This window comes from Syngnathus floridae, chromosome 13, assembly GCF_059516105.1.
Source record: "Syngnathus floridae isolate MCC-2025c chromosome 13, RoL_Sflo_1.0, whole genome shotgun sequence".
Lineage (NCBI taxonomy): Eukaryota > Metazoa > Chordata > Actinopteri > Syngnathiformes > Syngnathidae > Syngnathus > Syngnathus floridae.
This window is the reverse complement of record NC_142425.1, coordinates 6,716,522-6,780,092: the sequence shown is the minus strand read 5'-3', so window position 1 is coordinate 6,780,092 and position 63,571 is coordinate 6,716,522. Positions and strand designations below refer to the sequence as shown.

General features: G+C 43.7%; 1 protein-coding gene across 3 annotated transcripts; it reads left to right on the top strand.

Moving 5' to 3' along the window:
* The first annotated feature begins 24,812 nt into the window (after positions 1-24,812).
* Positions 24,813-63,093, top strand: hes1 (hes family bHLH transcription factor 1). Of its 3 annotated transcripts, XM_088394192.1 has the most exons (5): positions 24,813-24,949; positions 25,900-26,037; positions 61,842-61,937; positions 62,050-62,137; positions 62,263-63,093. In XM_088394192.1, the coding sequence occupies exons 2-5, from the start codon at positions 25,960-25,962 to the stop codon at positions 62,793-62,795; spliced, it is 795 nt and encodes a 264-aa protein (XP_088250318.1). In that variant the 5' UTR covers positions 24,813-24,949; positions 25,900-25,959; the 3' UTR covers positions 62,796-63,093. The 3 variants fall into 3 exon arrangements, with proteins under 3 accessions (XP_088250318.1, XP_088250317.1, XP_088250316.1); XM_088394191.1 differs by lacking the exons at positions 24,813-24,949; positions 25,900-26,037 and adding an exon at positions 61,480-61,747 and having other exon boundaries at positions 62,266-63,093; XM_088394190.1 differs by lacking the exons at positions 24,813-24,949; positions 25,900-26,037 and adding an exon at positions 61,480-61,747.
* The last annotated feature ends 478 nt before the right edge of the window (positions 63,094-63,571 follow it).

Below are 63,571 nucleotides of genomic sequence, written 5' to 3'. Positions count from 1 at the left end.
CTTGTTCTGCTGTGTGTGTGTGCATATGTGGGCTCCATTAGTCCAGTCTGGACCGCGTAAGGCGGATGGGCTGGTTCATTGACATGGTCCAAAGCACAATGGAGCAAACTGCAAAAGTCTGCGGAAACATTTTACTGCTATTCTTTTAAGTATATTAGCAGGTTTGTAGCCATGTTTATGGTTTGGCTATTGTTGCAACACTGTCTCAGCAAATTGGTCAAAAGCATTAAAAGGGTATCAGCTAGAAAAAATTATACTAGTATTTGCATTGGGGAAAATTTGGAAAATAATCAAACCCATAGAGTCAAAATGTTTGGAATTTGACTCTGGGAAAATAAGCATGTTGTATTATCAGTACGTTTTTTTTTTTTTTTTGGTCAACATAGAAAGGTTAATGGCTGATGGCAAAGGGGAATAGTGTAATTGACCATTTTGTGATCTATTGGTAGTATAATGACAAAACCTTACCACTCAGGATAATATTGAAATATTGTAAGCAAAAATGAGTAATTGAATATCTACTCACGTTTAGCTTACTATCTTTGCTTTCTTCTATGCTATGTGTCAGTCAGTCACTGGCTGGTTGTGTGGCTGTAGGATGTCCCACTCATCCCAGACATCCCACTCATGCCGGCTTATTGTTTGCTAGAAAGTCCAAACGTTGGAAAATATGCCTTCCACAGGAAACATTCTGGAAATTGTCAGTTGAGTTTTATAGTGATGTTATGTCAAGCTGGTTACAATATGGCGTCCTTTACTGTTACTATCCAAACTTTTCCATGTCTTTGGTTGTCAATCAAATATAAGTTTGAGTACACACTGTTGTGTAGTTGGGCTGCATTTTATACTTAAATGTTAAAATGTTACATACAATACTGTGAAGGCAGATTTTTTTCCACTTTCTCTTTTTTACTCAGGAATTGTACATTCTAAAGATGTAGAAAACAGAGATCGGCCAGTGTCCCGGAACAGAATGTTTCCATTCAATTGCATTTATAACACTTACAAAAGTGTGACCTCCTTTCCCTAATATATTGACGGGAATAAAATTCCATTTATTTTTCCAATTAGGTCAGGCCTAAACTGTGACGGAGGCATCGCTCAGATTAACACTGCCCATCGTACTTCCCTCCGTCTGTAGCTCTTGATCAAAATCTGTCCAGTTGACCCTTGTGTCTGTATTCCCTGTAAAAACAGGCTGCACCTCCCTCCACCTGACCATGAGCTAAAGAGGGGAAATAAGAGGAAAAGAAAGGAGGCAGGAGGAAGAATAAACACACTTAACAAAGGCAGAAATCTGCTCCTAGGGGCAGTCTGCAGTCTGTTAAGCTCTATTTGCCCCTACTTGCAGAAAGGCCCGCTCCATATCGGGTTACAAATAGAGGTCAGGTGTGTGCATTAGTGAGTGAGAGCGTGAAAGCAGTGCTAATCAGCGGTTCAAACTACAGTGCACGAGGCGTGAGTGCGTGCGCACGAGGCGTGCATGCGTGCTAGTGAGCGTGTGCCAGACCAGCTGTATGGCACCTCGCCTCTGTTGGAGCGAGGCCCAGCCTCTAACGTGCAAGCACAGGCCTCTTTGGAGACCCACTGGGATGTCACTTGGCTGCTTAGCTACACCTCATCAAAACCATCATTTGTGTGGAGCGCACCGGAAAAAAGTGCAGGACACCGGCACGTTGCCAGAATGATCACTTGCTAATGAAGTGTGAGATGTCTTGTTCATCAGTGAGAGATGCTTTAGAAAATGTACAGGTGCAGACATACATCATCAGTCTTGGAGACTATGTGGAGCAAGTTTGGCATTCTTAAACTTTTTTTCCTTTTATTTTTTAAATTGTCTATCCACTACTTACAGTATGAGCAGAATTGTACAGTATATAAGTAATGAATGTTCAAGTGACACTACTCGGATGTGGCATAGCTCCACCAGTGCAGGAGGTTTAATCAGTGAAGAAAAAATAATTCAAGACCAGTTAAATATCCAAAATGTTTAATATTTCTGTTGTTTATGTATTGTTTCCTTGCATGTTGTGAAATTTGCGACTGTGCATGTGAAGTATTCCTTGTCTTTTATCAATATAACGCATCAGGTATGTGTTATTTTTAATGTAAATAGACACCCCCCCGCCCCTCTGAAAAAAAAAACCAGATGCATGAACTCAGTCTCTCTCCTCATTTAATGGGGAAGAGGAGGAGTCTAGTAATGCTCTGGTTGTCTAGTAATGCTCTGGTTGTCTGGGCTTGCACACTGGAATGCCTTCTCTGCCTTTCCTTTCATCTCCTGCTTGGAGCAGCTACCTCCAGAGTGATTAAGAAAGCCTCAAAGAGAAGTGCTCATCTGTTCTCCTCTGCTCGAAAGGATGACGTATCATCTTGAGCTGCTGTGTGCACGTGCAGCTTCTTCTAGATGACAAGCAGCAGCAGTTCTGTCTCTGGCACAAAGATAGATAGCCCGTTCATTTTTTACGCTTTTTTGCACTTTATTTATTTTGTTAGTGCACCAAATGAAATTTCAGATGTTTTATTTTTTAGATTCCAGTTTGTTTATTCAAAAGGGGATATTTAAATGTAATTTGTTTGCATTTTTATGTTGTGCTGCACCACTTATAGGTATTTTATCAATCCAAACTAAAAACATGTAATTTGCCATGTCCCTGATTGCTCACTTTCAAAGATTCACATTTTTGAAAATAAAATAGAAGATGCAGAGTTGGAATGTCATAACTCCTCAGCATTATTTTTGCCTTTCTAATGCCAAGAGAAATGACCTGTTTTGATTTATGATTATCAACAATGCTATGCTTTAAAATAATTTATCTTCACCCATAAAATGGTAAACTTAATTTATTCTCCTTACACGTGTATAGGAGGAATTTATGATCAGCTTTACATTTGCCTTGTTTAAAAAAAAAAAAAAAGAATTATAAATGTATCACACTTTTTTTTTCCCCCTCAACATTTTGTAGTTTTAGCGCTCTTTGCTTTGTGGCTGACCTGGAGCTTTAACCTCTTCAGACATGTCCCTCCTCATCTTCGGCCACTCTTTTCCCAACAATCTGTTTTCTAGATAAGCCATGCAGGTAGGAGGGCTGATTCATGGCTCTGTCACTGACATGGTGTTCAGTCTATCATCACTGCTCATTTTTGCTCTTGACTTGCTTTTTACACGGTGACAATCCACATTTAGTAACAAATCAAGCCTCATGTGGAGGAAAACAGGAGCTTTCTGTTTGTTACATTAAGAGATTGTCTTACAAAAGATGGAAAGAGCAGAATGTTCAACTGTTCCAGGTCCTCAGCTACACCGTGACCTTGGCACTCAGATGATGTAAAGTTTACGTGCGCGCGATGACAAGCGGCGTCTTGAATTTCATCTCGGGTCTCTCGCGACCATACTGTGAGATGCTGCTGCTGCTGTTGTCAGTATTTCGGAGGATAAAGAAGCCTCAACCTTGGCACCTGACCTACTGTTGAAAACATTCTTTTCTTTACTATTCCCTCAATTTTACCTCCAGTTAGAAAGAGTGGGCTCCAATGTAGAAAGATGATTGTAATTTCTGTCTCATTGGTTTTCATTCTGTAATGATTTGACAGAATGAGCATTCATCAATTATTGTTGTTAACGTTCTCATTCTTTAAGTTTCATGGATTGAACAAATGTCAGCCTATCACATTTGAAATGTTGATTAATACACGGGGATAAACTGACAAACCCAAAATGAAAACCTTGGCCGGGGTAATTACAGGTCAATTAACAGCTTTCTGGTGCTGCTCTCCCTCTGCTGCGTTCAGGCTTAGCAAGACCCTACGAAGTAAGAGTGAACGAGATATCATTTCATGTGGGGCTCAAGCAGCGAGAAGTTCTTGAAAGAAGGGATTGGGCCTCCCTCCCTCTCTTTTTGTCAATGGGCAAGAATCCCTCCACCCGCAGTAGCCCACACAACTCCCAGCATCTTAAAAGAAGGGGGCCTCCGGGATAGAAGCCAGAGGATTATGGGAATATTCATGACGAGATAAAGGGACCAGCGCTTGAATGACTGTGTTTTGGGGCTCATCTCTTAAGTAAACAGGAATCTGAATGGAGTTTTCGATCGCTACTGCTATGCAGGAACAGTGACGTGTCTGCTGTGTTTTGCTGCCTTACCAACTGACTTTAAAGTCATGTAGTATTTCTGTCGTGAAATTTAAGTTGTCCAGGCTAGACAATTACGCAACAGGCTCCTTGTAGATAATCTCTTCCACTAAGAAGAAGCATCTTGGGCTTTTCCAGTTTTTCCAAGCCATTACCTTATCTGGTCAACTTGTAATAAACAATTTTTTTTCCTGGGTTAAGCAGCTCAATGAGTCTGTGTGACATTGTCAGCCACATCAGAACAAGTTAAGCTTTGAAGCCCGAGCTGGGGGCTTTCCTGTGTTTTGATGGTCCCACAGTCGGCGGCCTACTTCCCTTACACCTCCTAAAGTCCTTTTCATCCATGTGGACAGATGTTGGTAATCCTGCTCTGATTGGCCCGGATTGAGTTATGTTGTCCCGCCGCCCCACTCGGATCGTTCTCGGTCGCACTTGAGCCGAGCCTGTGGAGGCCCGTGTGCCGCCGTGCCGGAGCTCAGGTCATGTTTCATTCTAGCCCACACCTGCTCTTTTGACATATCAGCGTCCCCCCACACGGCCTTCCTTAATGCCTCCATTAGGTGTCGTAATCTCCCTCTAATGCTCTGCCACCTTGTTGGAATGTGTTAACAGAAAATTAAAGGTTGGGATTTTGAGTTTTCTTCCAGCTGACTATCGTGAGAGGAAGAAAGGGAGTGTTTACATGTTGTAATGCTGCTGATGACAAGCTGTCTTGGATATTTCTCTAAATGACAGATTTGTAAATGGTGGGAATGCATTTGTGTTCAGTTGAAGCATCCACAACACAGCCAAAACAATAATGGAGGAACACAGCTGTCGCGTATGTAGCTTTTGTGTTTATGATTCTCCAACAAAATCTACATTGACATTAAACAGAGATCCTTTTGACGGTGTTCATTCGTTCATCTGTAAAACATAAGTTAAAAAATGAATGAATGAATCTTTATTTTGAACATGATTTAAAGAATAAAAACAATAAAAAACAAACAGCAAAAAACAAACAACAAACAATATATATCACTGTTCAACAAAAAGCTTTAAAAAAGTCTTTTGCAATTCTGTTTACCTACAGACAGACAGATAACTTTATTGATCCCGGGGTAGGGAATTCAGTTGCCAGCAGTTAAATACATAAATAAACAGATAGACAATATAAACATCGAACACAACAAAAACGATAAAAGACAGGAAGAGAATAGATCTGATTAAATGAGTGTCTTTCCCCAGTCAAACGTATTTATTTGCATGCGATTCAATTTTCAGGTCTTGTTATTTAGCACTCCACATCTGTGCTTCTGTTTCAGGGTGCTCGCATGTCTCCTAACAAGCGTGTGCTTTTCATCTGTTAGGAAAGAGATACTTGAGCAGCCGCGCTGCATCAAAGGTGCTACGCACAAGCCATGGTGAGATTTGGTTTCACTGCAGAGCACGTGCATACTTGTCACCTTTGTCTTGACCTGAAATGGACACTTAGGACACTGTCGCCCTGAGCTTCAAACCACAATGATTTATCATACTGCAGTGGACTATTCCAGCTTTTGTTGTCATCGGGCCTTCTTGCAGGAAAACAATCGATGGAGGTTCGCGTGTAGCCAAATGACCAGTATAGAGCAGCCAGTGCCAGTTTACTCATCAAGCCCACTTGTTTGAGTTTGTGCTCGAGGCAGATCAAGGCAGATTAGCCGAGGGTGACATAGAGCCAGTCAGGCCCAAGTCTGCAGGCTGCCTTGCCAGCCTCAGTTGGACTTTGTTTAATCAGCGATTAAGTGCGCTTTACATCGCTCGCTCATCTCGTGCGACAGTACATGAGAGTGAAGGGCTCGCTCGTCCTATGTGTTGTCTGGACAATAGAAGTGTGATCATGAGGGGAAGTGACTGTTCTTCCCGTAATCTCCTTCTTTTCTCTTTCATGTGAAATGTTGTTGTTATGCTATCTCCTTTTGACCATTAGCCCGCCGGTTACATATCACCACACGCTTTGATGTGGCTGTCCCTCAATGGGAAAGACTGCACATGGACATCTTCATCATCATATGATGTGAATGGAGGGCTGCCTTAAGGTTTGACTGCCTCTGTCAGCATAGACCATCTGCTGTTTTGGTGTGAATGTGACGGAATCTCTACCTGGAGGGGAAAAACACACTGACAGTTTTGGACTACTGTTTGCAGACTTTCTCCACCCACAAGCATCCTACAAACAAAATTGATTTAGTTCTTACTGGACAGGTTAGGCCAACCCATGATTTCCCACAAGCAATTGATTGTTTTGCTGAGGATATGAATAAAGGGTCAGCTCCACTCATTTGTTTTTTGAGTCACTATGACGTCAGTGGCTGAACTTTAATGATGAATGATGGTGAGATAATGTCAAAGTGATTCATGTTGCAGATATGCCTCATGTGTTGCATTTTTTTAATCCTCTTTAATTGTTGCACAAGGGTAAGAATGTGGAGTCTTTCACTTGTAAAGAAGTACCGTATTTTCCGCACTATAGGGCGCACCTAAAAACCTCCAATTTTCTCAAAACCCGATAGTGCGCCTTATATATGGACCAATATTGAGCCACTACAGCAGGCGTGTCCAAAGTCCGGCCCGCAGGCCAAATGTATATATCTTATATATGGACAAAGTTTTAAAATGGGCCATTCATTGAAGGTGCGCCTTATAATCCGGTGCGCCTTATAGTGCGGAAAATACTGTACCTTGACTTGCGAGTTACGAATTTGTTTCATGACCAAGCTTGTCTTGAATGATGAGCAGGTCAGACACCTGAGGGTTTTTTTTCCACTAAAGGGGGCGGGGCAACACTGTTGTGACCTGAGGCTTTAGACAGCTCTCATCAACATGCTTTTTCTCCCAGTGTGGCAATTTAGCTGCTGCGTGTTGTTGTTCAGAAGGAAAAGTGCCTAATGACTATGTAGCAGCTGTGAAAAGAAAGCAGGGTGTGGGGTGCCGTGGGGTTGAAAGTCAACCTCCGTCAGCATGCCTTTGTGCTATCACATGGCCACGTTCTGGCGGCAGGGAGGCATACCGGGACACACTAGACGCCATTAGCATCTGCAAAGGCCGTCACGTTGACTAATAGCCAGCGCTACAACGGCATACTAGTTGAGTTTGTGTTTCTCCCTCAATCCCCTTTATGCTATACACACAAAAGCTGCCTGGCCAGACCTGTCAAATGTGCCAGAGTGGCGGATGCACACAAAGCATCATTTCTAGTCTTTCTTCCCAATAAAAAGAGCCCGTCTTGTTAATTTTTTTCCCAAATCCCTCACATTACCACATGGACACATTTTGTTTTGTGGCAGTGGGCGTGGTAGTGGTCAGTGTTTGATGAAAAGTGAGGGAAGGTCTTGGGAAGGAGGGCAATAAATAGTGAGGATTTGATTTTGAACGTTAGCCGCAATGTTTGCCCTTTTGTTGGCCAAACGGGCTTTGTTCTCCTCCTCTCTTATGGAGATCTTAATTGAGCTCGCGGGATGGACGAGAAGTTTGTGGTTAACTAATGATTAGCCTAATGGCATCGGTCCACTTGTTTTTTTATGTTTTTTTTTTTACCTCTAAATGGGTTGAGGCTGACAATGGTAATTTTTAAACCTGTTCAATATTAACATTGGCAAATCCTTTGGACAGAGGTCAAACGACAGATTCTCTGGCTTTAATGTGAAACAGACTGATAACTGAATATAAAACGACCCAAAGCTTGGTTAAGTTTTAAAAAATTGGCACGTGTGGACATTTTTCCTGCATTTAAGTCGCCCATCTCTGATTTTAGATTTTGGTCGTCTCATTCCTCATGTAGATGCTTTTCAAGTAGCAATGTTGTGTTTAGTTTTCAGTGAGATTAGAATAAAATCGGCAAGCACTTATTGTCCACACTGTACAGGAAGTCAAGTGAGTCATTGCTATGTAGAGCCCACTACATTTGGCCAATGCAAGTCACTTGTCAGCACTTCAGTCAGCACCGTTCCATCCACAAAAAGGATGTTAACGTAAACAGTCACCTGCCGCATGAATCTTATCTCAGACTCGAGTCCAGATCTCACTTCTTGTCTACAGCCGACAAAACGCCTACTGTCCCCGAGGCCTCATTCTTTTGCAGCGCCGTGTCACAATTGCCCTTTGTGTTCATTATGTCCTTGCCTTCTTCCCATTGCGCTGTGGGGTCCATTCCGTTGAATTGGGCCCGTGGGGATTTTAGCCAAGTCATAGAGGTTACTGACCTTTGTTTGTCACGCCCCTAACACACACACACAAACACACACACACACGAGAACACTCTTGTGTGTGTGTGTGTGCGTGTGAGTGTGTGTGTGTGTGTTTTTTGTGTGTGTGAATGCAATAAATTATGAGCAGATTTAAAGTTTCAAGTTGATGGAGGTGTGAATTCTTAGGTGGTCCAGTATGTGTTAATATATGCATGTGTGTGTGTGTGTGTGTGTGTGTGTGTGTGTGTGTGTGTGTGTGTGTGTGTGTGTGTGTGTGTGTGTAATTAGACGATGACTGCGTGATCTCATTCATTCAAGAATTTGCAAGATGACCTCAGCGTCTCCCCGCACGAGACGTCACAAATGAATCAGTCCTTTGTGAAATGGTGAAACATCCCCCTGATGTGCTGTCTGCATTTTTCTGCTCATCTGAGTTTGTTGTAATCTCCTAATTTGGGCACACATAGACAGAAAAAAAATACTTTTTAGCTAGATATGGAATGCATTTTTGTTTCACACGCAAGAAGATATTTAATAATAGGCTATTAAAAAATAAATTACAACAAAAAGTCATTAAAACATGGTAATAAAGTACAATTAAAACACTTGATTAAAAAATACAGTTGAGTAAATTTTAATTAAATTGTTATGAATTCATAAAAAAAATCAAGATTAAAGTGGGGGAAAAGTTAAATAATCATTTTGAATAAATTTGAATGACAAATCAAAATATTAGTCACTGCAAAGGTTTTGGAAAATGTCATGAAATGTAAAAGAAGTTACTAGATGCCTGCAGATAAAATATAAATGTACATATAACTCTTAAGTAATAAGTTTAAATGCATAAAAATCAATTTTATTGTATTTTAGGGTTAAATTTAAGTAGATTTAAATTTATTTTGTGCGCATGTAACACATTTTTCAGTTGTTTTCATCGATTTTTTTTAAGGAGAAGAGTTTTCAATTTGTTGTGCCATTTTGGTAAAGCCAATGGGACTGCAGCTTGTCCGTTTATTATAAAGATACCAATGGGACTGCAGCTTGTCCGTTTATTATAAAGATAATCTGTTAAAAAGTACCCATCTAAAGCTGTGTCAAGATATCCTAAATGGAGCCTGTGTCGCCAAGCGGTCAGTTAAACAGTGATTGAGTGATGTAATGCAGGAAGAGAGGCAGGCACAAGCGTTGAAAAGGGACTTGTGTCTGTAAAAATGGGGTGGGTGGGAACTTTCTTTATGCAAAGTTGCCATGGAAAAAGTGATGGCGGCACAAAGTGTTTCTTAATCGAGTGTAAGGGGGGGTGCGCTTTAGGCCCGAGAAACTTGTGTGGGTTTGCATGGATTATTAAAGGGGATTATGTGGCCATTCATGGTAACCCGTGAGGGCGGCAGGTGAGGTGTGGCCTGAGCTGCCTGAGCCGCCTGAGCCTTTAGGTAAACACTGATCCCGGTTGCCAGATAGATCCAGGCTGCGTTGCCAGGTTGACATTGTATCCTTAGATCGGTCACTTGTCATCGGAGGGGGGCTGCCGAGGACCACCTTTTATCGCCTAAGTGTCCAAGCAAAAACGGTCTGGTGAGGTTACTTGACTGGCCGTCAATAGTGTCTTAGCAGGCGTTAAAACCAAAAGTAAACACGCGCCACCATGTTGGCGGCATCGCACGACAAACACGATTGGCTGAGTCAGCGAGTCTTTTTTTTTGCTCTCTTTTCAGGAAATCTCATTTCCAGCAAGCTTATGTCTTTTAATTCGATTTCCATTCCCAAACAGGCCTGTTCTACACGGCTTCTGCCAACTAAATGGCTAAACAGGCTTATTTGCCAGGTTTCCCACCATTGTTCAAGTTCAACATGCTGTGTGTCCCTTTACATTAAGACGAGGGAATTGCCATGTTACATGGAAAGTGGCGCCAAGAATTCTGCCATGCATATTCCTCAGTGTTTTTTCACATGACCTTGATACAAATGACGGTTCCAAATAGGATTATGAGGACCATTTAGGCAAATGAGCTCTTTTGTGGCTATTTAACATATCATCACTGCTCCTTGAAGACTATCTATTTTCTTTTAGCAAACCAACAAAAATGACTTTTCTTAAGTCATCCAAAATCAAGGTTTTTGTTAGATAAGCCAGTGGCTATACATCTATGGTGTGAAATTACACAACCATTTAAATCTTTTGGGAGCTGCCTGTTTCTGAAAATGTGTCTGTGAGGGAGCAATTCTGATTTTGGCCACAATTTTCATTTCAAAATCAATGGCAAAGCAGAGCTGCAGTGTTGTTGGATGCACAGATTAAAAGAGGCTCACACCTTTTGGGCTTCGGTTGTCATTCTGCAGTCAAAGTGGGCCGGCAGTGGCTTATTTGCGTGAGAGAGACAGGACGGCCCCTCATAACAGGGCTCTAAGAAGAGGATGAAAGTAAAGCCTTGTCACAGATGCGTGATTAAGACATCTGGAAACTGTAATTTTTTTTAAAAATGCAGAATGTGTGTCAATTTAGGTCCACTTGGCATACTTTGCAATACACGCATAATATTCTGTCCTATTTTAACAGAAAAAAAACACTAATGTAATGTATAAAAACACTAATGTACCATGTCTCTCATTCTTTTGCTCTGTGCGTGCGTGCGTGCGTGTTTATTCACCTGCAGGTCGCTGGTGCAGCAGACGAAAGGTCACCCCTTTGCTCCGCTGACCTTCTTTGACCTCCACACGTCTCCTCTCTGCACTGGCAAACATTGGAACAGCCAGTCCATCAGAAATGTTTACTGGCCACCTTAGAGAGCAACTTGACAGCTGATCAAACCACAATAGAGTTTGTGTTGTGGGCAATGGTAAGCTTCTTCTTCAATGGTAAACTTCTTCTTCAATATTCTTCAAATTGTTAAATCAAATAATAACTGAATATAAACTGGCGGTGGTCACTGCGCATAATACTCGTATAATTTATTGTTTAAAACAGAAATCCGTTAACAATTTTCTTAGAAATAACAACTGAAAATAATTTGTGTGGTGTTGCTGATGTTGTCATGGCGACCACAAATCATCTACTCGGCGTATGTCAAACTTGCCTACCCTGTTATATTGAGCAAATGTATGCAGCTTACAAAGTAACAACACCTCCAGTTTGTCGCATTGGTGCAGGCAGATTTAATGCAGGCAAAAAAAATCTGTTTGAAATTGTATCAAACTGCATGTTTTCAAATGAAGTGTGGCAAAATATTTACACCTTGGTCAGCTAATTGTTTGTCAGCGTTGGTTCTTCAAGTGTGTGCATGTGTGTGTGTGTGTGCGTGCGTGTGCGAGCGCGCACATTGTGTGCTGTCGGATGCTCAGCAATGTTTGCTCTGCCAACAATGAGTGACTGTAGTTGTCGTCTCTCCAGACACGAGTGAAACACACACACACAAGCACTTGGCGGCCTTTCATCAGGCGATCCCTCTGAGAGGAGTGAGGTAAATAATGTCAGAACTTTAATAGGTGGATAATGTGCTCAGCCTTCCGACTGTCTCTCAGCAAACAGTGCCGCAATGTACACACGCACACACACACAGGCGCACACACACACACACAAATGATTTTCAGTCTAGAAATCAGGCCGGAATTGGATCAGTTTATGTGAATCCATCCAAAAGCATGTTCTACAAGAGTTCCACTTTTTTAATTGAACTCATTCAATTCTTCTTTAAATTCATGGTTCACAGAAGATGCACAGTTGAAGTAAAACAAATATATAAAATTTAGGTTGTATAAGTTACCTCCAAACAAACTTTACAACTAGTAAATGAGGATGTAAAATAGCATTATATAGAAGTCACATTCAACAGACTATTCAGAGAGGATATCAATCAACCGCAAAAGAAGCATGAATATTTACAATTTTGGCAAGATTTCATAAAATATAAACATAGTAGAAATGACAAATCTGTTTTTCAAAAACAATTTTACATTGAGAACTCTTGTTCATTGAATTGCACTCAGGTATCCCAGGGAATGTATTTCTCAGGGGATTTCAAAGTTGTACTGTATCCAGATCACAATATATACATCGCCTAAAAGTAACAGCGGGTTGCCTTCAAAAACTCCCAGAACACACCGCCCCTTAAAGTCTCCAGAGACTAATTAAGATAGCCTATCTACCTCAGGCTATGTGCACCACTGCTCCCTCTATAACGTGCTCACACACTCGCATCACGCCCCACCCCCACCTCGCCAGCACCTCGAGCCACCTCATGCTCTCCGCGCAGACCCTTTGACCCCTGACACACGACCTCTTCGCTGAATGAGTACACGCAGAGCGGGACCCCCGGCCATTCCTGACACACATGCACGCATTCACACACACCCTCTGGCTGTGTATGACGTGAGCAATAAAAACAGTACGGACGGCTGGCTGCTCCAAAGGCATTGCACGCGCGCGCACACACGCTGCTTTCGAGGTTAGTTGCAGGTCGCCGTTTAAAGTCCGAACAGCTGGATGATGTAGGATGGAGATAAAGAGTAGCACAGTTGCATCAAATAATAAGTTATGAGTTTTAATTATTATCATTAGACCAGACCTATGCAGTCATGAGTTATATATACTATGTATATAAAAAGTCTGCACACCCCTGTTCAATTGCCAGGTGTAAAAATGAAACTGATGATTTCAAAATATTTCAACCATTAATTTGACCTTTAACTTATAGAACTCAATTTGAAAATTTTAGAGAAAGAAAAAGAAAACAAAGACTCAAATCCTTATAAAACAGGCCAAATCATAAAGTTGCCACAGCCCACCTGTTGTCATGCTCGTCTTTTGGTAATAATTGCTTGTATATTTGGTGAAAACACACCGTCTCAAAATTTGACCCAAAAGTTTAACCTTGGTTTGCATCAGACCATAAGACTTGCAATTAAATGTGAGAGTATAAAATTAATTTTAGTATAGGTTTTTTACAAAGCTGAAAAGAATAAACGTATTTAGCAAGAAACATGACGCAAACTCACTTTATTTGCTTATTTGCTTAGTTGGGCCACATAAAGTATTGATTTTTATTTTATAATGTACAAAGTAACATCTATATCATTTGAATAAACAGCATCATTTCAGTAATACAATTTCTCTTTCTATCAAGAGATTTTTCCCTTTTTTTGTTTCAAATTTCCAGTTTCTCTTCATACTGCATTGCAACAGTTCAACAACAGCAGCCTCTGATCATCAGGAAACTTTATTTAAAGAAGGAAACTGTAAATTGAACACAGTTGTGCTGGGTTTTGTTTTTCCTGGTCTCAGCACACATTTAACATAATCATAACATCAATTATAAAATTGCCGTATATTGGTCACACCCAATCCAGAAAGGCAAGTCTTTTTCCACAAGTTCATTTGACAACAAATTCTTGCTCTGTTCATTTTAACAATGGAAATTTTTTTCAAAGGCTACAAAGTATTAGTGTTGCATTTGTTTTGCCGTATGGCGGTCAGTCTATGAGGACATCAAAGAGCTGGGCTCAGTGGCGCAACTCAGAGAGGAGGATAAAACCAGAGCAGGCCAACAAAACTAAGAGCAACCTGAATGGCGGCCTGGCCCAGTAATACGGGATCATCCCTGGTGTAATTCCTCCCCCTGGCCTCCTAACAATGAGACCTCGGACAAGAGAGGACACATGCGGGGGAGATGGTCCGGTGGTCCAGCAGTCACTGACCAGGTCGCCATGCCAACCTCATACGTAGACGCACATGGCAGCGCTTGCAACAGTCCGGAGCCCTCTTGCCCTCCTTCCTTCCCATGCATATTCTAATTAGACGCTTTGTGCACGGACGTGTCCAAACATGGCGGGAGATCACAGGTCATCCTGGCCGCTGACCCCGTAGGCCCGGTAAGGGGGGGGCGTTGTTAGTGCTTCATAATCGGCTCAGGGGCCGGTCCGAGTCCGGACACCAGTCGCGTATTGTCCGGCCAGCCGCCGCTTGAAAAGCTTTGCGGCTGAAAGGCCCGGCCGGGTCACACTGGCGGCGATGGAATCCTTTCACATGCCAGCGATACCCGTTTTTTATTTTTGGTGGTTTAAATAAAATTTTCTGTATATAGTCGAAGTGAGATCAGTATTACGCAGAGCTTCCCACATTTGCGATTGATTACCTGACGTGCCTTGCAAAATTGTGCAATCGTGACCACTTGATCCAATTTATTTGCAACATATGCATGCATTAATGTTCTTCTATCTATGCCAGTGGCATATAATGACATCCGTAATGATTAAATGCTCTTTCATTACTATATCATTTGGTGATATGCCACCCAAGAGATCTTTATGTGGCTTGGTTCAATACAGCTTGAGAAAATCTTATGAAAGACTGTGAAGATTTGACTCTACGTTCAAATCTAGTGAGTATAGAAGAGTTTATAGGAATGCTTAGAGAAGAACGTGTGTAGGTATTTAAGAGTAATACTGTTAAAGATGCACACACTTCTCCTTGTTGACTCAGTAGTCAATTAGCAGCTGATAGTAAGACTCTTGACAGACGCTCATGTGAGAGTGACTGACCCCCCCTTATACACGCACACACATAAATTCCATTACATGCGCTTGCTAGGCTAATTTCATCAAGTGCTCCCTTGCTGCCTTGCACTCAGTAATCACATTTAAAGAAGAGCACCCACTGATCAATGAGCCGGCCTAAAAGAGACTTAAAGTGTGTGTGCGCATGCATCCAAAGTGACAGTGTGGGGTGACCGTGGTAATGCTAAGCTTTTTGTTGCATGCATATCATGTACAGTAGTTTTTGTTACAGTTGTGTATTAATAGTGGTTAACTTCTTTTTACACTTGTTACTGTGTCTGTGTTGTGACTATCTTTCAGATTACAAATTTATGGATCATACAAATTAGGCTAGTGTGTCAAGTATAGCTAAGTCTGGGTAATTTATTTATCAACGTGGGTTGAGTTCCCACACAGTGATGTTGTGAATGTGCCTTGTGAGTAACTAGTGCCCAAGGTGGAGTCTGAGTTTGCACGGATTGGCTCCCACTCTCTACCAACCCTAAATGACAAAAGGAGTATAGAAAATGTTATTACAAGTAACAGCGGTAAGTCGAGCAAACTAATTCTATTTTCCAATTCCTTCACTTTTCTAATAGGACCCCAATCATCATTGCTTAACTTTTGGAGTGGTACTTGCACTAGTTCACAGCAGGTTGTCAAAGTGTACTAGGTGGTTGACAGTGACAGTGAGAAAGGTCCAATTGTGCCTAAGTGGGAATCTTTTAATGAAGTGGGCTCTTCAAGATGGGAGACATCGCAGCACTCTTGGGCTAATAGGAGCTGCCAATGCAATCGCCTTCCTTTCCTCTCGGCGGCAGGAGAAAGGCCAGCAATTAAATCCAGCCAGGAGCCGACGGCGATGCTAGGACCTGGGGCCCCAGGAGGACCCGGCGGTCCGAACATTTAATCATCATCTGACCTAGTTGCTGCTTCTGATAAATGGGCGTGGAGAGGGAAAGCGCTGGCCGGTCATTAATCTGCAGTCAGATAGGGACAAGCGCACACGGTTGCCGCCAACTTAATTGGCCACTTATTTTTGCACGAGCGGGAAGCTAAATCCAGACGGAGATGGATGCTCCTCTCTTCATCCTTAATTCACTCCAGCCGACTGCTAATACAAACAAAGCAAACACAAGAGGCGGAGGAGGAGCTGGTCTCTGAGGATGCATCAGGACTTTCCGTAACTCAAACGCAAACAGAAAATAGAGAGCAGACATCTGCCAATGCTAACTAGGATCCAGACATGTCTGTCTGACGTGTATGATCGTGCAAACTTGTACTATTCCATTCCAGCTTTGGAGGAGCCGCTTGGCCAACATCGCTTGACATTGATGTGAGTGGAGAGTGAGATACAATATCATCATAGTACAACACTGCAGAAATGATACAATGGAAACTAGTGAGACCACAGTTGGTGTAAAAGTTCACTCTCCCCTTGCAATAGCTAAATTAAACAGGTTCTTGCTGCATACATACTATGAAAGTAACGAGCAAAATTGGGCAATCACTGCAGGAGTTAAACATAGCTTCGATGTTTCTTGAGAAGAGGCCAGGTGCTCCTCCTTGAGTCAAAAGGACAATGATGACCTCTCAATTATGGTATATGCAAAGAAAAGTATGACTTCCAAGAATGTGAGCAAGCCCCTTATCTGTCTCATCTCCTGCACTCCTGCGTGTCTTCTCCGCTTCAATGTCCAATCGGCACGTAGCGAGGGTCAGCAGTCGTCCAGGTGGCTGGCCGCCTGATGGATGATGGGAACAGGCGGGGCTGAGCGGGTCGTGATAAGGGTCCTATCTTGACAGGGGCTTCCTCTGCGGCCCTGAGCTTGGTCATCGCTTGTTGACAGAGAGAGATGGATGCGCCGAATGCTCGATGGACGGATGAGGGGGGAGATGGACGTCTTGTGGAACAAGATACAGCCTGTCTTGATGGCTTATCAAGTCACCTCATCACCTCTGCATCCTTTTTTCACCACTAGGTGGATATTTGTTGTAATTTCAACCAATTGGAAATGACAACAATGATAGATCAGATGTCCCCTCCCTCCAGGATTGGCAGTAAATTTGTTACATGAAGTAACGGAAGGTGCCAAATCATTTATTCTCACATCTCGCAATTTATGCTAGTGGCATTGGTGGAGGTCAACGCTCAATGACAGTTTAGCTGGTTGATGGCTAAAGGAGGACTGACCATCTGGTCGCTCTTCCGGTGTTAGTGCTGCATGGCTGATGCTGTATGCTGCCATCATGCCTTGGTGAATATAAGGAATTGGACTGAAGACCAGCAGTGTGATCAATATGATCAATTGGGCGTCCCCACCACTAATTCCAGCTAATTGGAACTTTTCACACATTTCTCCGGAGTAGAATGGCTTCCCTAATGAGAGCGTCTGATTTCACTCTCAGCGGCCAGCAGCAGGATCCTGGCCCGCTTGACCCGTTAGGTCCCCGCTGGTCAGCGCTGATCCGGACAAAAGCTCCTGATTCAGCTTCACTGAATAGCTGCTCATCCCTGGTCTCAGCAGGAGACCAAGGTCTTCTGAGCTTCAGACCTGACCCTGCAGGAGGGAAGCGGGCCAGGGTCAGGTCCCCGAGTCAACAACCCCGGACCGTCCTGCCCAGCGGCCTTTACTCGTCTGACCTCGTTCAGGCCTCGGCTGGGCCTCCAGCGGTGAGTCACGGGGTCAGTCACCCAGAGGGTCATTGTAACGACTGCTGACCAATCACAAAAAAGCCCGTGCGGAGTCCTACGGCGACCATGAAAGCAAAGGCAGAGCAGCACCCCTGCCGCTGCACTCTAATTTGGCAGGATGCTGCTACGTCAGCGACGGACGCCGCTCCAACAATGGCCGTGCGCCGGTAAACAATAATGTTTGTGCAAGCCCTCTTTCTTGGGGCCAATCTTGCACTCGCAAAGCCCATCTGGCATCAATAAGATGTCCTCGGATTCCATTCAGCACATCGCTCTTCACTTTGGCTGCTTTTTTAGCCCAGCTCCTCACTGGATGCTCGCTGTTGGCTTTCGATCCGAAGGGTTGTGTGAACCGGGTGGGAATTGTCTACAGTGCAATTTCAAACTGTCAACACACTTCATAGTGTTGCTGAACGTTGACATTGGACAGTTTTTAGGACAACTGCAACACAAAATGAATAGATGGCTGTCCCTTCTTGTTTGCACTCTAGTTTGTTATGGCAATGACTGAAAAAGTCAAACAAGCATAATTAGGTCAAGTCATTTATAGCACAATTTGCTTATATGCACACTTCCTCCAGTTAACTTTACAAGGGCCACTTGTGGAACGTTCCTCATTCAAGCCTGATTGAGGTCCATATGAGTCATGCTTGCTTAATATGAAGGAGTATGGGGAGGAAGTTTAGAACAAGATGTCCCTGGGAGTATTTTGTTGTGAATTGACAGGAGGGTCATGAATGAGAGTGAGAGCGTGAGAGAGCAGGAAGTGAGCACAGCAAGGAGTAGATAGAAGCCAGCGCTCTCCGGCGCGACGTGTCTTCCCTCCATCTGGGGCAGGAAGCCGGATTGTTAGTGAGCAGCAAGTGTGATCCGCAGCCCAGCGTGCTCGCGTCTGTGGAAGGGGGGGTCGAGCAGGAAGTGGTCAGGCAGGGGCTGTGACCTCTGGGTAATGAGCAGGAGCCCTCCGGTGGATTGTAGTTACCCGCCAGCATGTTGTCTCAATCCATACACGTGCACATGTAGATAATCAAAGAGGCAAGATGAGGCGTGACTCATCGTAGTGACACTGTGCGATGAACCCAGTACCTACCTCACTTAAATTTTCAAATTTTTTTTTTTAATTTAATTTCAAAAATTAAACTTTTTCAGGCCAGTGTCTATCATGTCAACTCCAGTATTGTTTGACCATACTCAGTGGACTGTTTTCCATAAGGCGTGGAAGGTTATTTGTGTGTACCCCCCTCAATGAGTGACAAACGAACTGTGTGTGCACGGTGTGTGTTAATGCTTGTTTGTGAAGCCAAACCTGACTTTGGCAAAAATGCTTTCTTCCCATGCCTCTTGCCCTCTCACTGGCACACTGCTTATTCAGCTCTGCTATTGTCAGCACGGTGTGTGTGTGCATGTGTGTATGTGTATAAACGAGCCACCCTCTGTTCCGTATGTTACTCTGTATGTGTCAAATGAGGGAGTGACCATGAGCAACCACTGTGTCAAACACTCAGCTAATAAGGTAATTCAGGAGGCCTGTCGTGTAGGGATGTGAGTGTGTGCACGCTTGTGTTTCTGTGTGTGTGTGTGTGGTGAGTGCATGGAGGGGTGTGGGTTAGCAGTAAGGCAGCCAGCCAGGTTCCCAAGCTGGACACTCTCTGCAGACCACTTGAGAGTGAGTAACAGAGAGAGAGAGGAGGGAGAAAGAGTCTTCTGGGCCCAACAAAACACAAAGCAAAGACCACAAGTCATCCTGGGAGGCGTTCAGGTCCCACGCAGGTAGCCAGGCAAGCGTCGCCAAATTGTGCTTTGTGACACAAGGGCCATTCAACAGGAACAGGATGCAGCCTGCGGGATGTCCCAGACCCCTCGGCGCTGCACTCTGGTGTGCGTGTGTGTGTGCACGTCTGGCCCGCTTGTTGACTTTTTGAGAAAAAGATTGACGAGGGGAGAACTTGGCTCATCTTGAACGCGGCCCTCGTCTCTTGTCAAAGGTCTGACAGTGAATGAACGCTTCACGGACAAACTCAATTAGCCGTCATGCACGTTTAAAAGAGGTGTCTGTCTCTTGCGACAAAAAGTCCCCCCCCTGCTTTATTAGACATACTGGCCTGATGAATGTATGGCAAACATATCTCTTTGTAAGTGGTGAGACGGCGGCAGACAGTCAAGAGGATGTCTGAAGCAGTCAAACAGACATACACACACGCACAGACGTGGGGCAACTTGTAACAAAGGATGAGATAATGTGACACAACCAAACCGATGAATAATGTATTGAACACTTGCAACTATTGGGGTCGTGAAGCGGTATGAGGGGCTCTGTGGATGATGTCAAATTCACACGCGCCCCAGCATCATCAATATGCATGCATTTTTTGCTTTGTTTATGACAGCAAGAGCTTTTAAAGCCGCTCCGAATAAGATTTCAAGCAAAAGATAGTGTCCGTCTATTGCGCCTTTGGCCCATAAATCCCAAAAGAGTGAAGAGTCCGTTATTAATTGTGATTAATTGTGATTTTTCACTCATGAGAGCTGCTATGATCTGAGAGATGATGATGTTGTCCTTAAGTGATGAACGAATTGATATATCTTATAATCATTATGAGAAGCTGTGTGCAGCATCTGTGCGTTCATCGTCATGACAACGGATGAAAACAAGCACTTCCTCCGCAAATGCGGGCCCATATTAAGGGTTGGCGGCCGAAGGCCACTCGACAATAGCTTTTAATGTCATAGCTCAGTGACTGCTCTTTGTGCAAAAGCGGGCAGACCGCGAGCTACACAAAAAGTCCAAAGCAAAATGGATTAGAATATGTGTGAAAAGATGACTGAATCAAAGGCAGTGGATTGGAGGAGATTAGCTCAAGGGATTATGGGAGAAAACGACTCACTAATTACTTTTTGTTGGGCCACAAGATGAGATTTCATTTGGTATTGGGGGGGAAAGCATTCATAGGACAAACACTTATTGGAGTTATTAGTCTGTAATAGGTATATGTAAAATATATATGTTAAAATTAATCTATTTTGAATTGTATACTGAAGTTATTCATAGTTCAATGCATTGGAAAAAAGTAGTAAGTGTGGATTTTAAAATGTGCATGTTTGAATATTAGAATAAATAAATCCAAGTAAATATATAAACCCAACACAGAATAATACAAAAATATCCTTAATAGATTATTATTTCATTGTGGCTGTAATGTGCATGTGCAAAATAATAGTAGCGTTAATAAATAATATTGTATGGTTAATATTGATTGCATTGCCTTCTTCCTAAGAATTTATGCAGCTAGATATATTTACGACACAACATTTTGGGATTTATTATTTAGTCATTAAAAAAATAATCATAACTTAATGGAATGGCACGTTGACTTTTTGAGGGTGAAATGTGTTTGCGCACACTTTTTTTCTAATCACAAATGTGTGACTGAGTTGTGTCCTCCTTTATTGAGTTTGGTGCAACAAAGCCAAACATTGCCCCACTTTCAGTGCGTCACTGTGTATGATACTAATTCCTCAACTCTCCCTTCTCAAGTCCTTTCTGTTGTCTTCACAAAGAAGGCAAACATCTGAAGTATTTTTACGAGAAAAAACAACAACAGTGAGCCACTCCAATCCGCAATGTGACTTTGTGATGTGCGCTCTTTCAATGATTTGGTCAAAAAAGTGGAGTGGAGGAGCTTATAGGATGTCTTGTGTGGCGTTTGCTCTCCTCTCCGGCTCTCCAATTAGCCACCAAAAGAGTCCAGCCAGGAGAAGAGTGGACAAAGGATCCGAAAAGGGAGCAGGGAAAGCCAAAAAGAAAAACAAAAACACAACAATCAACAAGACCTCCCGTCATCCTTGTGGGGGAAGACACGTACACACACAACCAAAGCCTGTGGTGTTTTCGGCGCTGCGGCCGTCGTTGTGGAAACCAGGAGCTTGTTTGATTCTCCTCCCTTCTCTCCTTGTGTTATTTCTCATTGCCCACTGCCCCCCCCTCCCGACCCCCTCCATTCACCGCCTCCTTTCTTCCTAGGCTAAAACAAAGCAGCGGTCTGAAAGGACTCTGAGGTAGGTAAATGTATTCAGTGACACCGGCCGGATGATTCCATTCTGCGCCGGCTCTGTAACATTTGTTTCAGGCCTTGTCTGAGGGCAGGGACAGCGTGTTGGCTCTTTTGTCCCCCGCGCCCTCCGCACAGCCCTCCAGTTAATGGCAGCCTTGTCCCGGGCCGCTGGACCAGAAACCTGCAGCCTTGCGGGACCAGACAACATGGTGACACGGGAAGTCGGTGTAACGGGCGAAGATGTAGGGGGGGTGGTAGATGATGGAGGCTTCCTCGTGTTACGTACCGTGTCCTACTCAGTTTCTTTCACTTAAAGATTGTTGGCCTATCCAACGAATAAGAGTCACAGTACCATCAAGTAGTGTGGTTCAAGTCAGTATGGTCCCCTTAACTGGAGTTTTTGCATACAGAATGTAGCATGCTACCTCACAGGTGTCAAACTCAAGGTCTAGGGGCCAGATCCATCCCAACACATTATTTGCTGTGGCACACTAGGTGCGGATGCTTCATGTTTCTTACTAAATGGTTTTGAGATTCTGACAGGAAATCGGTAACGGAATTGATATTTTCTTCACTGGATATTTTTTTTTAACCAAATCTTTTCCTATCACAAAATGAAAAATAATTCAACCTAATTCTAATACATAAATATTGGGTTATTTCACCTGACTCCCTGAAATTGACCAAATTCTGCAGGTGTAACTTTCTTCATGAGCTGAGGTCAATTTGGCATCCTGACATCACACAAACCATTACAATGCAGTGTCAAATACACAATATGTTAAAAACACCAAATATTTAAAAAAATAATCATATGTTGTCTCAAAATTACCAGTCATGATAAAGTGGAATCAAATGTGCTAAAAATTATTGACCTAAAGAACAGCAAATATTCTTAATCAAAACACATGCCTCATGCACAAGTTGGCATTCTTTGTTCTGCCAAGTTACTCCTCTTTTTTTTAAGCATCGAGTGGCCAGGTGCTGGTGGAGAGGGTGAACTGGATGGTTGCTGGAAGGCGGGGGCGGGTGTGGGGACATCGGAAGGCAGGCACCCTGCTGCTATCTGTCGGGAGAGGCCCCCGCCGACGTTTAGAAACGAGGGTTCCTTTCCCCCACTCTTTTGCTACTGGCTGCTCAAGAAAAAAAAACATCTTCTTCACTTGTGCTGTGAGCACCTCTTTCGCTGCGAGAGGAGTGACTAATGGTTCAGAGAAGCGCACCACACTTGACTTTGGTAATCTCCAAAACTCAAAGGATATGTCAGGGGGTCAGTAAAACAAACCAGAACAATTACACACCCTAAAAATTCTTCAGAAAACGCTGATTATCATAACGTGTTTTCTATGGGGGGGACGGGTTGAAATGCGGAAAAAAAAATTCCTGGAAAAAATACGAAATACCCACAAGTCAATTATCTGACCTGGCACCTGGGGGGTCCAAACATATTTCAAATGGGGCCAGTGCCCTCGCCCCCCCCCACCCCCAGCCCCCCTTTAGCTCCTCCAGTGGCTACTCCTACTAGTGTGGGTCATACTACAGGAAACAAATGGCTTGTGTATTTATTATGTAAAGATTTTGTTTTTAATTCTGAGCATGGTACTAAATTGAAGTTGCCAGACTCTTAATTCTTGCTTGTGTACTGTTAAAACTAATAAACATCGATCACTTAAAAATGTATGATAAAGAGGGGCCACGACGAATGAACATGGATTCACTGTATGTTTTTATTCAAAAGTTTTTCGACTTTTAATCAAAATTCCTCAGTAGCTAGAAACCACCTACTTCAGCTTCTCACTCTTTTCCTGCAACAAAATCTGCTCTTGTATTGGGGGCCGCCACTACAAACTGTGTATGAGAGGATTAGGGGCTCCTTGACCGCTCCTTCAAATGCACTCCCAGCATGGCCGTCTCGGTTATGACCATTAGATACCCCGACCATGAGGGGCACATGAAAGGGAGGAATACACGCGGCTTTTCCCAGGGCCAAGTTTGACCACACGCCTGGCAAAAATGAATGTATAATCCGAAAGCGGACAAAGGCGAGAAGAGGAGAGTGTTGTGCTTGCTTGCTGAGAGAGGCTTTATGTTTCTATTGCCTTCATTGAGCTTGCGAGTGCAATAATGATGATTCGAGGCCAGATTAAAGCGAGGACAAGGGCGGTGTAATCTGTGAAGTAATTGAAGGGGTTTCTTAATGGGAAAATTCTTGTGCAAAAAGGACTTCAGATGAGAGGACACACACACACGGAGTGGTGCATGTGTGCTCAGTGGCGCTGCAGGCATTGCAAGGTGATCCCATATTATATCCTGACTGCCTTTTCTCTGGAGGTAAAAATGCTTTGGGGCACAGGATCTTAACGTAGCTGCTGTGTGTTCGACCGTCCGATGAGGAGCAAACGCCAATTGAGGGACCGAGTGCCTAAGTGTTGGATGCAGACAGGATGTGGCAGTATAAAAAGCCCAATAACACACATACCTGTTTATACTTTTTGAGTCAAGGAAAAGGTAGAAATAATTAAATGAGTCCAATAATTGGTACATTATTGAACATTAATTTAGATTGTACCTAGGGATAGAAATGGACTGTTCCTGCAGCTCTAGTTCTGTGTATGATAAGTACAAATCAATTTTATTGCTGAGTCTCCCATCACACCTCAGCTGCAGGGATGACTCCTCCTGAATATTCCCCACAGGAGCCATACGAGAGGCCGACAAATCCCCGGGACATCCTCAAATGTCCCATTGCCAGCTCCCTCTCCCTTAGGCAGAACGACTCCCCGTGCTGCCATAATCTCTTGTGTGTTCATCTCGAGCAAAACAATGTGTGTTGCAGACAATGTGAACTTCTGCACGGATGGGCCCTTGGGGAGATGTGCTCATCACATTTAGGTTCGGGATTAAGTGAAAGTTGCTGAGAGATGGCACTGTAACTGAGGCGTGGGAATAGGAGGGGAGGGACCCAAGGAATTGATGTTCAGGAAAAACTCGCTCCCATTTGACTCAGACACCTCTGAAAATTAAACTGGACCAGTGAGAGCATCACTACTGCTCCATACATATCTTTCTATCTATTTTAAATATTTACCAAAACGTATATTTTGAAATGAGCAGTAATTTTATAGACTTCAAAATGAATATTTAAATGCTAACTGGCGCTGTTATTTGAGGTGATCACTGGGCGCAGTTGTTATGTTTGCCGCTAGAGGACAGTATTGGTTCTGAAAGCTGCATGCAAGTCTAGAGAAACTTGGAAACCGACCAGACGCATCTGCAATGAAAGGAATACAACTAGGAAGTAAAGCCCATTAGAAAAGTGCGGATTTTTCCAGAGGTGACGATTTTAACCATGCACGTTGTGCATCTGATTAGTGTATGTCCATATAAAATCTATGTGCAGGAACAAACGATTTGGGTGACAAACATTAACTTCAGAGGTACCCTATTACTGCTTGGTCTCTCACCTGGTTAACTGGGCAGGTGAATTGTTTATGATCAACGCTTACTTTTTAACCCAGCGTTAATGTTGCTTCTGATGTTACCTGATGTTGAGTCTCAGGTGGATAACCTTTATCTTAACTTTGGAATCGGCAGTATCCATGTCAGTCTGCCTTTTTTATTTTTATTGTTTTATTTCTCTAACAAGTCCGCAACAAGTTAGTGCCTTCTGTAGTTCTTATTTATCATAAACATAATTTATTTGATTTTATTACTCTCTTAAACACAGAAGCTCGTCAGATGTGGTTTGAATTCTTTTTTTTTTTTTAATTGGGCTTAAAATTGTTTAGTACAAATAGTGTCTTTGTTCGTATTGTTATACCAACGATATATCAGGTAGAAAAACTAAATGATTTGTCTGCACATGTGTGTTATCAATGACAGGAAAATTAGAATACAATTGGGCCAGATTAAATTTCTTCAATGTGTCACAGGTTAATTTATTGAGGTCAGCCAGGCCCCTTGAAATAGTATTGTAATATTAAAAAAAAAAGTATTTTTGATTCAAACCAACAACAAAGCCACAAACAAATCAAGCTATTCAATTTTGACATAAAATAAGTAGTTGTATGTAGACCCCCTTCCCAAAACACAACCCCTATCTTTAATTCTCAACCCTGCCTCAATGAGCCCTCACTAGTTGCCCATTCCTGGCATACAGTGTACATTTTGTTTTTTTGTGTGTGTTGTGCCGTGAAAACCTGACTCAGGAAATGCAACAGATGTTTGCACTGTTTTGTCCCCTATTTCGTAGTTTGACAAACTACCTTTTGTGTAAATTTGCAGATATGAACCTCTTGAAGGCAGCATCCAGTGCCTTGCACACTTTGTACATCGAGAAGTCTAATGTTTGCTCCACGGATCACATTACCACACCAGAGATCTACCAGACAGGCCGACAGACAGCCCGCATCACCACCCAAGGTAAGACAACAAAAAGGATCCTCTGATGGCGGGTGCAGTCAACAGTGTGGTAGTTGTCTGAAGATGTCTTGGTGTGCTGGTCTTTCCTGCGTTGTTCATTCTTCCGGGGGAGTGTGTTGATTCAGATGCAACGAGCAAACAGAACCGGGGTGAAACCGCGTGGGCGCTCCATTCTTATGTAGCTGCGGCCTGGTGGATTAGGCTAATGCTGGACCGTGAGGGGGTGTTGCAGGGCAGCATTCTGTGACAGGAGGTTATGGATTAGGGCTTTGTCGGGGCCCATGTTGGCCAAAGGGACTCTACGATAGACGGATGGACTGATTCAGGGTGGCAGATCAGAGTCTGGGGGCAACCCAATCTGATCAGGACATGTTGACGAGGGATTATCAGGTTGCTGGAGTCGCTGAGGTCTGATTGATATTTGGGGAGGTATTGAGCAAGTCTATATGCTCGAAAACTTTCATGTCCACCAAGTAAAGTTATTTATATTTACAATATGTTTGACTCTGGCTTTGTTGGCATTGTAACATGCAAGATGTGTCACAAAAATTCCAGAGTGTGAGTTAGTCTTAGAAAAGAGTTTGCCAGGATGATGAATAAATCAACATAGAACAAAGAGGGGTACATGTTAAATATGTAAAACATACTCGTACTCGAAGGTCGTGTCGGGCTAAGGAGTAGCACGATTGTTGTCATTGTTGTAACCCTCCAGAATTGGATATTTGAACACAAATGGTGCAGCAACACACATTTACAGACAATGTGACATACATTCTTTGAGAAAAACAAGAAAAAAATACTGTGAAATGCATATCCATATGTTTGTATTATACTGTGTCCATTGACTTGAGACATAGCAGAAACTCTTTCTTTATATTCTGCTTGGTTTTTATTACTATATATTTTTATAAAGTATACTATTTAGAGTGCTATTTTTTGCGATTATTCTCTGAGCGGTTGGACGGACAATATCAATTCCATTTCAGCTGATGAGATTTTTGAGTTAGAAGTATGGTGACGGGACAAATGAGATTCCTTTCTCAAGGCACCCCAAATACACTCAAAATCATTGCCCAGTTAAATTTGTGTTGAGCAGTTCATAGTAGAAACATGCTTAAAAAAATAAGCAGTTTGAGGTCATGGAGGTGAAAGGATACCTTACACAGGTACCCCAATGAATCACAAAATGTACTTTGAATAAAAAGACGGCGACTGATTTTATAGTTACTGTAGATTTAGTAGCCCCAAATCCCCACGCTCGAAGAGAGATCAGGTTCTAGTGAGCTCTGGCGATGGCACTGTTTGCCGGAAATCACCGTAGCATGATATCTCCGACATTTTTTTTTGTCAGCTGAAATGTGAAAACCAGATTTGCTCTTTTTATTGGTTGCCTTTGAAATTTGGCACACTTGGCCCTCCTCCACTCTCAGTTTTTACTGCCTGGTGTGGTTTATTTCTGGAGGCCTGCCCAAGTGTGCCTGATGTTTACTTTGCCACTTGGGCTTGACACTTAATTGTGGTGATTAAGAGTTTGGACGAGATCTCGGAACACACCAAAGATCTCGTCTTCCTCGAAGACTTGAAGTGAAGCTTGTCGGTTCACAGTTGGACGGAGCTAGGGAAGAACAAATCAAGCATTCTTGGCCTCGTGGCGCTCGTTTTACATCCAAAGGCACTAAATGTGAAAAATGACATCTACGTCTAGGGACGGAAAATGATACTCCAAGGAGGTCAGGTTACGTTGCGTTTATTCAAAACGCCAATGTTTTTCCTATTCTGAGCTAGAGGAAGAGTAAGCGGCCAAGTTGAGAGAGAAGAGTGAGACGTGACTGACATGTGGCGAGAAGGCACCGATCCATCTCTTGTCGAATTTGTCACCTCACCACGCTCCGTGTGTCACGGCCTGGCACTCTGCTGCCGTCGGGCGTGGGTGGCCTCCTGACACGCGCTTCAAAGTGTGTGTCACGTCCGTCTGGGCTGAAAGAGCTCCCGAACACGCACCCACATAATGACGCTGACACGGAGCCATCAGGCTCGTCACAGAGCCCAGACGGAGTCCCTGGCGAGCACGGCACATCGCATCTCTGCTTCACGGCACTTTTTCACCACCTCGCAGTCGTGGTGGTGCCTGCTCTTCCTCTCTGACTCCATGACAAGTGTGTCCACAGCATGAGCGCAATCAATAACCAGAATGACTGTATAGTTACGGGAATCCTGTCAACTTGCTATGAGATATTTCAGAAAACTGGTTGAATTAAGACATAACACTTATGTAATGAACTCATGCCAAAATGTTGTGAGGTGTGTGACAATTTGATTGAGACTCATTACAATATATTTTGATCACCATGACATAAGCAACTCATGATGTCAGAAGCAGTTGAGACATAATCAATTGGACATAATCATTTGCATTGAAATGCCAAAGTATTTGCAATTTGTTCAAAGAAGGGAGAAACTGCTTTTTTTTATGTCCACAAATTACTGTAAACTGTGAAATGTTTTGGGATTATAATTTGACATGTAGCTACACTTTAAAGTATTAATATAGGACAAATCATATCGTATAACTTCTTTCAAGGGACCAAAGGATTTGGGTCACTAAAATGTATGTGTGTTTGTGTGTGTATGTGTGTGTGTGTGTATTCATATTGTTAAATGTAGGTTTTGATAACAGATGGTGCTTAAATGTATTTTTTTAACTGTCCAGAAAATCAGCTTCACAGATTTTAATAGTAGTTTAGTGCACCCCTGCCCACATCAACATCAACGGAGAAAATAGTTGGCGTCAACTTTATCCCCCACTTCTGTAAAAGTCTGAATTCATGTTTCTTGTAGAAATGACTGGCGAGTTCCAGCCCATCTCTCATAAAACTGTTATCTTCATTCTTTACTTTCCGGGCATCTGTTGAATGCAGGTGCACCTTGGCATGAAAGCAAACCAACTGTTGGCAAGTAACAGACAGAACACGCCACTGTTCCTGCTGCTCAGACTTAGCTGAGATTCCGTGAACTAATCTGCAAATTTGAAGCCCGAGATTCATATTCACCGAGGAAGGCTGCTTGTGTTCACATGGCAGATGCCGCTCCATTTGCTGACACGTTACATATTCATTGGAGTGCATTCCCGCAGGTGTGTTTGGAGGCAGCGATCTGCCCGAGATGCACCCACTCAGCATTAAAAGTCAAAGAAGGAGGGAGGCCCGCTCTTTAGTGACAATAGCCCCCCTCTGGACCTTCTCTGTGGGTGTGAGTGGGAGGCATTTAAAAGCCATTCACACCCTGGTGAGACCCCCCAAAGACGCCCCCACATTCTGGGGATGACTACCTGCCCAGGAGCTCCTTCTCAGCCCATCTGTCCAACGGAGATGCCCATCTCCTCCCTCCTTTCTCCACGGTGCTCCTTGAAAAGCTGCAGGCCTGAACAGACACACACACGCCACTGGGTAATTGCTGACTCAGCTCTGCGTTAGGCTGACAGTGCAAACGGAGCAAGACAGGGTGTGCGTGGGACTGTGAGTGTGTGTATAGGCGGGTGGGCGGGTGTAGTAGGTCAGAAGACTGCTGTCTGTTGTATTTGTTCAATCCATTGGTGTATGTCGGAGTTAGTCGGTGGTTGGTTGAGCATTCATTAGAGGTGATGGATGTGTGTGTGTGAGGGGACAAATGAAATGTGTAGGCGGTTGTGGATGTGTGTCGGCATGCGTAGGAGGAATTCAGTTGTTTGCAGGGGGCGTTGGTGGTGGTGTGCTGATGAACTAATAAGGAAATTGACTGTAGATTGTTATCATCCATGAAACTTCACCTTTAGATCTTGGCAACATACGTTTAAACTGGAATATTTGACATAATTGCATCTAAAGTTGAATGCAATCGATATTTTCACCCAAGATGGTCCATCCATGAAAATTTAATGCGCACTTGTTTTTTTTTTTTTTCTTGCAACACGGTCTCATTTCTTCAAGAAAGGTCACAGGTTATTCCCAAAAGTGGCTCTGTAGCAAGAGCCACACTGTGCCCTTCGTCTCAGCATGCTCGGCCCATTAGTTTAATTTAATCAGCTGTCAAACTCCAAATGCACTATTGAAACTTTTTTTCGTGAGCGGTAGGTCAAAAGATGGCGTTCTGGATTCCTCTCACCCTTCTGCTTTTAAACCTTCGTTTTGCACAGAAACTTCCAAAATACCCCCCCCCCTCTCTCTCTCTTACAAAGAAGGAGAGATGCTGAACGCCATCCCCTCCTTAAGTGGGAGGATGACTGGACGTGAACACTTTCTGGCAAGCAAGCATGCCGCCGGCTGCACACGCACGAGGCCTGCAGGCGTGGGAAAGACCCGAATGATTATAAGCAGTATTTGGTCCAGTTCTAACCTCTGCAGGCTTTGGCTTGGCTTAGTTGTCTACCCTCCCCCCTACTTGTTTTCCTTCATTCTCCATGTGTGAGTGGAGGAATCACAGCAAAGGAGGCTAGCCAGGGAGAGGCCCACAGCTGCGGCCGCGAGGTCCCAGCTTGTTTATTTGGGCAAGCCAAACCAAAATAAGCTCCAGCCAAGCGTTGCTCCTGAGGACTCGGCCCACTGCAGCACTTTTCATCCCAATGAAGGCAAAAATGCTCAGATTGTGGATGCGGCACTGCAAAGCTCCCAAAGTGTGACAGCTGTCTCATGTGTGGAGGAGGTAGTGAATCGTAAATTTGGACAGGATGGTCGGTTCATGTTCCCACACCTACTCCCGTTGTACAGTTCTTCACCCGTGATCAGTAGTCGCTGAATGAGTTTCATTGTTGAATGTGACAGTGTTAGCTTGCCAAATGGAAACGCCTTCGGGAGGAGATCCAGAAACATTTCCCTTTTTTAATGCAAAAGGGAGACATTGTTCATCGTAAACCTGTATGGGCAATTTTTAGAATGTTTTTTTTTTTCCTGAGACCGTTACTAGCAAAGCTCACCTCAGCGTATTTAAAAGTTTTTGTATGTATAGAGTTCTCTGAACATGTCCATTAATGTGCACCGTCCGTCTGAATAAATTAAAAAAAAAAAATTAAAAGGTAATATTTTTCATTAAAGAGTAAGTCATTTAAACCATTGCTTGTTGTAAAATTCAAAATAGACAATGCTCATTGCTCAGGGTTTCTTGACTTAACCCACTTTGTAAAATTCCAAAACATACTGTCAAGTAAATTCAATGTTTTTCTAAATACAATTGAAAATAATTCCTGAAAATATGTTCAAAGATAGACCTATAGAAGAACTTAAATGCCTTGGTTTACATTTTCCTGCTCTGAATGTTTTACTCACGCAGCTATTGACATTTTTTCCTCTTTTCACATGACTTCATCCACAAAGGCGCTTTATCTTTTCCAGTATGTGTTGCGAAAAAGCAAGATGGCCAGAATGACTCATGAGTTTCATCATCAATGACTTTGATACTTGCTGAGTTGAAGTGCTACAACATTTGCTGACAATGCATGACAGCTGTTTTTGTTTGTTGGATTTTGATTCGAACAACCTCGAGGGCATTTGACTTGCAAAGGTTCCACTTCATTTGATATCCTTCCTTTTCTACAGACCTTTGTCCCATGATGCTAATGAGAGGTGTAGCCTCCCCATGAGTTGTTTAAGGCTGTTGAGCCTTAAGGCACATTTGGAAAGCCCATAAAATGCATAGTCACAGAAAGTCTTTGAGTTACCCACCTGGCCTGCTATCACTTAGGTGATCTATATTGAGGATCCTTTTTACATGCAGAATAACAATATCCCCATCCTGCTTTCGTCATAACATTACTGCCCCCCCTCAATTTAAAGGTCAGCGGACTCAAAGGTGAACAGGTGCGCCCCAGGCCTTGCTCAGTTGCGTGATTGACAACTGCCCGCCCACAGTCCCTGCAGCCGCCAATCAAGCCGCTTTGCCCGGGCGTCTGTTGCTGGCTGTAAAGTTGACAGCTGACTAGTTGTCCCGCTTCTCTTATTTGCCACAGCCATCCCACCCACTCCCATCCCGCTGTGGAAGTCAGAAGCGTCCTTTTCCTCCCTATTGTTTCATCCTTCGCTCGTGCTCAAGGCCTCACCTGCCATACCGTCTCCTCATGACCTTCTACATGAAGCCGCTGCAAGAGTCAGTCTTCACCTGTCCGTCCTTCCGTCAGTCAGTCAGCACCTGAGGTAAAAGCCCTCCAAGTGTTTGGCGCCTGGCGGGTCTGACTATGTGGCCCACAAGAGAGGACATGTGTCAGTGGATCCCCCAGACAAAGCTGATGCCGTTGCTGGGGTTAAAGGAGGGGCAGCTGTCCATCAGACCTGCTCCACCCAAACATTGACCACCACCACTACCAGCACATGTCAGCTTCTGGCTGATTGATAGCCTCAGTAGTGGTGTAGAGTTTCAGAATTCTGGAACGCCTGTGTTTTGTGAAACTGAACGTAATCTATATTGTATGACTTTTATTATACGCATCACTTTGGAAATCTCTGTACTTTTGGTTTAGGTCTCCCAGCTAGCTGCTGGATGCTCCAAGCCATTGAATACCTGCAGGGGATTCCTGATTCTTAACTATTACACCCCCTCGCCTCCATCTCGACTGAAATGAAAATGCAAACATTTGCACACCGCTTGCTCTATGAGATTCCTCACTGTTATTTGCATCCCCCCCGCCTCCCCCAGCCCAGTCTCCCTTGACTCGTCATTCTGAAGTCTGACAGCAAGTGGGTGACTTTCGACAGGTCACATTGAGCTCTGGGCAGGAAAGGAGTTGGCTTAACAATAGAGAACATGTGTCTGTTGGAAGGCAAGCCTCAACTTGTCCGTCCATAACAACCGCCCACCACAACCCCCCCTCAACCTTGGTGCATCTGTTGCATACTATTTGAAGAGGCATTTTTGATATTGATTTATCATGAAGCAATTATGTTCCACTCATGCTTCTTTATTTTCATTGGAGGCGTACTATGTGAAGAGGCATTTTTGATTGTGTCATTATATTCCACTCCATTATTCCCATTAGAGGCATTGAAGGTGGGTACTCAGACAATGCAATGGATTGAAAGTGTATGCCATGCCTATGATTGCTATGTTCAGATGACCATGTTCTACTCATCAGTGTTCTGCATGAGAAGTACTAGTTAGGACACTCACTAGTTCAAGAGCTCCCTTTCAAAGATGACTATTTCAAGCTTAGACTCACAGGGTGCATGTAGACCGAAGATTAATTCACGGAGAGAATGTGTCCGCTTCATTCAGTGTGTAAAGATAATTCCTAATTTTCTGCACAAAACAAATCTGTATGAAATGCTATATTGGTTTTGTGCAGGGAAAAACATTTGGAGAACGCTTTTGTTCTGCCAACAGCAAATCTGGTGAAAATTGCCTTCAGATTAGCATAATTCACTGTTATTTGATGACGTTCTTTTCTTGCGTCACTCATGACGCTACTCGTTGAGGTGGTTGTGAGTGTGTGTGAAAACAACAGCAAGTGTTTGAGCACATAGTAGGAGGTGGTGATAGTGCCCTTAATACTGAGGAATATGTCACATTTCAGTCTGTTGAGAACACAAGTGTGCGCATTGGCACACAACTAACACCATTTTAAAACAGATTACTGTGTGTACAACTAATTTTTTTATGAATTTCAAAATCTTACCACATATGGCACGCACCCAGTCCAGTTTGTGTGTTGTGCTTCAAAAAAATGTGTAGGGATGATTTGCTTTGCTAATTTCTGAGGCCGTGATTTCTCTTGACCTCTGGGACATCAGGGCTATTATCCACTAAACCACTGTTTCACAAAGTTCTCCATCAGTGACCACAGATAAGCAGAAAACATGAAGCAATCATTGTCTGACATTCTCCTGCATTTAGCGTCCAGGGTCATATAAAAACAAAAATCAATATTCTGTGTTGCTTAGTCACTATCTCCACACCCAGAATTGCCTAATTGATCCAGGAGGATTGTGTCATCATCTGGTGATGCTAATTTGCAGCCTGACCTTTTTCAAGATAGGCTGAATGACTTGTTGGGTGTCTGTGAGTGTTTGTATTCTGAGTTGATCCTGTTTGTTGGCTGACAAATGTCCAGCATGGAAGTCTAGTATTTCAAGCATGCCTGTGAAATATCACTTTGGAATTTGTGCATCTCTTGCATTTCATACGTTAATTTTTTGTTCTTAAAGATGACTGGATGATTTCAGGACAAAGTATAATTGTTATTTTTCTGACAGATTTTGCAATTGTGATTCAATTCAAGATGTTCTTCAAATCAAGCTTTAGTACAATATTCAACTCTGCCCCTCCAGCATTTTCTTTGATATTCTAAAAAATACTTATTTTATCTTCTCAGCCCCCTTATGTATCGGTCAAGCCCCCAATTTAGTTCCAAGAGAGAAATTTTCAGTATTGCTTGAAGAATGTAGGATTTCATATCTCTTGCAATGGGTCTCTTTTAATAACACTGTGATATGAGATATTACATTATTCTATTTTGCTACCACCCCCCACTTTAAAATAAATTAAAAAATAGTTGAACAAAGAAATTACCAGCTTCTGATTTCAAAACTTATCTATCAATTTATTATTTGTATATGTGATTTTTGTAAGGCGGTCATACATTTCAATAGGTTCATATTCAGAACTGCCCTCTGGGGGAAAACCATAACTACTACGTACCCCTCAACAAAACTGAGTTTGAAATCCCTGGATTAGGCCAACAGAGATTACCTTGCTGGCCGTGACTTCACACCGCCGACTGCCTTTATTAAAGTTCATTTAAACTCTAATGGACTCTCCAGTAGTAATTGATCAACTGTTGCCCGTGAGCAGATGTGCCAGACATGAACAGTGCCTTTGAATAAAATCCACCATGAGAGTTTACAGCGACAACCGTGAGCTTTCCATAGAAGTGGAGCAAGTGTGGAGAGCACATTAAGGGTTTCCTTTGAGACTTTGTTGATAATACCAGCCGGACTATCTTGGATTCATCCATATCCCCACAACAGCAACCAGAATAGTTAGGCTTTGATGGCTTGTAATTAATTAGCAATTTACAGAGTCCACAACTTTTTATTCAACTCCAGTGTAAGCTGTATGCAGCGATCCACTGTCAGTTTAGTGCTCCATCAATTAGTTTTCTAGCTAAGTAGAAAATAGTGCAGGGCCAATTAGGGAAAATAAGTACAAGACAGACAAGCCAGCTTGGGTGATAAATCCTCAAATAAAATCCAGATAATTAAGACTTTCCCATTCAGTGCTCTTAATTGGTAATTTCAGCCCTCCGGTGTCTAAGTTCCATTATTTCAAGGGTAGCGATTCTTTGCTTGCTTGGTGAACTGCTCCATTGTGGCCGGAGAGACCGATTACCATAGGCTCAGCGAGGGCTTTCGCAGCCGCATGCGCAGCTTGTGCGGAGTGCCGGTCTCCCAAGGAGAGGTTAAGGAGAAGAGTCAGCGGCTCCCTGTGCCCTGCAGACTTGCTCTTTGCCACCATGTCATCCATTCTGCACCCTAATCGAGTTATCATATCAACAAATCTCCCATCAGGGGCTCCACAGCTGACAGTCTGAGAAAGACATCCACAGGAGCTACAAATTTTCAGCAGCAGGCCATTGCTAAGAAGAGCGAAGGCACCTGTAAAGGTCTCCTCTTCTGCCTATGGACAAGGCACTCCCGCTGGGCATCACACTGCTTTTTGGCCCCTGGTCAGCCAAGACCAGGCAAGCAGGAGCCATAGTTAATGCTGTTCACAATAGGCTAGGCACACAATAGAAGCACTATATCACAAAGACTGTCAATAAATTTAAAGTCAACCCACAAACAATTAGCTCAAAGGGCAACATAGTTTCATGGCCGTAGGCATCCGCTTTGCAGAGGAAGAGAGACAAACTGTCCACCCACACGCCAATGGCAGCTGGTGATTGTGCCAAGTGAATACGATCACAGACTGCCATAGATTACCACATGACCTCGAAGTGTGTCCTGCCAAGATGTACCACATGCTAAGCCATTCCTCTGGTCATGAGACTTTTTTTTTAAGAGGAAATGTCAGCCTATTGGTTGTGGTCATATAGAGAGACATAGTTTCTTTGTTGTATGATTGACATTTGTGATTATATGAAGCAACTGTCGCCTTTCCTTGAAATCATATTGTAGACCCTATGATGGACTAAGATTCCATGCCTGATATCAACCAGTAGAAATGATTGATTTGGGCTTGGCCTTGAATTACGTCAGTTTTGACATACAAATGTCGGTGGAATGGAATCCCTGATGTTCACTTTTCCAAAAGGATAGCCTGTGTAATTCTTTTACTTTTACCAACAGACGGCTGGTTTTGAAACACGTTCCCAGATGAAAGAAACTTGAACAACAACTGTGCCAGATTTAAGGCCAGCCTCTTTGCATTCTCTTCGTCCGGCACCTCCATAAATCACACGTCTGCCCATCGCCGCGCAGCTTGATCCATTGGACGGGAGCCAAGCCCGTGTCCGAACAAGGCCCTGACCCATGAACCTTGGCCGGAGCTCTTGGGCCAATGGGGCGAGGCCATCAGAACTGCGACCCCAGAAGCTCGGGCTACCTGCTGTTCCGGCACAATGCAATTGGACACAGCCATCAGAATGATGGAGCACAGGGAATTTTCCACGCTGACCACTCCAATAGCTGCTGACCGCTCCAACTAATATGACTTCAGCCATTCCATAATCCAAAAGCCTTGTGGAAAATATAACTTTTAGACTATTTTAGGCTTTCCTGTGGTTTGGCCTATAGTGGCCTAGCACTTGCAATAGGTGAAGGACTTTCTCAGGTTTGGAAAATGAATATTTTGCTGGTCTCTTTGTATTATCTCAAAGTTTATTTCAGCTTGTGCAATAGATGAACAGATTTAAGACAAAAGCACATGAACATTGACTTACCTTTGCCATTCATCACTCAATTTATGTAGAATGGTTCGTTTTTGCCTGAGGTGTTGTCTTTTCAATCACATTGTCTTGGGTGGTTAGCTCCTGCTGACATTTATTCCGTCTGTCTCCACTTCTCTTTTGTTAATGACACAAAGTTCACACTGGTAGTATAATTCCCAACATTAGACCAAACTAATAAAGACTCTGCAGGATGCTCATCCCATGAAGTCCTGGCCTGCTGTTTGCCTATCAAGAAGGAAGGTGTGCCAGGGATTGGCTTGGCTCTGTGTAAACGAAGGGCATGCTTGAGTATTGACATAGGTGCCCCCCTCCACACACCATCATCCAAAACACACACCTGAGTGACCCCCCTCCATAGTTACACAATGGGCATACTCCATGCCCTGCCGAGTTAAACTCTCCGTGCAAACAAATTCACGTAAGTGACAGGCGGTTTAGGCAGATAGTTTGTTTGAGCAGAGGGTTGTGTGTCTAGATTTTCAGAAAGGCTGAGTGAATTTCAGCTTGGGGGAAATTGCATTACAGAACCATGTGAGAAAGAACCACCTGAATCCAAACATTTTGGAGATTGGGCTTTACCTTTTGCCTATTAATACAGCACTTGGTAATAACGCCTCTTTTTAAAACTTGATGAAAATACTTTTAATTTTTTCAGTGATAATGAATGCACATGTGCCTCTGACCTAAGAAGTGTGAAATCAAATCACTCCCACAGCTTGACCACACTTTGAAATTATCTTTTGTGCTGTTCTTGAAAAGCGCCAGAGTTGTCTTCAAAGCGTTTTCAATATAGGGCAGTAGATCCCATTACTCATCTCTAGAGAAGTCTAGTTTGGGGTCTTGACACTATGAAAGGGATTGTGGACACTCTCCCTCCTAAAGTCTTCTAAGCTGCCCACCGAGATGAACATAGAGGGGAGGTGGGCGTGATATCGTCCTCTTAATAGGCAAAGCTGGTCAGGCAATCCGATTGCAGCATCTGCCTGCATTGTCAAACGAGAAGAACTTAATGGAGGAACGAAGCACCAAACGCTTAACAGGACCAGATGTGGACAGAGATGGATGGTTGGAAGGTCACAGGCTTCGACTGGCCAGCAGTTGTTTCTTATCTCTGCCCCATACTAGCCAATTGATTGGTTGTAGGCCGCTAGTCATCAAATATGCTCAGGGCTTCTTTTATTTTCTTCAGTCGAAAGTAATGTCAGCAGTCATGGTCAGTGAATGTCAGTGTAGATACACAACTTTACAATTAGATATGAAAGAGACCAAATCTGACTTAACCTGCCAGATCACTTTTATTCTTGTAGAGAAGAAAGGGTGCGGAGGAAACCATTTCTCCAGCATCCAGCCTAAGAATTCTGCAACCAAACATATATGATAGTCTCTGGGGCGTGAAATGCGGCAGCCCAGGAGGATGTCCACACTCCAGGGATCTAATGCAGTACAATTCTGCAGTTCCTTGGCTCCTTTGGGTTGAGTCAACCCACAATTAGTCAACTAAGCCCATAGGAGCATTACCTCTGTTCACATGAACTCAAATGGAAAAGCCAGCAGGGATTCTCTTTTTCGGGTTGGTTAACTTTATTGTTTCAATTTAGGTTTTGGGATGTTAATAACATCCAAATCCTGACTTAGTACCAAAGATCTTTTCATGCAATGTCAACAAAAAGACTGGCACCTGCATGTAGTGACAAATAGCTTCACCGCATGGTCATTCAGCCAGTTGTGAGTCCTTAGAGGAGCGCTAGAACGTTCGATACTATAACGATGTGAAAAGGGCGACTATTTGACTCCGGCGCTACTCGCATATACGTTTACTCATCATTATGCGCCAAGTTCTTTGGTCAATGGCCATCTGTTCAAGAACCTTTGCCGCCTCACCTTTTAATCTTGGTTGCGGAATTGGTTCTCTTTTTGGGGAGCTTTGAGCTCTTGGATGAGAGTGAAATTAATTGTGTGTTAAGCAGAGTGGAATTAATCGCTTCTACTGAAACCTGTTGCCAATGCTGGCTTAGCCCTTGCCGATCCTCCTGATCCTGCTTGTTACAGGAGCTTGGCCATTGTAGACGGTGAGATGATTGTGTGGTTTCAGCCTCTTGTTTCTGGTTCTTTTGTTTTGGGGGGAGCGCAGGGATCCCCGCCTTTGTCTGTGCTCATGTTCCTTTCAGGCAGTATCACAGCTGGCCCCTTTAATTCACGAAAGACACTGGGTGACCCTACCCCCCAGGAGGCTACTGTAAACACACCCACCCACAAATGAAAAATACCACAAACCATGTTACAACATTGACACGTGTATCATTAACAAGGTGCTTTTGATTTGTCTGATTTGTCAAGACAAAAAATCATATTGTAGCATTTTTTTTTCCTAAGTCTGCAGTAAATCCTGTGAAATCTCCACAACAGACATTCCCTATCCTTTATCTTTATTGAAGTAAAACTTTTCTCATACTGTCTCACATTACCAAAGACGACTTTGAAAAAAAGAAATCTTTTGAGGTTTCGAAATGTACTCAGTGTTCCTGGGAATCTCCTGCATGTGTTGTCTAGCCATCTGCCAACTCTAAAGACGCGGACTCATTGAGTACCCCAAATGGTACTCGTATACGGCCAAACAATTACCCTAAACAGCTTGGTAATGGTTTTACAGTGTCTAGAATGATGGCCTGCAAAATAAAACTACAGGATTCCCACAAAAACCTTACATGGCTGTAAATATGTATTAACCAGAAAATAGGCCTTGTGTGGGATCATTTAGGGGAGACAAAGACAGACCTCCTGACAAAGAGCCAAGTTGTGGTAAAAAAGAGGGAATGCTACTTAGCTAATGAGCTGCTGCATAGAAATGTAAAGAGCTGAAATTTTAGGAGGAGCAACGGCCCCACTAGTCAAGCCTGATGAACTACAAGGAGGCTACAGACGTTTAGGCCACTTTGCCGACTAACCATTGTGTCCATGTTAATTCACTCGGCCCCATGTCGTTGCTCTTAAACAGAATTCAGGAAATAAAATAATAAACCACAGAAGTGCAAGCCCTTTGTTGAGCCTACCAAGAAAGCCAATTTCCTACTGACAAATAATAAAAGATCAGCTTTAGAGTACAAGCCAGTTCAGCTCAGGGTCCTTCAATGTCAAGGGCCTTGTCACAGAGTTCCTACTGAAACTTATAAGAATGGTCAGCCATGAAGAGGAATTGATGTAGGAACCCCTTTGAGTCCGAATAATATAAGATCATTGACTTTAAGACTTTTCCAAGCTTTATTTTCAATGCTAATCTGTGTCAAAATAAGCACAACAACAAATAAAACACAGAAAATACTTCTGTGTTTTAAATTCATTATTCTATATGAAAAGCAATGTTTTAGGTTTCATGGTGGGAAAAAAACTGATTTTCACAATGGTATTGAAAGCAACATATACAGTCTAAAACACAAAAGGGCAAAACGATTGGGACTGTTGACTGATCTCTTAATTATCTCATCTCAATGGTTGAATTAAGGGAGTATCTGTGTTTTGTGCTGGTAAAACGGGAACTTGGAGATTAAACAGTCGATTGAAATGTAAAATAGTTTTCTCCATTCCACATAGCCTCAGTGCGAACCTTGCGTGAAACAATGCTCCTATTTTTCAAAGGCTGAGAAACAGGCCGAGCTAGAAAATTGTAAGGAATCATGAAAGGGAAAAGGAACCGAATATGGTCAACTGTGCCACATTTCACAACACACTATATATTTTAATGGGCAAACAATCACTTGCGATGTAGTCTCTGTATGTAACGATTTAAAGGGAGGTCAATAAAGGAAGGTCTAGGGATTTACTGAGGTATTTAGTAGGTATGTTACTGGAAACAAAAAAAAACCTTATTGCATACTTTGGTGATTTTTCAGCCTAGCTAACAGTGTTCCGCCATTTCTTCTACCTGTTATCTACAGATGGCTATTTTTTTTTTGCATTCTTGTGTTTTTCAGTGCCCTTTAATTCCAGTGTGATTGGGGTCACGCAGACTGCAGGTTGCCCTCAACCCACTTGAGCACCACCCCAATCCCTCATTCAATCTGCTACACTGGCAGCCCCAGTCCGATGGGCAGATGTGGGATGTGAGCATGCTCTGCTCTATCCTCTCTGTCAACACATCGCTTTCTCCGCCACTATGCCTCTCTCAATAGAAGAAGAAGCAGAGCTCTTTTGTTTAAGATGAGTTAAATGGTCAGGACAAACTCTATCTGAAATGGATTGAGCCATTTCAAAGGGGGTTGTTTGATCTCCATCGGCTGTTGCAAGTTCTATATTAAAGACTGTGTGAGGCTCAACTACCAGTCACGAAATGAGCTCCGTTTTAGCCAATATAAATGAGATTAAGATGATGACATGCAATAGGGCCTTCCTGTTTGCTTCCTTCCCACACTGTTTTTTTTCCCCCCCTGGAATCATGTAGTGTGCATTTTTTGTACCTATTGTATGTTAGCGAAAAATGATTAGCAGAATTGTTTTTCAATCACAAGGTCCTTATTGGAATAACTGAGACTTAGTAGAGTAGATGGATGCTACTGTTTGGAAAAAGGATTTGTGACTCAGGCTTGTCCTTTAGACCTGCAAGTGTAAAACACATTCACACCTCTTTAGTGCAGTCACACTTGATTATGCATATGGTCGCAACACAAAGTAGGCGCGGGACATTTTCTGTTCACGGGGTTAGGATGCATCAGCTGACCTACATTGCAAGATGACGTGACAAGCAAAGGCTTGTCTGCAATAAATGTTAAACTCCAGTCCTGTGACTCTCCATGGGTGATGTTCCCCTTGATAGTTCAGTTCAGTACGGTGCTAGAGTGACACAGTTGGGTCATGCGGTTTTGGGGCAGGGCTTTGAGGGTTAGTATCAACATCAATGTGATTTTACACTGATGGTCAAGTCATGGGAGTCTTGGCATTCCATAACATTGACGAATGAGAAAGCTGATACCAGCTACCAGAACTTGTAGCATTTTTTTTTCTTGTCAGTGGTAGGATGTGAACTGTTACTTCAAAAGTAATTTTGACCCATCTATTATCTGAACCTCTTCATCCTCACATCATGATTATGTGGATTGATATTGAAATCACAATAATTCAAATATTCACTGATTTCAAAATTTCGTATTTGCTCAAATTACCAAAGCACAACTACTCAAAATTACTGTCATAGCCCCCGTGCCCATTCATCCCTGCACATTCATCGCTTCATTCTTTTTGGACAAGAACAAATCTGACCTCCTCTGCTAAACTGAGACAGTAGCAATCTGATTTCGTGCCATATCGTGTAAATGTGTGGCAGTAAAAACTCCTTGAACCTTGAAAGACGGACGGATAAATTGAAAGTACAACTAGAAAATAAATTAGTAACAGAATAAAATGAAAATATTCTAAAATAATACCACCAATAAATAAATACATGTTTTAATTGATACATAAAAATAGCTACCGGTTGTTTTTATGGCATGCAGTCTAATAAATGTGTTAAGCACTGTCGCTATGCTCTTAACTATGTTCTATTTCTGTTTTCGCCCATAGTGGGGAAGTAAAATTGATCTAGCGCTGCTATGTTATGGTTGCTCATAAAGTGGATAAGTACGCCTCGATGGTGCATCCAATCCGTACAGCAGTGTAATGACTGCTTAATGTCTATATTTGCTCTGATTACGGGCCACATTTTGAGTTTGCGTACATGTTTAGCATACAACCACCATCTTTTATATTGTTATTTCCGTTATGCACTTTCTACAATGAGGATGTGCTATGACAGTAGTTTGGGTGTGTGCTGGTCTTATTGCAAGGATGGAAGTAAGTGTGTCATCTATCAGCCAGCTTTGCCCTGACTGTCTCCCGATGATGATATCACTGGAGCCAGACGAGTAGAATCCACAAAGACCTGCACAAATCTTGGCGCCTCGCCTCAGGCTGCACAGGTGACTCACCGTGGCCCCACTGGAGTGTGTCATCTCAAGAGTCTGCCTGTGAGTGGCGTCAGTGTGTGCGTTTATGAGCACAAGAGAGTGTTGCTAAAACAGACCATGATTTAGCCACTGACCCCGTGGAGTGCGTCTCTCTTATGAACTCATCTGTGACTCAACTAATAGCCAAACCTGCCGCCGATTTAGCCGTGACCTCATCACCTCGCAGTCGCACTGCAACTTTATGGATGTCACTGTCTGCATCACTCCGCTGGGGATAAGTGGATGTGTACATAACGCCATCTTTTCTCACCTCATCTGTCAGTTCAGGTCCGGACAAGGTCCACTCCAGTCCCACTGGTGAATCTTGTTGCTTTAGGAAAATATTTTTTGCTGCAACACAAAAGACAAATCATAAGATGATCAAATCAGTTGAATGATTTATCTATTGGCAGTGTGGTGCAGTGAATCTGCAATACTCACAAGGATTAGAGGCCAAACTCTGGATGGCAAACATCAATAAATGATGGACGCCTTTATAAAAACGTTTTCATAATTGCCTATATTAATAGTTTAGTTCCGAAAGGAAAAAATATTATTTGCATTTTAAAAGACAGCTCCTCCAGATGTGACACGTTTGGTTGGCTAGTGCTAGTGTGGGGGTCATTTTGAGACACAATCCAGTTCTATAAAGTTGTTGACCTTTGACAGCAGCTTTAAAGAATCCCGGATTGCCTAAAAACCAAACGATCCGGGATAAAGAACTGACATCGCAAGCTCCGAGTGATTAGTTTTGTTTAAAGTGATGGAATGGCGGTGATTCTAGATTTGATTGCGGCACACAGAAGTGTCTTTTATGGCGTCATATCAACACAACATGAGAATAAAGTGGTCGGTTAGGGTCAAAGCTCCGTTTTATCATCCCGTGTGGGTGAACCTGCCCGCCTGCTGTTGGATGATGTTTATAGTTCTTATCAGGCTCCACAGCAGCCATGCATACGTGCACAGACAGACACACACACCCGGACGCACACACACGTACACACACACACACGCACACACACACTCTTGTCTAAACATACAATCCTCTGCCCTCTTGATTGCTTTACTGGGAGAAACTGCACACAAAGCAAACAAACATGTGCACAGACACACTCATGCTTAAGCACAGTTCCTGTGGCCTTGCAGTCTTTTCCCACACTGATAGCAATCTGGAGTATGCCATAAAATGTCGTCTTGGATCACAGGGCACAACAGAGGCACTCCTCTTGTCTCTCAGCCCACTTAGATCGCTCACAGCTTGCACGTCTGATAAGATGACCGCGGTGCCTTTCTTAACCCTTACAAGCACCTCCTTTTGGGCCTCCTCAGTAATTATTTTCTATTTCCAATATTCGTGTAAAATAAAGACAACACTTTAGGAATTCAACTAGCTGACTGCAGGTTGTACTAATATAAAATTAGGCTTCAACAGCCATAGTCTCCTTGACCTTTCTGTCATATCAGCTTTTCAACTGCCTCCCCCCACAAAGATAAGATGAAATATCTTAGCTATCTCTATGATGTCATGATTTAATGTCCAATTAAATGGAAACAGAGGAAACTGAGATAGTTTAAACTGTACTCTTCCGAATATTTACGGGTGTTCGGGCATGTCCAGCCTTTTTCCAAATGTAAATCATCTGACCTCTTTTGAACCACACAGTGCCATAAAGCAAAGCCACCTCGACAGGACCATTAAGTGGGCTTTAATGGCGCTCCTCGGGGCTACCCTTTAAGTTGTTGATTGTTTGAAGATGTATGGACAATATGTCACGTAAAAAGAAATAATAGTCCTTGCAAAGAAAAGTCAAATATATGCTTTGGGTTCTCAACGCCCAACCAGCATGATTAGTAATTCTGATAATGCTGTACTCTCCAGCGATTGTTGCTCACTTGATAGAATCCAGTCCAGTGAGCGAAAGTTCGAATGCCAGCTCTGACAGTTTGCTGTCGGAGTCTCCTTGAACAACAGTAAACCTTCAACTACTCCCATGTCTGCATTGTATATGAGAAACTATTCACGATTGCCTTATCTGCTTCCTGCGTGGACATGTTTTTTTTTTTAAACATCATGACTGCATATCTGTGTGGGGTGTTTGTAAGTCTGTAAGTGGATGTGGAGATGGCCGATCCACACAAACTGTTGATCCGCTCTTGGCGCCTGGCTCTAGCTGGGGATAGATGTGTGTGCATGTGTGTTGGCGCATGATTGAGTGGGCTTGTGCTCGGAGGAGGTGAGGAAACAGCCACTTTGAACCAGCCTTAAAGTTGTTTTGATGTCGGTTTTTTTGGGTTCTTGTTTTCTTAAAATAATTATTCTCAGATCTGTTGACGTACTCGCGTTACATTGAATTTTGAGAAGCAGAAACCTGAGTGCAGTTGGATCAGCGAGGCATTTATGGGACCGATATCACATACGTCTCCAGTGGATTTGGAATCTGAACAGGTGTCAATTTTGTTTTGGACATCTATGACGAGACACAGCAGACATACAGGTAGTCGTCCTCCAGCTGGAAGACAGATGGAGAGAGAGCTGCTTATGTCATCAGTTCAGTGTGAGCAAGAGAGGGAGTAAAAGTGAACGTGCCTCGACAGACATGTTTTATGACGCTGGTAGGCCGGCAGACGTGTGGCAGGTGTACGTGTAATTTTAGACCTTGTGGAGCGTCTCGTTGGAAAGGCAACTGAAAGTGTCTTCTGCAAAAGCTGCTAAAAGAAAGATAAAAATGAAACACAACTTGTTGCATACAAAAACAAAGCAACCCAGTTAAAAATGTTTTTTGTTGTTGGCCAACTGCTGACAACCAAAACTAAACGTTCATTATGAAGACATCTGTGTCGAGTTGCCAAGCAGTCTGTAATTTCTCTATGTATTATATGGTCCACGATGGATGGATGGATGGATGGATGGATGGATGGATGGATGGATGGATGGATGGATGGATGGATGGATGGATGGATGGATGGATGGATGGATGGATGGATGGATGGATGGATGGATGGATGGATGGATGGATGGATGGATGGATGGATGGATGGATGGATGGATGGATGGATGGATGGATGGATGGATGGATGGCGTACGGACGGACAGATGGACCACAAACTATTTTGTTCAGGCATTTGATTTGCTCAAATGAGTGTACAATTAGGGTTCATATAATGACAGCTTTATGATGTGGTCAGAGGTTTGAATAAAATGATTTTCTTTTCACCTGGAAACAGGCAAATCATCTTATTGAGGCAAGCAGCCTTTCCACAAAGAGACGATGTCAACGTTTTGGTGCCTCCATGTCTCTTAAGGCTGTTTCTGACAAGCGCTTTGTGTAGTTTGGCTATGTGTATTTGCTTGTGGGTGTCTTTGTCTGTTGTGGAGTGTCTAGTGTTGGCATAGAAACCGTCTGCAGGAAACAGCAGTTCAGGCGGCGCTCCGCTGGCAGACGCTCTCCGCTCACTTCCTGAGTGCTGTGAGGCAGGCAGGCAGGCACACGCACAAACACATACACACACTTGCACAAGGTTGGAGCGGGGCTGGACGCTCGCCTGGAGAGCGGTCAAACGGAATGAGAGAGCCAGGGAGGAGGGAGTTCAGCAGAGAGCAGCACTTTCCCACAGTCGAGGGATTTGACACATGGCTCTCACACATTCCTCAGCCCTGCGGCCGACCAAGCAGAGGCTCTCAGGGAAAGTAGGGAGGAAGAGAGACAGGAGGAGGGGGAGGAAGGTTCCACCCTTGGCACTTGAAAACAATATGGAGATATTGTGCAACTGTTTTTGTACATCTACACATATATTCAACTTGTGTTCTTTATGCAGTCAGAGAATCAGAGAAAATTGTGAGCGGACAGTTGAGGATGAGCAGTATAAAAGACCCCACAAGCTTTGCGGAAAATGTTACTTTTCATAGCAAGAGTGAGAAATTTATACAAGACACCAAAATTATATTCAGTCGATAATTTAATACGCTGGAAAAAAACTTAAATAAAGAAAGCTTATTCATTACGCTATCAGACTGAAATGGTATGACCACAGCACTGTGCTGGGTGGTGTTTATTTATTTTTTCTGCAGATGTTATTTTGTGGTCCAGTAACATTTATTTGCTAATTATGACTTTATTATTTTAATTTGTATACACCTTATTGTATTAAAGTATTAAAACGAAACTCATGTTCACTGCCTGTCGCACACGCACACGCACGCACACGCACACACACACACACACACACTGAACAAATCGTATTACTGGCCTCGAGCCGACCAACTCTTGTACCTCCAACATTTTTTAGGAAATCTTATAAAGGTCATTGATATTGCATCATCAAAGCTCTCCGTAATTTGTATAAATAACATTCAAACCTGTGGACTGACCAATAGTATATTTTTTTTTAAATAGGAAATTTACCATATTGTGATTTATGAGGTTTCGGCCTGACATCAGCGACCATACTGCTATTTATGTGAGCCATCTATGTAACGTTATATCGATCTTTTCTGTGACCCCATTTCAGTTGGTGCATTGTCCATCCCATTAGATAACCTTTTTACACAAATGCAAGCTAATAAATCGGTCAAATGAGTAAAGGTTTCCTCCTAACATTCAACACTGTGCTCTCTACTTGAATACAAGGCATTTTCCCAGCCTAGCATGGTGATGAAAAGCAGAGATAAAACAGTCACACGACTCAATCCGTTTCTCCTGTGTGTGTCATTCGACGTAATCAAGCTCATTATGTAAACGAAGAACCATGATTTTATTATTAAAGAAGAGGTCAGGCCACTATAATCTCTGTGAAATGTATAATAATCCAGAACAGAGAGAAATCAGGAATGTGGTCTTGTGGTTCTGAATGTCACTGTCTGGCTCTTTGTTGTGTGACCTGTAGGTCTGTCTTGTCGCTGTTCACCCTCAGTGTTTCCTTAAATAAATGTTCTGCTTGGCAGCATTTTAAAAGGAAGCCAAGGTCAAGCCCTCCTTGACAGTTAGCACGCAGCGTGCCCTCAGACCACCCGTACGCACTTATGACTGAGCATGTGTATGTTGGTTCATGTGCGAGCAACCACACTAAAGACCTGACAAGACGGGGGAACGGCTTAACGAATCGAGTTAAAAGTCATCAGACCCAGTCTTTCTTTCTTTTTCTTATTACTTGAGCGCTGGAAGTTACTAAATTGCCAATTAAAATGTCCCTTTGCCTTCTTCCCAACAGTTCTTCCCATTTATAAGTATGGAATTTTAAACGTTTCACGTGTGTGTTCATTTACAAGGTATCCAGAGAGGTAAAAGTGGTCAGTGTTAAAAAACAATAACAACAAAGCTTTGCAGGAGGCAATCGATAGTTAGTGAGAACTGTGCTGTTATTCTTCCCTGCATGCCTGTGACACCTTGACACCGCATCTTCCTGCTAATTAAGAGTCAGCAGTCACTTCCTTGTCAGCACATCCTCATGTGTGTGTATCCGTATGTGTGTGTGTGTATGATGGCCCAAGAGGTCAGCTGGACTGAGGAGCCAGGTCAGTAGAAATAGGAAGGGATGGGTGGGAATGAACATGATGTTTGTGCGTGATGCCGTGGTGGTCATAGGTGCGGTTCATCGGCCTCGTGCCTCTTATCTTCTGCCAGTTGTTTTTCTTTCAATGGAGACTTGAGGAAGACAGCTGCTCAAGAGTTTAGTGGCATAGAGGCAAGTTGTTGAATGAAATTATATTTTTGGAAACAGTTGAAAATATGTGCATGGTTATTTGACATTAAGGTACTATTGTTCAATTTTTTTTTTTTTTTCAAAGTGACAATTGGATGTTCTTTAAGGCAGAGAAAATGATGTTTAGTTTTGAGATGACTTGGCAGTAAAAAATATATATCTATTTCCAGTTTTTTCATAAGCACATACATGGCTGTATAATACCACACAGGCACACGTGCACACACACAAGTCCCAGTTTGGGGACGTGCATGAACGGGTACTTTGATGTTTCCTCAACACGTTTTGTTCAGCATGGCAGACACCGAGTTGCACGAAAGCGTTGGGTGAGCCTGTGTGTGAAGGCGGCGGATTAGAGGCTTTCTAACGAAGGCTTTTTTGATGTGAGGGCCCCAATTACCGTATGGTGCCCTCGAGAAAGAGGGGGGCACAATAAGGAGAGGGGTTTCCCGTTTGGGATATTCAGAGTCCATCTAGTGCAACAGCTGAGATGGCCTTGACTCTACATTACTTTATTCCTAATTGAGTAGACTATCGCCATGTCTGTGAAGACCTGGAAGGTTTTTTGAAATTTGTTAAATGTGCAACTCACAAGATAGTCGTTATGTTGTTCAAAACAGGTACGTAAATATTGGAATACAGTAATAAATATGTTCCAGGATTCTAGGCATGTTCTTCATTTACTGGTCTGAGTTGAGCAATGTTTCATCAGACTATGCTCTCTTTTTCCAGGTAACATTGCATTTGAGCCTGGGGTGCTTCCATTGAAATGACTCAGGTGCATACATTTTTTATGCTGTTAATGTCAATCAAAATATACCTTTGAGCACAGTCCGCAAGTTATATTTTTATCGCATGGGAATAAAAGAGATACATAAAGGGGCCTGTATCTCAATGGAAGTAAATATTTAGCTTGTGGGCAGGGAAGAGGTTGGATGTCTTAGTAGAGTGAATCCTTAAGGATTTGATGCTTGCTTTGAGTGAACATGTATAACTTATAACATATAGCATATGTTTTCTGTGTACTTACTATCAAATTGTAAGGCTTGTACACGCAATGTCAGGATGTCGTGACCTCTGAGTAACCTTGATTTTTTTACTTATATCACCTTGAAGGATTTGCTTTTTACCATGGAACCTTAAAATTTGAACACCTCAAACCGACCAAAACATGTAGAGAAAATATTAACTTTGCATAAAATCATCATGTATGATGTCTTGCAACAATTCACTAAACTTGAAGGAATTCAACATTCCTCTCTTGTCTTACATACATTTTATTCAGCTTGAAAGTGTTTTTGAACTGGGAAAGGTGGGATAAAGTTGTATGTGTAAGTTCAATTGTAATTGACTAATCCATTTGACCCTGTATTAAATGACACCAACATTATTGTGGGTAACTCTGGAATCTGCAGTCGTGCTAAAACAGAACTTTCATACACATTAATCATTTCATCAGTATACAATTACAACAAGCCTCCACAAGTTGCCACACTTTATTAGCAATATCAGTGTTTTTTTCCTCCCGTCTACAAAAAAAGCTTACAAGTATTAATAATGTAGCCTATTACATTGTCAGTTTGAGTGGGTGGTCCAGATGGCTGACAGGAGCATTCTGTAGGATGGATGATGTCATAAACAAAGACAAGACAGGAAGTGATGACATGGACCCTAATGCACGGCTGTCCACGGTCAGCGGGGGTGACGCTGGTCACAGAGGGCGTGTTTGTGTCTGAATGTTTATGTGTATGGGGTTATAAGTGTGTGTGTGTGGGGGGGGGGGTTACTGCGTGCCAGTGGGGTCCTGTTTGCATCTGTGGAGAGGCCCAGAGAGGCAAGATCTTATCTGGCGCGTGCCTGTGCCGCTCTTTCCCACACTCTGCATGCTTCACTGCCAGGCGGGGGGCTGAGGGAGGGAGGGAGGGAGGGAGGGAGACTTATGATTATGGGTCCTGTCCTGTCAACTTTACGCTGTTTTGACTGCCATGACATAATGTGCTTCAATACAGTGACCCCCTACCTCCACGCTCACACACACTCTTGCTTTCAGCTTCTCCCCCCCCACCCCCTTTCTTCAAAGGTACCGCACAGCAACAAGGGCCCCCTTTTCTGTGAATGTGGCATATTTGGCTTTTCATCAGTCCCCCCCCCTTTTTTTCTTTTGCTTAAAAGCTAACCGAAGTCTCCCTTTTCGACTGTTTTTCACTTTGATTGTGCCCCCCCTCCTCCTCATCCCCACCCAATTCCCTAAATCCCCTGCTACTACCATCTTAGTGTGCTTTTCTTCTCATGAATTAGAAGTGTTGGAACCTTGAAGCACATATTGCATAGATTAAATGATGGTTATTGCCCTTGTCTGAGTGTCTATCACAATCTTACTGCCTGTATGTTAATACTGGTGCCTTTCCAGCACTAGATACTTGTGGCAAGTTTAGCTTGAGTTTTTAATTTTTTTTGTTTCAGCAACTCTAGCCTGATATGTTCGGTGCAATTTGTTTCAAATTTCAAAATGTACATTCTCTTCAAAATAAGATGTGCCATTTTTATGTACCCCTCCTCCCTCACTCCCCTCAGCCTTAACTTCAATATGGCATATTCAGTACGTTTGTCAGTGGGAGATCCAAAGTCAAACGAGTCCAACAATTAGGAATGATCCTTATTTTAACAGGGACATCGTCACCATCTCTATCCACTGTGCACAAACTTAGTATGCAGTGTGCATGTGTGCAGTTGATGGTCTGGTTGCCTAATAAGGTTTTTGGGTAAGCTACAGGACTTACAGTGTAGATAAAAAGTCAAACTCAAAGTTAAGTGCTAGGTTTTGTGATGAAAAAAAATCTATCTTTTCTAACTTTTTCCAGCGTTCCTGTGATGTATTACCTGGGCAACTCATTTTAGGGAAACAAATAATTTTGTCACACAATCCTGGTGGACAGGCGTGTGTTAACATTTTATACCCGCTGTTGCTGATTTTAAAAAAGATCAAACGTCAGGTTTTAGGGAGTCTTACAGAGTAAAATCTTGCAATCTGGTGTGTGTTCATATGTATTTTGAAGCCGCCCCCACAACAGGAAACAAATCGATGTGTCCTCTACGAGCAGGCTCCCAGCCCCAGCTGCTACTGTCTGAGAATGAGAGGCGGGAGGATGCGAGTGCAGTCAGGAGCGTGCATAGAAGAATGGAAGGAATGAGCATGTTGCAAAGGGAGCGATGAGTTAGAGGGGCTGATAGGAGACAGAATAAGCCCAGGCTAGCTGATTCACTCTCTCTGCACCTTTCCTCCCTTCCTCAGAGACAGATATATGCTCTCTCTCCTTCCCCTGACTGCACACAAAACACACCCATGAACACACTCCTCTCCGCTTTCTGCCAAAGCCTCTTGTGGCCCCGCTCATCTGCGTGGGGGGCCCCGCAGGCAGTCTGGGCCCTTACGTGCCCTCGCTTTACACACACGCACACACACATTTCCACACAGGAGCTGATGTGCAAGACACGCTCTGATCCTGCATGCTGATGATGAAAGACAGGCAGCCAGGGCTCCCATGCCAGAGGGTAACACCTCCGAGAAGCCCGTTCATTCATAAACCCTCTCCTCCATCTTCATCACAATTTGAATGTCATCACTATTTTTTGGGTTCCTGCATGATAGCTCCCCCTTTCAATTATTTAGGTGAGGTCACCAATCAGTACTGATAATTTTAGCACTTTGCACAGAGACAAGTAGGAAGTTGTTCGGCATTGCTGCGTGTGCTGCGGTACTTCGTGTTTTTACCTGCATAGCCCCCAGCCTCACACCTGGCTTGGCAGAAGTTCTGGTCCCACCCTTTCTCGACTGGTTCCTCCATTCAACACCCCCGCCTCCTTGTCCGCCTCCTTACACTCATTAACAGGAAGGCTGGTGCGAGACCCTTTTCGGGCTTTGCACATGAACAGTACTCGCCGTGTCTCACCTGTGTGTCTGGTGCAACTGGTGAAGGCATGAATTAGTCTCTGCAAGGGAGCAAGAAACCCAATTGCACACATACGCTTCCTCACCAAGCCTTGAACATCTGGCCCAAGATCACATAGTGTCTGTCTCAGTCACTCAGGCCAGCCTGCCGAGAGCTTCCTCTTAATCTCCTCTCTAGCGTGAATTATAAACTGGCGCTTTGTGTGCCAGTTGTGGCTTCCACAGGACAATTAACATTACTCAGAAAAATATTTAATGGAAAAGAAGGGGGTGGATCAGTCATCTCTGGTTTGATCACCACTGAATTTGAGCATGCACGAATGAAGTGAAAGGGAGAGAACAAGTTGAAGGGGCTTGTGTGGAAAATATCCATGCTTACAACATGGCTGGGCCCGGCCTTGCCCTTTGCCTCCTACGTTGCTTTGAGATGTCTCCACTTCAGCATCCCATTGAGCCCAAGGCAAATCCTTTCAAGTTGCTACCGATGTGCTTGCAACAAGGGGATTTATTCCTAGATAAATAGAGCAGTGAAGTGGCTCATTTGACAGATGTTGTTATCCCAACATCATCTGATAGGCTATTGTTTAATCCTGTTAAGTCACCTTGCTTCAGGACACGGGAGCAACTTCCTCGGTGACGCCCTTTCGTTGAACCCTCAACCCCTCGGTGCAGTTTGAGGAGTTCCATATGTTCCTGCATACACATTTTATCTGTAATAATGGCGCTACCATAAACCTTTGCACTGCTGTTGTGTTATAGGAAGTGTCGACTACCTGTGTGCAGCTATATCAATACATGAGATTTTGAAATTGTGTTTTTAATATCTTAAATTTTTCAATGGAGCAGCAAGAGAGTTAAAAAACATTTTCCACCTACAATCCATGTTACATGTGCCACAGGCTGAATAACAGAATACAAATAAGTAGAGGGCTAAGTAGAGCAAGGATGTGTAGCGCCTCCGTCTATAGGAATCATTTAGAATTCTAAACATGTCCTTGGCAAACTGCTTACAAAACTGCTTTTGTTTGTCCTAATGTAAGTCTAATGAACAAACAGTGGTCATTCTCGTGCAATGTTTTGTGCTGTAAATATTTAAGAGAAAAACAATGGTAAAATGAAACAGGCAGCTAATGGTACAGTTGTTAACTAAATTTATGGATCAGGAAATAATAATGTCTTAAAAAAATAAATCTTTACACAATTATTTAACTTTACTTCACGTCACTTTGCATGTATTTAAATTTGCTCTTATCCAATATGAATTAAATTGAAGGAGTTGTACGCTGAAACACGCACAGGCTTGATGGACGAAAGCGAAACTGCTGAAATCGCATGAGGCTGAGACATTACGCAAATGGACCGCCCAGTCTTCTGGCAGTGAATGTTCACGCTTCTCCTGAATGAAAGGTGACGCTCTCTGATGGCGAACAATGGAGTCTGGGATGGGTGTGGCTGTGCAAGGAGACAGGGACTTAAATTGAGTATGGTTTGTTGGGGGTGTAGCAAAGTGAAACCTGCCATGCCCAGGTGATGAGGTCATACCGGTGTGTGAGTGTATGTGCGAATTTGAGAAGGGATTCAGTTCCCACTCCCTCGTGGTTCCATCAGTGTAGTTATGTCATGGGAAAGGATTACAAAAGCAGTCCCGGTTGTGTGCAGACGTTCTCGATTTCCTTGTCAAAACCTAAGGTGCGCACAAGCCTGCGTTTTGAAATGTGGTCTCAAAATAAAGCATGTCTTCAAGCAGTGTGCTGTGATATTACCACAGTCAAAAAATATTCTCCCATTTGTACAAGATGTAAATCATGACTATCCTTTGATGTTCTTCCCATCCATTCCTCTCGGCCTCCCGCTCGTCTTCATTACTTATCGTCACTCGTAACCGTAAACATTGGGAGCTGAACCCCGCTGCTGTCCCGCACCAAAACGGGGCCCCTCATCGCGGCGCGTTGAAAGCAGATCGACTTGGGGAAGCCGGGAGCATGAAAGGAGGGCGCTAACTGCTGGGGGATAAATGCATTCCTCCTACTGCTGCTGCCACCCCTGCTGGCTGGTGGCAGTGCAGGGGAGCTCGCAGCGAGGAGCTTTGTTGCCGCAAAGCGGGTGGCTGAGTATTGCTGAGCTCGCTCAGATCTCACAGGCAGTGAGCAGCACTTGACCTTTGCGGCGCTAAAGGAATATGACAGCCGTGAAAGCGACTGAGAGAATAGCGAGAGGGCAAACGAAGGGGTGTGAGAGACTAAAGACAAAAGCCAGGCAAAGTGCAGGCTGCCACCAAAACAGTTAGTTTGCAATCAGTCAGTCAGTCACCCCCTACCCCACCCCCCCATGTCAGGACAGTTTGATTTCCACTTTTCAAATAAGGCGTCTATTTTTGGCCTGATAACAGGGCAGGCTAAATTGAAATTGGCAGCTCGACATTCTACAAATAATAGTCATCTTTGCTGGAGATCAAGTGAACAGCCCCTTCTTTCACTTTGCTTGAGCCCCCACCCTATTGCTCCTGTCGAAGATGAGAAAGAAGGAAATGAGCGAGCGAAGCAGAGAGAAAAAGGGCTAATCTTTGTGACAATTGAAGGAGGCTGAGAAGGCAAAAAAGGTCCAAAATTTAAGGAGGGGTGGGGGTGGGGGGGGGGCTGTGCAGGCGGACTAATACAACAAGGAAAAAAAATAGTAATGTCCCAGTGATCAGGAGGAGGCCTTGAGGGGTGGTGGAATGGGGGTGTACCAGCGAGGTGAGGATAGAAAGACAAAAGGAGGGAAGGAGGGAATTTCTTTAATGTTTCTGGCAGCCGACCAGCTGAGGTCTCAAGGTTATCCTGGCTTTGCAAACTCCCACGGGAAAGGTGGAGTGCTGAGGGCCACAATCGGGGGGTGGAGTGGGGGCGCACTTGATGAGGGCTGGAGGTGAAAGAGAGGAGGGAGAGATCTCCAGGAAAGAGGCTAATGCTCAGAGGGAGGGTAATCCTCAGGCCCTCTCGTCTGATAAGGTTGGCCTTGGCCCAGGTAGGAGGAAGAAAAAAGACTCCGGGGCCTCCCAGGGCTTCCTCGCAGACTGCGGCGCCCGGTGCCAGTTTAGCACAGAAGGACGACTCTGTGAATTATTGTTCAAGCAATTAGTTGGCTCACACTTCACTGATATCTGTAATACCTCACATGTTGACTTGTGTCTTAGCATTTTTTCCTCCGGGGAGGTCAGAGGTCAGGGCCGGTTGCTGTATACAACAGCTGCTGATGTACCTCAACTTCCACATCTTGCTTAAAGACACTTTTCAAGACTAATTATATGTTGCCGTGTTGATTTATTCATGAAGGGTGTCAAAATGTAGGCTTTCCTTTCTTGTCAAGAGTTGTACCAGGAAGTACAACCACAAACGGTTCTGTGGCACTGGTTTGGGGTCATTGGAATCATTTATCCCTACACCACAATTGTCTACGTCACAACAGTGACTCGACACTTTTTAAATTGTTTCAACTTTTCAGGCACAATTAATGTCTTTGTCCTTTAAGGAAACATTGCACATCTTCTCTGCATTCTTTTGTTGAATACATCCAGGTGCTCATTCAGCATACATTGTTTTGACACTGCTGCAATATTTGATTTTTTTTTTTCAGGCCTGTATTCAAAATCATCACCTCTATGCAAATGCGACCCTCATTGGCACATGATTAATTTGTGTATTATGAATGGTTTTGGAATAGGGGGGGCAGTGAGTGCATAGGAAAGGCATCGACATTGATGCTTTGAATATTTGTTGACAATAAACGACTGCTATGAGAGGTGTGTGTGTGGGTGTGTGTGTGTGTGGGTGTGTGCATGTGTGTGTGTGTGTGTGTGTGTGTGTGTGTGTGTGTGTGTGTGTGTGTGTGTGTGTGTGTGTGTGTGTGTGTGTGTGTGTGTGTGTGTGTGTGTGTGTGTGTGTGTGTGTGTGTGTGTGTGTGTGTGTGTGCGTACGTGCTTTTGTGCATGCACTGGCCTGTCTTCAAAAACTCAGGAGGCAATAAGGTTTCATGCACCTGTAATTCAAATATTCCCGTGCACAAACCACATTGAGATGATTTAACTGTTACACACACTAACCTGTTGGTTACAGAATAGATAAGTGTGGAACAATAGCGTGGAACAATAATGAAACTCGGCATATATGTAATGGATCCAGCATTTCACTTTTCAACAGTCTTGTCACACAATTTTATTCAAGTCAACTTTTGAGTCCTAACCACTACTGTTAACAGTTTTATAATAATATGATTAACTACCACATGTGCAATGCAGTTTGTGCTCTGAATGCAAGTTGAACTTGAAAGTTTATTTGTCTTGTCTCTCATTTTTGTTTGGACTAAGTCCTAGACAAAACACACCACACACAAGCAAATGTGCAGTTAATCAGTTGATGCTCATGAACTGAGTTCCTGCTGAGTTCCTGGGTGATGTCATACAAGACGTGATTCAAACTCGCTTGGCGGTAGATTTTGGCCATATTCGTAATAACTTCAGGGGTCTTTGAATTGAGAGAGAAAGAATCTACAGTAATAAGAACTATATTTCAGGCTGAATCATTGATATGGCGTCCCGAATGCATCACTGTTAACCTTTCCGGGTGGTTAGCTTGCATTTGCATGAGTGGCCCTTAACCCCCCTCCTCCCTCACTACCTGCAGCACCAGCTCCAGCCATATTCCCAGTATACTCCAGCCTTAGGCATCCTACCCACAGACCCAGGCCAGTTCGTTGGTCCACTCCCCGACCGCTTCCTCTCCAACGCTGCTGGGTTTGACTCACCGTGACCCTTAACCTCCAGTGTTACGCTGCCTCCCCCACACATGCAAATGCTGCTCATCTCCTCCGTGAGGCATCGGAGAAAAGGCCAGCCTCTGATGGAGCTGGCGGGAAGGAAGAGAGATGTAGGAGTGACGTGGATGGAGGAAAGCAGAGTGAGGTGTTGTGGGGGGCTGAGCAAGAGGAAAAACAAAGGAGAGGGGAGAGAGAGAGCCCTAAAGGAAGTACAAGCATCAGTGGCGGCCGCTTGGGGAGCCTCGGGCCTCCAGCCCAGCGTTCAGGCCTGAAAACATTTTTCTCTGTTTTAGCCAGCCAAATAGAACCTGGCTCTGCTGACTGCAAGGCTTGCAGTGACCCTCGCTGATCTCACTTTGTGGAGAAAGCTATCATGAGTGCGTTCACTTTGCTTGTTGTTTTCCTTGCTTGGAGGCTGCTCCGGGCAACCTCTGTTTGTGCGTGCACGAGGAGAGGTAAGCGATGTGTGCAGTTGTATCTGGAGAGCTTCCAATACAACCCGCCCCCCGCCCCTTCTGTTCTCGCTGCTCCGAGGATCTGTCAGTTCTCCTCTTGTCTATCTCTTTGTCGCTGCTTTCATCCTGCTCTCCGAGCCTTGGCTGGCCTCGCTAACAGCGGCAGAGCACAGGTCCTACTCCACTCCCACTAATAACACACAATCAAGCCGTGCTGGGATGTTGTGTACGAACACACACACGCAGTTCACACTTGGTGTACACCAACGCATATGCTATTTTCTCTAGCCCAAATTCAGTATCGACGTTCTCGCCTTTCAGAATTTGAAGATGGAATGCAGTGGACCCTCAGTGTCGTACAAATGGGGGATACAAAAGCCATATTTAAACTTGGAATTTAATACTTGAGAATCATGAGGCTTCACTTCATCTAAATAGGGTGCTAGCACAGAAAAGGGATTGTGAACAGTGAAGAAAAGTTTGCGTGTGTGTGTAAATTTGAACATACATAAAACATAAATTTTGTTTTATCATGAAGGACTTTACGTTTGTATGCTAGTAAGAATTGGTAATGTGACTTAAAACATTGCCTGTAGTGTTTTTAATGACAATGGATTTGAGCATAGAATTGATACCTTTGTTAAATCTATTTTTCCTATTGTTTTTTTCTTAACTTTGTGATCATTTCACAAAATCCTGACCTCTTCTACTGGCATGTGCGATTCCCACTCTTTTAATATGATGGTGGTCTGTTACCTGTTACTACTAGATGGCTGCCATCTAGTAGTAACAGGTAACACTTGAGGGCACAGGCAGCAACCAGGTGCAGCCTGAAAAACTTCAGAAGGGGGCGGGCTGACGTAGTTCACCGCCGGAGACCTTTTTTGCAACCTGAGCGTGAGAAAGTCGTTCAGGCAGAGAGTGTCTCGGAACGTGCACTCCGTCTGATCCACATGGCTTCTTTTGTTTTGAGGGCCTTGCTCAACCTTTGTGCAGGTGTGCAGCCTCCGACAATGAGACCTGCCGATGATGTGTTTGACAGAGGCGGCATTGTTGTGCATGAAAGATGCATTTGGTTTACAGCCGCTTTGGACACCTGTACATTACACTCTTGAACACTAATTTATTTGTGTATTTTTTTTTTCAATTCTGCGAATCCTAATTATTGTCTTAAGTGTACCGTTATGCCAAAACATTCATGTGGGCAGGAGAGAGCTACTGAAAGACATTGGCTGTAACTAAGAGCATGAAGAGGCAGAGACGGTCCTACAATTCTCAAGTCATTCCCGTGGAGCAGATCGTAGACACCAGCAAATACATTGTTGTTGTATCCGCTGCTTGCATACAGTATTTCTCTGCTTCGAGTGCTTGAGTTTTCAACCATAACCTCTATGCTAATTTCTGAGTGTTTTGCATGGTATGTTTGTTAGATTAAATTGTATGTTGTGGATGTTTATTTGGCTGTTTAAACATACATTGTTTAATTTTGTTTTATGTGTCAGTTTTGCAGTAAACTTCAACTAGCAATGACAAACAGTTTGAAGCAAGCACCCTTTGCCTCTTTTTGGGAAAAATGTGCAAGTGAACGTCTTTTTGTTCCCTCAAAGTGCTATGGAATATTTTGTGTTTATTATTTAAGTGTGTGAGAGCTGTAAAGCTATTCTTATAATCGTATCTATTCAGTTTTGTGGTATATGTTGGAATGTACTTTGTGTGTGATATTGCATATTTTGGTATGGATAGGAATCTGAGGAAAAGTAAGCAGGGCCAGTATTGTCGATACCGAGACCAATACTCATTACATTTGCACTGACGGGGGCAGGCTTCGCTTCATTGGATTTACTCAATTGAGACAATTGTGCATGGGATGGACATGATAGCAATACGTTAGACTATTTATATTCAAATGACGTCAATAGCTATTAACTTCATTTGAATATTTTTTAGGACAAGAGTAGTTGAATACATGCAATCAAGATTTTTTTAATATCTTAGTACATTGTCATTTTCAAATTTCACTTTCTCTTGCTTTAATTGTTTTGAATGATTATTCCTTCGGTGTTTGCTGTGGCAGAAAAAGGAGCGAAAACCCACCCTATTGGCTGTGCGAATGTTAGTGGAGAGGCGAAGCTGTCATTTGTCTCTCCCCCTCCCCGACTGAGCCTCAGCCGCGTGCGCCTGCCGATCAAATCGGCACGGCAGCGGGTTGGCCGTCGGCGACGCCCCGCGGACGGAGGCGGCAAGCCGGCGAGAGGCGCGCCTTCCCCTCGGTCGCCTGCGCGCCACGCGTCGCGGTCTCTGCGGCGACTGGACGTGTGCTGAGGAAAAGAGTGCAGAGAAGTCTGACGAGCGTCATTTCTAATTTCAATCGAGATTGCAATCTAACATTTAGAGACAAAAGAGACGCGATGAGAAAGCCCGACTGCTTGCAGCCGCTATAAAGATAAGCAAATGGAATTATTAGGAAGCCTGACTACGGGTGGCTGCGTGGTGGCCACGGGCGGGGAGGAAGGCGGCATCTGCGAGCAACAAATCTCTCTGCTTGCTCTGGCTCGCATTCCGATAAGGAAGCCCGGGTCCAGCTCGCTCGGGAGGCGTGGTTTTCCCAGGCTTTTAAAACAGCAGCTGCTATTTACCTTCCCCTCTAATGTAAACCACCGCAGCCGACGCCGCCACCGCTGCTGCCTCAGCCACGCACCCCACACCCTCCTCACCTCACCCCTCCCCTTGCACCCCCCCTCACCTCACCTCCCTTCCCGCGTCAACGGCACGGCGGCCAAATCTCCACGCACCGTGCTCGTAAAAACAGCCTGGCACGTGCTCTACATGCACGACTCCACGCGTGATTAAATGACAAACATCTGTACAGGCAAGCACACACAAGAGTGCACGCTTGATTTGATTCCAGTCTAATGATAGGAATAAAGACGCACTTGTTGTGCAGACCTGCTGAGTTCACTAAATCTTATGTGGTTGCAAGTTGAATTCTGCACCTAAAGAAGCATTGTTTTCATTTAGGGAGATTCTACACATCCTCCTGTCCTGTTTTGTCATGTTTTTGTGTGTGTGTGGGTGGCATATTGATATTTGATTGTATTTATAATGTATGTCAATACTTGATGTCTTTGTTTTGTTTCATTTGTCATGAGATGAAAGTTTATGAAACCCTCAGGGAGAGAAACGTAAATTAGATAAATAGATGAATGTTTAGAATAAAGTACTATAAAATATATAGACCGTGTATTTTAATCCCTTATATGCAAAATAAAGTTTAGCGGAACGTGCCAGCGTGTTTTCTAATGTCAAGGCCAGTTAAGACAGCGTGGGTGCGTTCATATCGCGTACGTGTGCCATAATTATTTATCTTGGCGCCCCGGGAGCGAAAGGGTGCCTCGCCGCTCGCGCCTGCTCCCGGTGCGGGTGCCCGCCGTGTGATGATTGAAGACTGGAAGGCAGTTTCCCGGCTGCGCCCTCAGCCCGGGCGGCGCGCCATTGGCCGCCAGCTGCGGGCCGACACGCAGCCAATGGAAGGGCGCCGACCACGAGCCGTCCTCCCCCGGGCCGCGTGCGCCTCGTCCTGATTGGTGGGAAGTTAGTGTGGGAAAGAAAGTTTGGGAAGTTTCACACGAGCCGTTCGCGTGCGGGGCAAGATATAAATACACGCCACACGCAGACGCGCCGACACACACAGACGCACACGCAGCGGCACGTCTCCCTCTCGGATTCTAACTTGGTGCACTGACGCGGGATTTTTTTCCATCATCTTTGCATCGGTGGACCATATTTTGCTGCATTTCGAGGGATAATTGATTTTGCCGTTAAGATGCCTGCCGACATGATGGAAAAATCGTCCTCGTCTCCGGTCGCTGCCACCCCAGCAAGCATGAACTCGACCCCCGATAAACCCAAAACAGCCTCCGAGCATAGAAAAGTGAGTTTATCAATATGGACCACTACCATATTGAGAAACGTACTGCGCCTTTTACGTTGATATTTATTAACACTCCACTCGTTGTTTCTTAAAGTCTTCCAAGCCAATTATGGAGAAGCGGAGAAGAGCCAGGATCAATGAGAGCTTGGGCCAGCTTAAAACTCTCATCTTGGACGCGCTCAAGAAAGATGTACGTATACTTTCACGCTCTTGGGGTCCAGTTGGGGGGAAATTTTTCAAAAAAGCTGATTCAAACGTGGAGGTGGTCGCCTAGGTCTTAAATGTGCGTTTCTCCTGTACAGAGCTCCAGACACTCCAAATTGGAGAAAGCAGACATCCTGGAGATGACTGTGAAACATCTCCGGAACCTCCAGAGAGCTCAAATGACCGGTAAGTTTCGTTTTCACGGCGGACACATGACTAATAATCAAGCACACATTTCGCAAAAATAATACTAAAATCGGGATCTTACGTTAATTGCCGTCGTGTTCTTTTTCTTTTTTTTTTTTTTGCAGCAGTGCTCAATACCGATCCCACCGTGTTAGGAAAGTATCGCGCCGGTTTCAGCGAGTGCATGAACGAAGTGACCCGCTTTCTGTCCACCTGCGAGGGCGTCAACACGGAGGTCCGAACGCGGCTCCTCGGCCACCTCGCCAGCTGCATGACGCAGATCAATGCCATGAACTACCCCAGTCAGCACCAGATCCCCCCGGCGGCCGGGCCAACGCACCCCTCGTTTGGCCAGCCCATGGTGCAGATCCCCGGGTCTGCCCCGCAGGTGCTACCTATGAGCGGAGTGCCTTGTAAAGGAGCTCCCTCTCCGGCCACTTTACCCAACTCGGACGCCACCAAAGTATACGGCGGCTTCCAGATTGTGCCTGCAACGGACGGACAGTTTGCCTTCCTCATACCCAACGCGGCGTTTGCCCCGAACGGTCCCGTCATTCCCGTCTACGCCAACAGCCCCGGGACGCCGGTTCCGGTGCCGGCTGCCGTCTCCCCCGCAGCCCCATCGGGAAACACGGACTCGGTGTGGCGACCATGGTGAACACAGCCAAGGAACGTAAAGACTCAAATGACACTTGCTAGTTCTTCTTTGTTGCTCAATGTTAGAATTTTTTTTTTTTATCAAATGGAAAAAGAGTATGCACTATATTTGTACAGCTAACAAAGCGAGTAAAGTTCATATTGAAATAAGATTTGTATTGTGGAAGTCCGTTCACTGCATTTTTTTTTAAATATATAAGTATATACAGTTGTCTTTCCTACTTTTTTGAAGCCAAAGATGCTTAACGCGCTTATACAGTTCTTCGTTTTGGAAGACAAATAAATTTGTTACTTCACAACCTTGTTGGTTTTCCAAGTTGTTGTTTTTTTTTTTTATTTCAAGTTGAACAACAGTATGATAGTTCGCTTGGAGCTTGCAGAAATGTTAGTTTTGGTCAAATACTTGCGAAAAACAAAGCGTGGAACGAAACAAAACTTGTTAAGCACAAAATCTTTAAGAGGTGAAGTTTTAATTAGGAACCAAACGGATGTTGACAGACATACAGTATTTTTAAACTGCGGCAGATCGATTTAGCAACTCATCCAAAGAGCAAAAGTGTTTGAAGTTAAACGATCAGCGCTCTTGACTGTGGGCCAGCTTCACACCTAAGGTCTCTTTCAATGGTCATGTACGCCATCTAGCAGCAAAAAGGCGCATTGCATTCTGGTTCCTACGATAGATCAATGGCCTCGTCCGCTTCAAATGTTTGCCCTAGTGCCTATAAAGATTTGTCTCTGATTAAGGCGTGCTCAATTAGGTAATTATGCTTCATTTAA

Excerpts from the sequence above, each read along its gene's own strand:
- hes1 (XM_088394190.1), top strand. The coding sequence starts at position 61,640 with ATGCCTGCCGACATGATGGAAAAATCGTCCTCGTCTCCGGTCGCTGCC. Across the intron at positions 61,748-61,841 it reads CAGCCTCCGAGCATAGAAAA|TCTTCCAAGCCAATTATGGA; the intron begins GTGAGTTTATCA and ends TGTTTCTTAAAG. Across the intron at positions 62,138-62,262 it reads CCAGAGAGCTCAAATGACCG|CAGTGCTCAATACCGATCCC; the intron begins GTAAGTTTCGTT and ends TTTTTTTTGCAG.